The sequence below is a fragment of the Salvia splendens genome, chromosome 5 (assembly GCF_004379255.2).
Source record: "Salvia splendens isolate huo1 chromosome 5, SspV2, whole genome shotgun sequence".
Taxonomy (NCBI): domain Eukaryota; kingdom Viridiplantae; phylum Streptophyta; class Magnoliopsida; order Lamiales; family Lamiaceae; genus Salvia; species Salvia splendens.
This window is the reverse complement of record NC_056036.1, coordinates 43,708,198-43,775,046: the sequence shown is the minus strand read 5'-3', so window position 1 is coordinate 43,775,046 and position 66,849 is coordinate 43,708,198. Positions and strand designations below refer to the sequence as shown.

The window sequence follows — 66,849 nt, the reverse complement described above, 5'->3', positions numbered from 1 at the left end:
AACCCTAAACCCTGAACCCTAAACCCTAAACCCTAAACCCTAAACCCTAAACCCTGAACCCTGAACCCTAAACCCTAAACCCTAAACCCTAAACCCTAAACCCTGAACCCTAAACCCTGAACCCTAAACCCTAAACCCTAAACCCTAAACCCTAAACCCTAAACCCTAAACCCTAAACCCTGAAACCCTAAACCCTAAACCCTAAACCCTAAACCCTAAACCCTAAACCCTAAAAACCCTGAACCCTAAACCCTAAACCCTAAACCCTAATCTTTATTTAATATTTGAATTAATGTCGACTGATGATCAAATCAATAGGGATAATATTTAATTAGATTAGTTTAATTCACATTCCATTGTATTTTATTTTAAATTGTGCCGTCCACAATTTATTTATCACGGAATGGATTTTTATATTATTTAATCAATTTCCTCGGTCAAGCTCACGAATTGAGTCCAATATATATATTCCTCACGGAAAGGAATTATTTTAATCCGCGTAATAATTTATTTCACAATTTCTAGTCCAACGACAAATTCCACTCAACAATTAATTCACGAACCCTCGCAATATTAATTGCATTAAATGCAAGTACTTTGTGGTTCAAAAAATTAGGTTTAGAAAAACGGGGCGTTACATCCTACCAACCTTAACAGAAATTTCGTGTAACACCCCTTACCCGGTAGGTAAACCCACTGAATACTGGATGTCACATTTCAGTATCGACAACCCGTACTGAAATTTTCCTATTTTCTTTAAAAAGCACAATTAAAATCTATTACATTTAAAAACTTAACATTTATCCAGCGGAAGATCAAATAATTGAACTATTAAACAACATGCTACGACTTTTAACCATGTTGACTACCAGTGACCCGCCAAAAATTGCAAAGCTGCGCAACCACACTGACATACTATCAACTCTAACCTGCAGGGGGTAAAAGAAGATAGGAGTGAACTTTCCACAGCTCAGTAGATATATCCAAACTATGAAAATCAATTCTCTAATCTAAACTATATTGAGACTTTTACATTATTTATCTTTTACTTATAACCATTCATTCTTAGCACTTCCCACTTTCATAATTTACTATATTAATCTTTTACTCGTCAACACATATTAATTTCCGTATCGCCTTCCATATGTTGTCATTTCTTAAGACATCATATATCATCATTCTTTTGTTGTATTACCACATATCACTTTATCACAACATCTATACGTTCACCGTGTTTTCCAGATAATATCTCATATCAATACTATCACATTGCACCATAATTCTTCATATACTTACTTACAAAAGACATGTTTCCATATAATTCCTTAATTTATTCAATTAGCTAATTATTATTTATTCACACTTATTCTTATCTTATAAGCATATTACTTCCCATAATCTGTCATACGTCCTATTTCCATATCCAAAGTCATTCAGTCATTTATAACTTTATTTCACATTCTTATCCACACACCAACGCAGACAAATCGCAAACGTTAACCCATTTCAAACACATATAACAATCACCAAGGTACTCATATACCGAAATACATATAATCAGAAATGATATACAACCCATATCATAAACAATTTCATATCCACATACATATGCATCTCTATTCCTTTTTATTATTCTGTGACGGATCAATACTGGTATCTGCCCGGGATTTCCAATATGATTGACCCGAAGGTCCCAATATAATTGACCTGTAGGTCCCAATATGATTTGACCCGAAGGTCCCAATATAATTGACCCGTAGGTCCCAATATGATTTGACCCGAAGGTCCCACTGTGATTTGACCCGAAGGTCCCAATATGATTTGACCCGAAGGTCCCAATATGATTGACCCGTAGGTCCCAATATGTCCACTGTGATTTCAGATCCAGGGCAAGACCGTCACGGATCCTCTTTAGTCGAATGATTCATATAATTCCAATATCATATGCAAAACATATCAATTTCATCAATCACATATCCATATCTTATCCTACCAAAATAATTCGAATATAACATATTAAATATATCTGTTGCACCAATCACATATCCATATCGTATTCCACCATCAATATCAAATAACGCATAACCATATTTAGTTCACACCATATAACCCAAATATTCACCACAATCAACATATAGCAATCAACCACATAATATATGTAAAATTAAAAAGCGTGATTCATACACACTTCAACACATATTGTCACATTTCACAGCATATTATTTCTATCATCATCATATAATTATATTTATACCATTTCTTTGTAGGACTTTCATATCAGGTTTATAAATATCATAATAATTCCAATTGTGTTTTCTAATGACATATATACAATTATCACATAGAAAAACACATTATTATACATTTAGTTCACATAGTTCAAACCAGAGAAGTAAAGTTCATAGTAAGGATATCCTACCTCTTAGGCTTATGAAGATAAGCATATTTCACCTTGATACTTCTCTACCTTCTTGATTCACTCCTTTATCTCCAAAACGCACTATAGGTTCCTTCGCTTATTTATAATAGGTATCCCAATCGAACTCCAGATTCCTCTTCTTATTCTACAATCCTTGCTCCATGTTATTTTCTTTGTGCTTACTCGTTGAGCCTTCTTCTCAATTTTCTTTTTAACACTTTTCTCTCACTCACGAGGCTTTTTCCTTTTTTTCTATCCTCTCTTTTCATATTTTCTTCCTTTTTTTCCCTTTTCCTCTCTTTCTATTTTCAAATAATACAAAGTGATTCTTACTACCTCAAAACTACACACGTCAGTTGCACATGAAATAAAAATTGCCATCTCACTTTCTTTTCTTACACCTGTCCTATTTCATCCACGTAAAAACTAGACACTTATTATTGAAAACAAACTATGCATATGTATAAATACATTAGTTATTAACATATTGGACAAAAATCCAAACACATGCACATAGACGTAATATATATATATATATATATATATATATATATATATATATATATATATATATATATATATATATATTTATTAACTTCATTCATTAACTCTATATTACATATGGTTAGTTTAATTCCATTATACTATCACATTTTATTTAATAACATCACTTATAAAACCAAATAATAATTCATGTGTATAAAATGCCAAAATAATATATTCAATTATAAAATAATATATATTTTTGGTCAAGGATGTTACAATTCTTCTCCCCTTTAAGGAATTTCGTCCTCGAAATTTCACTTGATTTAAATCGCTATAAACATTTATCGTATCATATCATCTAATCTCATATTATCTTTTAATTTCGCACAACCTTCGTATTTTCATATAACATCATTTAATCTCTTATAATCACATGTAACTTTATCCAATCTTACTTTGACTTCCTGGAACTTACCGAAATCACAATCCTATGCCACTTCATAAAATTTATAGAATATAATAGTAAAAGTGCACAACTTTATAATAGCATACCACACAAATTATTGTGAGTTAATTCAAAGAATATATCACAATCTTAACACAGCCACATTTCACAATCACATAATAATATTATTACTATCTTTTATCAGTCATTTAGCACATCATGCTTTCTATCTTATCACAACCATTTATTCACATTATAGTTACATACATATCTCTGAATTGTATCACATACTTTTATTTTAGGTCATCTTGTACTACATATCACTTCCATTATACTTATTTTCGCTTATTACCTTTTTTTTATCAAACCAACAAATCACAACAAAGTTCAAATATCAAGTCAATATTCATCAAAAACCATATTTATTTTCAAATCCCATCATATATCGAGCATAAGCATTTTTACATTCTAATTTCATTTTCAAATATATAATTCATATGAATCTCTTTCTTTCAATCATATCATATTTCACCTCATATGACTTAGTTTCGAATACATTCATCTATCTCATGAAGCGCACAAATTTTCCATCGTATCACATTATATGCCTATAGCTCACTTTCTAGCACCGTATAGTCCATTTAGAGCACGCAGTCACATATATCATCACTTCATCCAAAACATTATATAGCTCCACACATTCACATCTCAATATTCATCATCACAACATTAAATCTCGAACTCTTAGTACTAGTATCAGAACTTAATGAAAACTCATATAACAAGATCTAAATACATGAACCATATATCCAGACATATTAGACCATATATCATCACATTTCAATTCCCAAGTCACACATATATCGAGACACATCAAATCACATGTCACATATCACGGTTATCATATACGTTACATATGTCCACATATTATAACGCATTTTTATCCCATGTGCTAGTTCGCACATAATCATATATAGAAATACATACCGATCACCTCAAATATTTGCACTCATTTGTCTCAAGTGCTTAGTGGTAACACACAGGTATATGGGTTAAGCGAAGTACACCCGCATGGGCTGGTCGAATACTCCCGTCGCACCATATACCACATTTCATTTTCAAATTTCATCATATATTGGCCATCAATACATTTCACATTCTTTCAACACACATATGATTAATTGGATTCCATACTTTCAAGCATAGTACTCTTTTTCCTCATATCGCTCAATTTCAAGCTCATATATTTATTTCATTTACAACTCACATTTTTAGACATATCATTTCATATATATTATAGCTCACTTAGAGCACCCATTTTCATTTTCCATTTCATTTCTAAATCCTCACTTAACTTTCCATATTCGCTTAGCTCGTCTTCGAGCACACACATAGTTCTTACGGAGTTCACATTCTAATCTGTCACATTTTGTATCACATATCTTATATCATGTACAATTACTTAGCTTAAATCTTTATCGCATCACATCATATTTCCTATTGCCCAATTCCGAGCACACATATAATCTATACAGAATTCATACTTCCATTTACATCACATAGCTCGATCTCGAGCGCACATATAACCCATTCAAGGGCACACAAATTCAGATCCCATCATTTATTTCTCATTTTCCCTATAACCAACAAGTGCCCACAATCCAATAATAGGCAATATCAATCACAGAACATGTCAACAGTCATCAGTATTCACACAATCATCAAGTATTCCACGTGATATCCACACATCACATCAATATCACATATCACATCCATATACTCATTACGTGCTCAACTATTTAATTTCAACATTTACAAAACATCCCAACATCATTTAAAATTACAACAGAAACTATTAATTGTATCATACAACAAACCAATCATATCATAAAGCTACCAAATTGCATCGTATAATACCATACAGAACTCAAGCATAACATATATCATCTCAATCACATCATATAGCCCCACTTGAGGTCCGATCGAATCCTCCTATCACACCGTATATCATATATCAGTTCATCCCATCACACCATATATCGCGTATCATATCTCCGATCACATCATATTTCGTATATTAACACTCATTTCCTACAATTCTCAACATAATATACCAACATCTTATTTTGACATATTATCGAATAATATAATTGAAGCAAATCTCATTTCTTTCATTAGGACACACTTTTCATCAATATTTTCAGACACACCCTCCCTGCACTTTTTAAGTCTTTTACACAAAATAACGTTACCGAGAGCCAAGCTATATGAGGTGGCCAGTCTCATATAACATCTTTCTCAGTCACACGGGAAACTATGTCCCGTACTTTGCTAACTTCTTTCCACTTTATACATAGGCAGCAGCATCGAGTCACTGGTACTAACAGACATTTACTCCTATGTGGCATGCTTCTACACACTTTACTGAATCACTTCTCTCCTGAACCGCCTAAAACTTTGCTCTGATACCAACTTGTAACACCCCTTACCCGGTAGGTAAACCCACTGAATACTGGATGTCACATTTCAGTATCGACAACCCGTACTGAAATTTTCCTATTTTCTTTAAAAAGCACAATTAAAATCTATTACATTTAAAAACTTAACATTTATCCAGCGGAAGATCAAAGATTGAACTATTAAACAACATGCCACGACTTTTAACCATGTTGACTACCAGTGACCCGCCAAAAATTGCAAAGCTGCGCAACCACACTGACATACTATCAACTCTAACCTGCAGGGGGTAAAAGAAGATAAGAGTGAGCTTTCCACAGCTCAGTAGATATATCCAAACTATGAAAATCAATTCTCTAATCTAAACTATATTGAGACTTTTACATTATTTATCTTTTACTTATAACCATTCATTCTTAGCACTTCCCACTTTCATAATTTACTATATTAATCTTTTACTCGTCAACACATATTAATTTCCATATCGCCTTCCATATGTTGTCATTTCTTAAGACATCATATATCATCATTCTTTTGTTGTATTACCACATATCACTTTATCACAACATCTATACGTTCACCGTGTTTTCCAGATAATATCTCATATCAATACTATCACATTACACCATAATTCTTCATATACTTACTTACAAAAGACATGTTTCCATATAATTCCTTAATTTATTCAATTAGCTAATTATTATTTATTCACACTTATTCTTATCTTATAAGCATATTACTTCCCATAATCTGTCATACGTCCTATTTCCATATCCAAAGTCATTCAGTCATTTATAACTTTATGTCACATTCTTATCCACACACCAACGTAGACAAATCGCAAACGTTAACCCATTTCAAACACATATAACAATCACCAAGGTACTCATATACCGAAATACATATAATCAGAAATAATATACAACCCATATCATAAACAATTTCATATCCATATGCCTCTCTATTCCTTTTTATTATTCTGTGACGGATCAGTCCTGGTATCTGCCCGGGATTTCCAATATGATTGACCCGAAGGTCCCAATATAATTGACCCGTAGGTCCCAATATGATTTGACCCGAAGGTCCCAATATAATTGACCCGTAGGTCCCAATATGATTTGACCCAAAGGTCCCACTGTGATTTGACCCGAAGGTCCCAATATAATTTGACCCGAAGGTCCCAATGTGATTTGACCCGAAGGTCCCAATATGTCCACTGTGATTTCAGATCCAGGGCAAGACCGTCACAGATCCTCTTTAGTCGAATGATTCATATAATTCCAATATCATATGCAAAACATATCAATTTCATCAATCACAAATCCATATCTTATCCTACCAAATAATTCGAATATAACATATTAAATATATCTGTTGCACCAATCACATATCCATATCGTATTCCACCATCAATATCAAATAACGCATAACCATATTTAGTTCACACCATATAACCCAAATATTCACCACAATCAACATATAGCAATCAACCACATAATATATGTAAAATTAAAAGCGTGATTCATACACACTTCAACACTTATTGTCACATTTCACACCATATTATTTCTATCATCATCAGATAATTATATTTATACCATTTCTTTGTAGAACTTTCATATCAGGTTTATAAATATCATAATAATTCCAATTGTGTTTTCAAATGACATATATACAATTATCACATAGAAAAACACATTATTATACATTTAGTTCACATAGTTCAAACCAGAGAAGTAAAGTTCATAGTAAGGATATCCTACCTCTTAGGCTTATGAACATAAGCATATTTCACCTTGATGCTTCTCTACCTTCTAGATTCACTCCTTTGTCTTCAAAACGCACTATAGGTTCCTTCGCCTATTTATAATAGGTATCCCAATCGAACTCCAGATTTCTCTTCTTATTCTACAATCCTTGATCCATGTTATTTTCTTTGTGCTTTCTCGTTGAGCCTTCTTCTCAATTTTCTTTTTAACACTTTTCTCTCACTCACGAGGCTTTTTTCCTTTTTTTTTTCATATCCTCTCCAAAAAAGGAAAAAGCCTCGTGAGTGAGAGAAAAGTGTTAAAAAGAAAATTGAGAAGAAGGCTCAACGAGAAAGCACAAAGAAAATAACATGGATCAAGGATTGTAGAATAAGAAGAGAAATCTGGAGTTCGATTGGGATACCTATTATAAATAGGCGAAGGAACCTATAGTGCGTTTTGGAGACAAAGGAGTGAATCTAGAAGGTAGAGAAGTATCAAGGTGAAATATGCTTATGTTCATAAGCCTAAGAGGTAGGATATCCTTACTATGAACTTTACTTCTCTGGTTTGAACTATGTGAACTAAATGTATAATAATGTGTTTTTCTATGTGATAATTGTATATATGTCATTTGAAAACACAATTGGAATTATTATGATATTTATAAACCTGATATGAAAGTTCTACAAAGAAATGGTATAAATATAATTATCTGATGATGATAGAAATAATATGGTGTGAAATGTGACAATAAGTGTTGAAGTGTGTATGAATCACGCTTTTAATTTTACATATATTATGTGGTTGATTGCTATATGTTGATTGTGGTGAATATTTGGGTTATATGGTGTGAACTAAATATGGTTATGCGTTATTTGATATTGATGGTGGAATACGATATGGATATGTGATTGGTGCAACAGATATATTTAATATGTTATATTCGAATTATTTGGTAGGATAAGATATGGATTTGTGATTGATGAAATTGATATGTTTTGCATATGATATTGGAATTATATGAATCATTCGACTAAAGAGGATCCGTGACGGTCTTGCCCTGGATCTGAAATCACAGTGGACATATTGGGACCTACGGGTCAATCATATTGGGACCTTCGGGTCAAATTATATTGGGACCTTCGGGTCAAATCACAGTGGGACCTTTGGGTCAAATCATATTGGGACCTACGGGTCAATTATATTGGGACCTTCGGGTCAAATCATATTGGGACCTACGGGTCAATTATATTGGGACCTTCGGGTCAATCATATTGGAAATCCCGGGCAGATACCAGGACTGATCCGTCACAGAATAATAAAAAGGAATAGAGAGGCATATGGATATGAAATTGTTTATGATATGGGTTGTATATTATTTCTGATTATATGTATTTCGGTATATGAGTACCTTGGTGATTGTTATATGTGTTTGAAATGGGTTAACGTTTGCGATTTGTCTACGTTGGTGTGTGGATAAGAATGTGACATAAAGTTATAAATGACTGAATGACGTTGGATATGGAAATAGGACGTATGACAGATTATGGGAAGTAATATGCTTATAAGATAAGAATAAGTGTGAATAAATAATAATTAGCTAATTGAATAAATTAAGGAATTATATGGAAACATGTCTTTTGTAAGTAAGTATATGAAGAATTATGGTGTAATGTGATAGTATTGATATGAGATATTATCTGGAAAACACGGTGAACGTATAGATGTTGTGATAAAGTGATATGTGGTAATACAACAAAAGAATGATGATATATGATGTCTTAAGAAATGACAACATATGGAAGGCGATATGGAAATTAATATGTGTTGACGAGTAAAAGATTAATATAGTAAATTATGAAAGTGGGAAGTGCTAAGAATGAATGGTTATAAGTAAAAGATAAATAATGTAAAAGTCTCAATATAGTTTAGATTAGAGAATTGATTTTCATAGTTTGGATATATCTACTGAGCTGTGGAAAGCTCACTCCTATCTTCTTTTACCCCCTGCATGTTAGAGTTGATAGTATGTCAGTGTGGTTGCGCAGCTTTGCAATTTTTGGCGGGTCACTGGTAGTCAACATGGTTAAAAGTCGTGGCATGTTGTTTAATAGTTCAATCTTTGATCTTCCGCTGGATAAATGTTTAAGTTTTTAAATGTAATAGATTTTAATTGTGCTTTTTAAAGAAAATAGGAAAATTTCAGTACGGGTTGTCGATACTGAAACGTGACATCCAGTATTCAGTGGGTTTACCTACCGGGTAAGGGGTGTTACAAGTTGGTATCAGAGCAAAGTTTTAGGCGGTTCAGGAGAGAAGTGATTCAGTAAAGTGTGTAGAAGCATGCCACATAGGAGTAAATGTCTGTTAGTACCAGTGACTCGATGCTGCTGCCTATGTATAAAGTGGAAAGAAGTTAGCAAAGTACGGGACATAGTTTCCCGTGTGACTGAGAAAGATGTTATATGAGACTGGCCACCTCATATAGCTTGGCTCTCGGTAACGTTATTTTGTGTAAAGACTTAAAAAGTGCAGGGATGGTGTGTCTGAAAATATTGATGAAAAGTGTGTCCTAATGAAAGAAATGAGATTTGCTTCAATTATATTATTCGATAATATGTCAAAATAAGATGTTGGTATGTTATGTTGAGAATTGTAGGAAATGAGTGTTAATATACGAAATATGATGTGATCGGAGATATGATACGCGATATATGGTGTGATGGGAGGAACTGATATATGATATACGGTGTGATAGGTGGATTCGATCGGACCTCAAGTGGGGCTATATGATGTGATTGAGATGATATATGTTATGCTTGAGTTATGTATGGTATTATACGATGCAATTTGGTAGCTTTATGATATGATTGGTTTGTTGTATGATACAATTAATAGTTTCTGTTGTAATTTTAAATGATGTTGGGATGTTTTGTAAATGTTGAAATTAAATAGTTGAGCACGTAATGAGTATATGGACGTGATATGTGATATTGATGTGATGTGTGGATATCACGTGGAATACTTGATGATTGTGTGAATACTGATGACTGTTGACATGTTCTGTGATTGATATTGCCTATTATTGGATTGTGGGCACTTGTTGGTTATAGGGAAAATGAGAAATAAATGATGGGATCTGAATTTGTGTGCCCTTGAATGGGTTATATGTGCGCTCGAGATCGAGCTATGTGATGTAAATGGAAGTATGAATTCTGTATAGATTATATGTGTGCTCGGAATTGGGCAATAGGAAATATGATGTGATGCGATAAAGATTTAAGCTAAGTAATTGTACATGATATAAGATATGTGATACAAAATGTGACAGATTAGAATGTGAACTCCGTAAGAACTATGTGTGCGCTCGAAGATGAGCTAAACGAATATGGAAAGTTAAGTGAGGATTTAGAAATGAAATGGAAAATGAAAATGGGTGCTCTAAGTGAGCTATAATATATATGAAATGATATGTCTAAAAATGTGAGTTGTAAATGAAATAAATATATGAGCTTGAAATTGAGCGATATGAGGAAAAAGAGTACTATGCTTGAAAGTATGGAATCCAATTAATCATATGTGTGTTGAAAGAATGTGAAATGTATTGATGGCTAATATATGATGAAATTTGAAAATGAAATGTGGTATATGGTGCGACGGGAGTATTCGACCAGCCCATGCCGGTGTACTTCGCTTAACCCATATACCTGTGTGTTATCACTAAGCACTTGAGACAAATGAGTGCAAATATTTGAGGTGATCGGTATGTATTTCTATATATGATTATGTGCGAACTAGCACATGTGATAAAATGCGTTATAATATGTGGACATATGTAACGTATATGATAACCGTGATATGTGACATGTGATTTGATGTGTCTCGATATATGTGTGACTTGGGAATTGAAATGTGATGATATATGGTCTAATATGCCTGGATATATGGTCCATGTATTTAGATCTTGTTATATGAGTTTTCATTGAGTTCTGATACTAGTACTAAGAGTTCGAGATTTAATGTTGTGATGATGAATATTGAGATGTGAATGTGTGGAGCTATATAATGTTTTGGATGAAGTGATGATATATGTGACTGCGTGCTCTAAATGGACTATACGGTGCTAGAAAGTGAGCTATATGCATATAATGTGATACGATGGAAAATTTGTGCGCTGCATGAGATAGATGAATGTATTCGAAACTAAGTCATATGAGGTGAAATATGATATGATTGAAAGAAAGAGATTCATATGAATTATATATTTGAAAATAAATTTAGAATGTAAAAATGCTTATGCTCGATATATGATGGGATTTGAAAATAAATATGGTTTTTGATGAATATTGACTTGATATTTGAACTTTGTTGTGATTTGTTGGTTTGATAAAAAAAAGGTAATAAGCGAAAATAAGTATAATGGAAGTGATATGTAGTGCAAGGCGACCTAAAATAAAAGTATGTGATACAATTCAGAGAAATGTATGTAACTATAATGTGAATAAATGGTTGTGATAAGATAGAAAGCATGATGTGCTAAATGACTGATAAAAGATAGTAATAATATTATTATGTGATTGTGAAATGTGGTTGTGTTAAGATTGTGATATATTCTTTGAATTAACTCACAATAATTTGTGTGGTATGCTATTATCAAGTTGTGCACTTTTACTATTATATTCTATAAATTTTATGAAGTGGCATAGGATTGTGATTTCGGTAAGTTCCAGGAAGTCAAAGTAAGATTGGATAAAGTTACATGTGATTATAAGAGATTAAATGATGTTATATGAAAATACGAAGGTTGTGCGAAATTAAAAGATAATATGAGATTAGATGATATGATACGATAAATGTTTATAGCGATTTAAATCAAGTGAAATTTCGAGGACGAAATTCCTTAAAGGGGAGAAGAATTGTAACATCCTTGACCAAAAATATATATTATTTTATAATTGAAAATATTATTTTGGCATTTCATACACATGAATTATTATTTGGTTTTATAAGTGATGTTATTAAATAAAAATGTGATAGTATAATGGAATTAAACTAACCATATGTAATATAGAGTTAATGAATGAAGTTAATAAATATATATATATATATATATATATATATATATATATATATATATATATATATATATATATTACGTCTATGTGCATGTGTTTGGATTTTTGTCCAATATTTTAATAACTAATGTATTTATACATATGCATAGTTTGTTTTCAATAATAAGTGTCTAGTTTTTACGTGGATGAAATAGGACAGGTGTAAGAAAAGAAAGTGAGATGGCAATTTCTATTTCATGTGCAACTGACGTGTGTAGTTTTGAGGTAGTAAGAATCACTTTGTATTATTTGAAAATAGAAAGAGAGGAAAAGGGAAAAAGAGGAAGAAAATATGAAAAGAGAGGATAGAAAAGAAAGGAAAAAGCCTCGTGAGTGAGAGAAAAGTGTTAAAAAGAAAATTGAGAAGAAGGCTCAACGAGAAAGCACAAAGAAAATAACATGGATCAAGGATTGTAGAATAAGAAGAGGAATCTGGAGTTCGATTGGGATACCTATTATAAATAGGCGAAGGAACCTATAGTGCGTTTTGAAGACAAAGGAGTGAATCTAGAAGGTAGAGAAGCATCAAGGTGAAATATGCTTATGTTCATAAGCCTAAGAGGTAGGATATCCTTACTATGAACTTTACTTCTCTGGTTTGAACTATATGAACTAAATGTATAATAATGTGTTTTTCTATGTGATAATTGTATATATGTCATTAGAAAACACAATTGGAATTATTATGATATTTATAAACCTGATATGAAAGTTCTACAAAGAAATGGTATAAATATAATTATCTGATGATGATAGAAATAATATGGTGTGAAATGTGACAATATGTGTTGAAGTGTGTATGAATCACGCTTTTAATTTTACATATATTATGTGGTTGATTGCTATATGTTGATTGTGGTGAATATTTGGGTTATATGGTGTGAACTAAATATGGTTATGCGTTATTTGATATTGATGGTGGAATACGATATGGATATGTGATTGGTGCAACAGATATATTTAATATGTTATATTCGAATTATTTGGTAGGATAAGATATGGATATGTGATTGATGAAATTGATATGTTTTGCATATGATATTGGAATTATATGAATCATTCGACTAAAGAGGATCTGTGACGGTCTTGCCCTGGATCTGAAATCACAGTGGACATATTGGGACCTACGGGTCAATCATATTGGGACCTTCGGGTCAAATCATATTGGGACCTTCGGGTCAAATCACAGTGGGACCTTCGGGTCAAATCATATTGGGACCTACGGGTCAATTATATTGGGACCTTCGGGTCAAATCATATTGGGACCTACAGGTCAATTATATTGGGACCTTCGGGTCAATCATATTGGAAATCCCGGGCAGATACCAGTATTGATCCGTCACAGAATAATAAAAAGGAATAGAGAGGCATATGTATATGGATATGAAATTGTTTATGATATGGGTTGTATATTATTTCTGATTATATGTATTTCGGTATATGAGTACCTTGGTGATTGTTATATGTGTTTGAAATAGGTTAACGCTTGCGATTTGCCTGCGTTGGTGTGTGGATAAGAATGTGACATAAAGTTATAAATGACTGAATGACTTTGGATATGGAAATATGACGTATGACAGATTATGGGAAGTAATATGCTTATAAGATAAGAATAAGTGTGAATAAATAATAATTAGCTAATTGAATAAATTAAGGAATTATATGGAAACATGTCTTTTGTAAGTAAGTATATGAAGAATTATGGTGTAATGTGATAGTATTGATATGAGATATTATCTGGAAAACACGGTGAACGTATAGATGTTGTGATAAAGTGATATGTGGTAATACAAGAAAAGAATGATGATATATGATGTCTTAAGAAATGACAACATATGGAAGGCGATACGGAAATTAATATGTGTTGACGAGTAAAAGATTAATATAGTAAATTATGAAAGTGGGAAGTGCTAAGAATGAATGGTTATAAGTAAAAGATAAATAATGTAAAAGTCTCAATATAGTTTAGATTAGAGAATTGATTTTCATAGTTTGGATATATCTACTGAGCTGTGGAAAGCTCACTCCTATCTTCTTTTACCCCCTGCAAGTTAGAGTTGATAGTATGTCAGTGTGGTTGCGCAGCTTTGCAATTTTTGGCGGGTCACTGGTAGTCAACATGGTTAAAAGTCTTTGATCTTCCGCTGAATAAATGTTAAGTTTTTAAATGTAATAGATTTTAATTGTGCTTTTTAAAGAAAATAGAAAAATTTCAGTACGGGTTGTCGATACTGAAACGTGACATCCAGTATTCGGTGGGTTTACCTACCTGGTAAGGGGTGTTACACGAAATTTCTGTTAAGGTTGGTAGGATGTAACGCCCCGTTTTTCTAAACCTAATTTTTTGAACCACAAAGTACTTGCATTTAATGCAATTAATATTGCAAGGGTCCGTGAATTAATTGTTGAGTGGAATTTGTCGCTGGACTAGAAATTGTGAAATAAATTATTACGCGGATTAAAATAATTCCTTTCCGTGAGGAATATATATATTGGACTCAATTCGTGAGCTTGACCGAGGAAATTGATTAAATAATATAAAAATCCATTCCGTGATAAATAAATTGTGGACGGCACAATTTAAAATAAAATACAATGGAATGTGAATTAAACTAATCTAATTAAATATTATCCCTATTGATTTGATCATCAGTCGACATTAATTCAAATATTAAATAAAGATTATGTAAAGATTATACTCCTCCGTGATCTGCAAATAAATAACCAAACAAATCAAAATTTATCAGAATCACGTTCAAAAAATAAATAAAAGAGAAAATCGCCTCCCACTCTTTTCTCCACGTTGAAAACTGTCTCCCCTCACTCCATAAATCCCGTGAAAAGAGAGAGAGTTTTGGGAGGGGAAGAAGAATAAGTCTTCGATGGAACTGTTGCCCACGAAATCTTTCCGGACAGAAGTAGCAGCCGAATGAGGATGCGAGGCGTTTTTCTTTAAGGCGGGTGACAGGACGAGCGGTGATGAGAATTGCCACGACAAGGGAGTGAGACAGCGGTGGACCACTCATGACGGGCAGCAGCCCGTTTGAAGGAGCTGCTCGATGCGAGCTCACAGTCGCTGCACTGCGGTGACAGAGGAGTTCGTGAGTTGGTGACATCAGCGACAATGATCGACGGAGGAGAAATTTCTTGGATCGAATGGCGACGGGCAGCGTTGAAGCCATCATGGTTCGCGCAGAGACTGTGGCGAATTGCAGCGGCGATGAGAGAAGAAGATAGGCGGAGAGTTGAGCCTTCGAGATCGCCGACGGAGACGACAGAGTTTACATTGATGGAACAAAACGAATTGATAGAGAGATATGAGTGATGGTGATCGAAAGAGGAAACAACTGATTGCTTCTTGGAACTCCATGAACTCAACAGTGAACTGATCCATGTTACCTCACAAGCTGCATGAGCTAGACTACGGTATTCTGCCTCTGTACTCGACCTAGAAACAACTGATTGCTTCTTGGAACTCCATGAAATCAAATTAACACCAAGATAACAACAATACCCACTTATGGATTTTCTATCATCGAGATCAGCAGCCCAGTCCGAATCTGAGAACGCAGTGACCACTGTGTTCGAGGCTCGAATATGTATACCATAGTCAATTGATCCTGCCAAATAGCGAAGAATTCGTTTCACTGCTTTCCAATGTGAGTCCAAAGGGCATGACATGAATTGGCTCACTTTGTTCACGCTGAAACTAATTTCAGGACGTGTGATTGTTACATATTGTAGTGCTCCTACTGTGCTTCGAAACATCTTCCCATCTACAGTTGGATTCCCCTCCGATTTAGAAAGATGAGAATTAGAGATCATAGGTGTAGAATATCCCTTGGCTTCTTGCATACTCAATTTTTGGAGAAGATCTCTGATGTAGGCAGCTTGGTTGAGGTGAAGTCCCTCTTTAGTTTTAGACACCTCAACACCAAGAAAATGCTTCACTTCCCCGAGATCTTTGAGTGAAAAATGAGTGCCAAGTTGATCAATTACTTGCTGGATCGAAGAAGGATTAGAACCTGTGATTAGAATATCATCAACATATATCAATAAGTAGATAACTTCCGAATTGTTGATCTTGTAGAAAAGTGAGGCATCGGCTCTTGATTGAGAGAACCCCAAGGATAAGAGGACAGAGTGGACAGTAAAGAACCAAGCCCGAGAGGCTTGTTTGAGTCCATAGATAGCTTTATTCAGCTTGCAAACAAGATTGGGGTTTCCTTGCTCAAAACCTGGGGGTTGCCTCATATAAATATCTTCCTTCAAATCACCATGTAAGAATGCATTATTCACATCAAGGTGAGTAACTTTCCATTGTGATGAAGTAGCAAGACTGAGAATAATCCTGATGGTGCTTGGCTTCACTACTGGACTAAAGGTCTCAGTAAAGTCGAAGCCAGGAAGTTGAGAGAAGCCTTGAGCCACGAGTCTAGCCTTGTGTCTTGCAATCGAACCTTCTGCATGCATCTTTAGTTTGAAAATCCAGGTGCAACCAATAGCAATTTTACCAGGTGGCAGCATAGTTAATGTCCATGTCTTGTTTCTGAGAAGAGCTAGAAATTCTGCCAACATTGCATCCTTCCAAACAGGAATAAGAAGGGCAGCAATAACAGATTTGGGAAGAGTGTGGGAGGGTATAGAAGTATTATAGAGTTTGGGTTTAAAAATGCCTCTTTTAGCACGAGTGACCATTGGATGCACATTGGTAGAAGGTGCCGCAGCGGGAGGTGCTTCAGGAGGTGTGGCAGGGGGTGGATCAGTAGATTCTGTATGAATTGGGGAAAAGTTCACATGATTAGGAGATGAAATAGAGGTAGGAGTCATAATAGAGTTAGGTTGCGGTAAAGTAGGAGGAGTAGAAGGTGTTGAGACCGAGGTGCTGACTGTAGGTCGAGGACTCTGCTGAGTGTGTGGAGCGATATCAGGCTGATGTAGAGGGAGAGAGAAGGAGGGCAAAGGAACAACAGGATTTATAGAAGCATGTGTAGACGGTGACAGAAAGGGAAATTTGGATTCATCAAAAAGGATATCACGAGTGACAATGATTTTTCCAGATGGGAGAAGTGCCTTATAACCCTTGTGAGAGGAACTATAACCTATGAATGTTGCTGCTTCAGATCTGTTTTGCAATTTGTTTTTGGTGTAGGGTCTCATAAATGGATAACACAAGCACCCAAATACCTTCAGAAGAGTATAGTCAGGCTTGGCTTTAAAAAGAAGTTCAAAGGGAGTTTTGAATAGAATAGGTTTTGCTGGAATTCTATTGATGAGAAAAGATGCTGTAGTAAAGGCATCATCCCAAAATTTTGACGGAAGACCAGCTTGAGACATTAAAGCTAACCCCATTTCAACCACATGCCTATGTTTTCTCTCTGCTAAACCATTTTGCTGTGGTGTGTAAGGGCATGATATTCTGTGTAAAATACCACATTCTTGTAAAAAAGAAGACATTCCTTGAAACTCTCCTCCCCAATCCGATTGAAGAACTTTAATTTTGCAGGATAACATATTTTCCACCATAGCTTTGAAGGCTTTGAAAACATTCAAAACTTCCCCTTTAGATTTTAAAAGATACAGCCATGTGAATCTACTATGGTGATCAATAAACGTCACATAGTAGGAAAATCCATTTCTTGAAACAATGGGAGATGGTCCCCACAAATCACTGTGAATTAATTCAAGCGGAGATGAATGTTGAGCAGTAGAAGGAGTGTAAGGTAAGCGATGAGATTTGGCAATACAACAAGGATGACAAAGTAAGCTAGATTTTATTGAGTTGAAGGAAATATTGCAACTTTGAAGAGCTTTCTCAACAACATCAAAAGCACAATGTCCTAACCTTTTATGCCATAGATCTATGCTAGGGACAGAAACGGAATTAACAAAACAAGGAAGTGAAATGGGAACAGCAGCAGGTCCTAGTTGAGCTGAGCAGACAGTAGGTTGCTTGATGTTGTTCTTGATTGAATTTGAAAGATTTGAACTGATAGGTGGCTTGGATTGCTTGGGAAGCAAGAATTGGTACAACCCTTGATCAAGGGTGCCCTTGAGAATGACTGCTTTGGATTCCTGGTCCTTGACAAGACAAAAGGTAGGATGAAATTCAAAGAAAACATTGTTATCCTTTGCAAATTTAGACACACTAAGGAGATTTCTAGTGACATCTGGGACATGAAGAATATTTTTGAGATGAAGATATTTAGAATGAATAGCAGATGAAGTAATCACATGAGATTGACCAATATTAGCAATTTTAACTCCACTACCATTGCCAAGAAGAAGTTCAGTACCTCCTTGATACTCTGTGCTAGAGTTCAGGTTTGAGATGTCATTTGAAATATGGTGAGTAGCTCCTGAGTCGGGATACCATGAGGAAATGGAGTTGTTGTCAAACCCATATTCAGATATTGATTGATGAGCAGGCCGTGGTTGGAAGTGTGATCCCCGGGCCTGAGCTATATTAGCAGTAGGATTTGAAGGGTGAAAGGGAGTTTGCTGGTAGGAGAGATTTTGCTGCGGTCTAGGATGTGAGTTGAAGCCACTGGATTGTTCATATCTGCTCCAACATCTATCAGCGGAGTGTCCCGGTTTCTGACAGAGCTGACAAACCAAACGGTTGTTGAAGCCTCTTCCTCCCCTTCCACCTCTTCCACCCCTAAAGGAGTGTCCCCCCCTATTTCCTTGAAACCTGTTAAAAAATTGTGGATTTCCTCTTCCATAACCACTTTCCTTTCTTGACTCGGACATGTTAACAACATTAGCAGAGGGTTGTGAACCATCCAGATTAACGGATGAATTTCTTCCAGATTCTAATCGTGTTTCAAAACTATGCAACAAAGCACTTACTTCTGCTACAGTTGTAGGCTCAACCCTTGAAGTGATAGTCACCATAACGGGATCATATTCCATTCCAAGGCCACTCAGAATGTGCAGGATCTGATCTTCATCTGTCACTTTGCATCCAGCAGCTCCAAGTAAATCACAACAATTCTTTATTTTGCTCAAGTAGTCCCTCATAGATAAGGATTCCTTCTTCATAGTCTGGAGTTGTAATTTATACTGCATCATCTTGGCCTTTGACTGATTTGAGAAGCTTGTTTCAAGAGCATTCCATATATCATTTGTAGATCTCAGTCCAACAACCAACACCATTGCTGATAGGACCAGCGGCTGGAAGGTTTACAGCCGCCGAGGAAGTGGGAAGGCAGTTAGTGGAAGTGAGAAGATCAAGGAAGCAGATCATAAGGGACAGTCAGCTGGAAGTGAGAAAATCATGGCTGCGAAGGAGTAAAGGAAGCAAATCATGGGATTCCTAAATCAAGGCTGCAAAGGAGTAAATGGAGCAAATCATGGGATTCCTAATTTTATGCATTCTAGTATTTATTTTACAGTATAAATAAATGTAAGCTAGGGAGTCCAAGATATCTTGGAGAGATCATTTGTATTGGACGACTTGGTCGTAGGCCTCTGCGGAGGATTGATATTTCTTTACATTCCATTCAATCAAGTGATCGTTCCTCTCTATTCTGCATTTACAAATTATTAAGTGTGATTGGAGAGCATATCCCGTGCTCTCTGCCTCTCTTCCGCCCTTCACTCCTAACAATTGGTGCGGTGAGCGATGGTTAGCTCTCGATCGGACATGCGGCTGGAAGAATTGGAGAAGGCTGCGGAAAATCTGGAACAGGGCAGGCTCTTGTTGGACGCGGCGGTGACTGAACTGAATGCCCAATTCCGCCGCACCGACGACCAAGTAATGGAGGTACGTTCTAATCTGAACGCCATGCGCGAGGAGATGCGTGCGGGGTTCGCTTCACTCAAGCTGAAGGATAAGTCCGGACCGGAGGACGAGGCCACCTCAGCGAATCGGGGGTCAAAGTCGACAGCTGCGGGTGGTGTATCGACGTCACCCATGCCTACCTTTGACGGCTCAGAGGCCCTCGCGTGGCTGGCAAGAGCAGAGCAGTTTTTTCTGATCTCGGAAACCCTTCCCGAGCACCGGGTTGGCGTCGCCATGGTAGCTCTGGCAGGCGCTGCCCTCCCGTGGTACCAGTTGTTACGACAACGAGTCCCGGATCTGACGTGGGCTCGATTTGCAAGGGAATTGATGAAACGTTTTGGAGGCAATGGAGCTTTGAATGAATATGAAGCATTCGCCGCAGTCCGTCACACCGGCTCCCTAACGGACTTCGTGGCTGCTTTCGAGGCGCGACTCGCACAGGTTCCAGATATCTCGTGTCATCAATACCTGGGATTTTTTATGGCGGCACTTCGCCCTGAGGTCCGCCTACAAATGAAGGCCGCCAAAATCACTACGTATGAGGATGCGGTCGAATTGGCGTTGGACATTGACATGATGGCATCCGCCCAGCCCCCGCGATCAGCGCCCACCCAATCATCCACCCAGCCACAAACATATGCAAACCAGCCAGCTCGCTCTTTCTCAAAGGGGTACTCCCAATCCCCCTCTCACTCCTCTGGCTCGTCAAGACCCCTATCCAAACGCTTCCGGAACGTGTCTCCAGAGGAGTATAGGCGGCACATAGCAGCAGGGACCTGTGTCAAGTGCGGCCTGAAGTTCGGGCCGACTCATAGATGCCCCCCCAAGACGCTCAACGTCCTGATCTGCGAGGAGGAAGAAGGATCAGCCGCTGATTCAGATCCCGAGGAGTCAGAACTTGTGGACAACAACGTGGAGCCGCAGCTCTCCGTCCTATCCCTGAATGGGCTGGACACGACCAATACAATGAAATTATTTGGGGAAATCGACTCACAACAGGTCAAGGTGATGGTGGATAGCGGCGCTAACTACTGTTTCATTTCAGAACAGTGTGCCCAGCGGCTCCAGCTGCCGATTACTCCCACATCGCCCTACTCGGTGGTGTTGGGCGACGGGACCACACGACGAGCAGCAGGGCTCTGCAGGGGCGTGCTTCTTACATTAGAGAAGGAGAAGTTTGTGGTCTCATGCTATGTCTTTCCCCTCCGGAACATCGACGTAATTTTGGGGGTATCGTGGCTCGCTTCTCTCGGATACGTCTGGGCAAATTGGCAGCACTCTTCCATGGATTTTTCAGTCGACGGCCGGCACGTTTCGCTCAAAGGCGATCCAACTCTAATGCGGCGGGCCTGCTCCTCCCAGGACCTCCGCTGCCTCGAGGAAGGTGACTGCTGCTGGGTCCTCCACTCGGTACAGAAAGAGGTCGTGGCGGAACCTTTCGGGATCAGCTCGTCCCTGTCCCAGGCAGCCCATTCGCAACTGCTGAAACTGATAGAGGAGTTCCCTTCGATCACACGGGAGGCCACGGGTTTACCCCCCCGCCGCCGCACTGACCATCGCATACCTCTGCGACCAGGTACTGACCCCGTCTCTGTCCGCCCATATCGGTATAATCATTTACAGAAAGATGAAATGGAGAAGCTCGTCGCCGAGATGTTGACTTCCGGGGTGATTCAGCCAAGTACTAGCCCTTTTTCTAGCCCGGTACTCCTTGTGCGTAAGAAGGATGGCTCTTGGAGATTTTGCGTCGATTACAGGGAACTGAACAAGCGGACCATTCCCGACAAATATCCTATTCCAGTGATACAGGAATTACTTGACGAACTACATGGGGCCAAGTGGTTCAGCAAGATCGACCTGAAAGCCGGCTATCACCAAATCCGGGTAGCCCCTAACGACGTGCCCAAGACGGCGTTTCGCACACATTCCGGTCATTATGAGTTCCTGGTTATGCCGTTCGGCCTCACCAACGCCCCGGCAACATTCCAGAGCTTGATGAACGACATCTTCAGGCCGGCGCTACGCAAGTTCGTTTTGGTTTTCTTTGACGACATCCTCGTCTATAGCACGACCTGGGCAGATCATATGCGCCACCTTCGACGTGTTTTTGAAGCCTTGCACGCTCACGCCCTCGTCGTCAACTCCAAAAAGTGTCTTCTTGGGCGGGACAGCGTCGAGTATCTTGGGCATATCGTGTCCCTTGAGGGTGTTAAAATGGACCCCGCCAAGATCTCGGCGGTCCTCCGCTGGCCGACTCCGACTTCTTTAAAGAGTGTTCGCGGATTTCTCGGCTTAACAGGGTATTATCGCCGTTTTATCCGCGACTACGGCAAGATCGCAGCCCCCCTTACGGAGCTCTTAAAGAAACCACCGACACCCCACGCCAAAGCCGCTTGGATCTGGCCAACGGCGGCAGCCTCCGCTTTCGACGCTCTTAAAAAAGCACTGACTTCCGCACCTTTACTCCGGATGCCAGATTTCACGAAGGAATTTGTGATTGAATGTGACGCCTCGGGCAGAGGCCTAGGGGCGGTATTAATGCAGGAACGTCAACCGGTGGCCTACTTCAGCAAAACCTTGTCCCCTAGGAGTTTAGCAAAATCAGCCTATGAGAAGGAGCTCATGGCCCTCGTCCTCGCGATCCACCATTGGCGCCCCTATTTGTTGGGCCGCCGCTTCATCATTCACACGGATCAGCGCAGTCTGCGTCAACTGTTAGCTCATCCACTAGCAACTCCAGCGCAACAAAATTGGGCGGCCAAGTTATTGGGTTACGATTTCACTATCGTATACAAGGAAGGAAAGCTGAATAGGGCGGCCGACGCCCTCTCCCGTCGAGATGAGGACGTGCTGGAACTCTCCGCCATCTCAACTCCGTCATGGCCGGAATGGTCAACGATTCAGGCAACTTTGTCCTCGGACCCGGCCCTATCAAAAATCAAATCTGCACTGGAGGCCGGACAGCCAACCTCCCCTCATTACGAGCTGGTGCACGGCACTCTGTTTTACAAAGGGAGGATTGTGGTCCCCCCCCATTCCCCATGGATACCGAGGCTGCTGGCAGAGTTCCATATCACGCCTACCGGTGGACATTCTGGCGCCTACCGAACATACCGCAGGGTTGCTTCAAACGTTTTTTGGCCTGGAATGATGAAGCAAGTCACAAATTTCGTCGCGGCTTGTGCAACGTGTCAGAGGCATAAAACCGAAACAAAGTCTCCCGCCGGTCTCTTGCAGCCCCTACCAATTCCGGACCGTATTTGGGAGGATATTAGCATGGACTTCGTTTCCGGTCTACCGAAGGCAGGGGGGTTTGACTGCATTTTTGTCGTCATTGACCGCCTTTCCAAGTATGGTCATTTCATAGGCCTTCGACACCCATTCACAGCCCGGCAGGTGGCGGAGCTGTTCACGCACGAGGTGGTTCGTCTTCATGGCGTTCCAAGGTCAATCGTGTCTGATCGTGACCCTATTTTCCTCAGCTCATTTTGGAAGGAATTGTTTCGGGCCACGGGAACAACATTGAAGATGAGTTCCGCCTATCACCCCGAAACAGATGGGCAGACGGAGGTTTTGAACCGGTGTTTGCAGACGTACCTGCGTTGTTTTTCATCTGACCGACCGAAGCAGTGGAATAAGTGGCTAGCATGGGCAGAGTACTGTTATAACACCAGCACCCATTCGGCTTCGGGCATGACTCCTTTCGAGGTGGTCTATGGTCGAGCTCCGCCCACCTTGCATACCTTCCTCCCGGGGGAGATTCGAGCCCAAGCCGTCATAGACACTCTTCGCTCTCGCGACGAGGTGTTGGAACTGCTACGCCATCATCTCCGGCGAGCTCAAGACCGTATGACAGCTTCAGCAAACAAGCGGCGACGGGATGTCGAGTTCAGCGTGGGTGACATGGTCTATTTGAGGTTCCGCCCCCATCGCCAGTCCACCCTCTTCACGGCCCGAAACAGGAAGTTAGCTCCGCGTTTTTTCGGGCCCTTTCGGGTCGAGGCTCGCATTGGCGCGACAGCTTATCGTTTGCAGCTTCCCGCTTCGTCCCGCATCCACCCGGTATTCCACGTTTCCCTTCTCAAACGGGCCATCGGGGATGCACCGGTGGAGGCCACGCTGCCGGACGGGCTCGTCAGCGCTGACCCTCCAATTCTACCCGAGAAGGTGTTGTCAAGGCGTACTGATCTGCGGGAGGGCGAAACAGTTGACCAAGTCCTCATCAAATGGGACGGGTTGGAGGAAGATGAAGCTACTTGGATGGATGTGGCAGATGTCAAGGGTCAATTTCCATTCTTCAGCCTTGCGGACAAGGCTGTTTCGACGACCGGGGGCAGTTGATAGGACCAGCGGCTGGAAGGTTTACAGCCGCCGAGGAAGTGGGAAGGCAGTTAGTGGAAGTGAGAAGATCAAGGAAGCAGATCATAAGGGACAGTCAGCTGGAAGTGAGAAAATCATGGCTGCGAAGGAGTAAAGGAAGCAAATCATGGGATTCCTAAATCAAGGCTGCAAAGGAGTAAATGGAGCAAATCATGGGATTCCTAATTTTATGCATTCTAGTATTTATTTTACAGTATAAATAAATGTAAGCTAGGGAGTCCAAGATATCTTGGAGAGATCATTTGTATTGGACGACTTGGTCGTAGGCCTCTGCGGAGGATTGATATTTCTTTACATTCCATTCAATCAAGTGATCGTTCCTCTCTATTCTGCATTTACAAATTATTAAGTGTGATTGGAGAGCATATCCCGTGCTCTCTGCCTCTCTTCCGCCCTTCACTCCTAACAATTGCACTTTCGGTGAGAGAAGACTGGATCCAGGCCGACAATCGTTGATCTTGACGATGCCAACTTAAATATTCTGGATTCATTCGCTCAGTTCCTTGGTCTTGAATCATTCTGGGTGGATGATCTCCTGTGAGAAAAGACTCCAGCCCATAGCCTTCAATTGTGGCTAAAACTTGTTGCCTCCATATCAAATAATTTGTGTCATTCAATTTGACAGAGATCGGTTGGTTATTTGGTAAGGTGGGAATATCAGAGGTGAGGGAGGAAGAGGTAGAATCACTATGCAATGTACTGCTTGAGCTTGAAGACTCAGCCATGGTTTCAATAATAAAAAAAATGGAAGGGAGATGGAAGGGTAAGAGAGACAGGTTAAAAACCTGCTCTGATACCATGAAGAAAATGCAGTAGACCCATATTTAGAAAGAAAGGATCAAAACGCTGGATATGAGATTCAATGTTTAGTCACTTCATAAGGTAATGGATGATGAAGAACATACAATTTTATCCCAATATATACTGCCCTATAGAAGGATCTAGACTAACACACCTTAGCATAGATAGTTAAGAAACGAGAAAATGAGAAGACAATTTCTCATAATTGAAAGACAACTTTACATGTTCCTCTTTAATGTGTTGTTATAACCGCTGACTCTTCGTTCTTCATTATGAGGCTTCTCGACTGATTCATGAGGAATGCTAACAGTGACGCGTTGAGAGTTCTTTCTATGAAATCGGAGACGTGAGAGTGAAGAGGGGATGACGAGAGATAGATGGAGGAAAAACAGCGGCGGTGCTGATGGCATACAAGAAAGAGTAGAACGAGGGAGAGGCCGGGAGAGTGAAGTGCGACGCCGAGCTGCCGCACGCACTGCAGCAACAGCGGCAGCGGCTTTGACTATGTGAAACTAGGAGGCGACGGGCATACTACTACTCGTGGCGGTGCTGGAGCTGAATGACGGTACGGCTGGAAGAACGACGGCATAGAGCTGAGAAACCGAGAGCTGGGAGACAAGAGGTAACGGGAATGAGAAGTTTGAATTTATGCACATTTGGGATAACAAAAGCTAGTATGTAGGTTAAATGTGTGGCTGGAAAAGATAAGTGATTAATGGGCTAATTCCATGTTTAAGTTGGCCGAGAGGAGTTATTTGATGGACTGAGTTTGAGCATGACTTTTTGAAGGAGTTGGGATGATTAGAGTTTATTTCTTGGGCTAAAGGAAAATAAATGTGCTTGGGCAGATGAGTGGATGCGAATGGCCGCTAAGCTCGGAAATAAATGAAAGAGAGTAGAAGCATGAACTAAATGAAGGGGATTTTCTCTGCAGATAAAACTGGAGTCAAAGTAAGGAGCTCAAATTCAGAAAAATTAAACGAACGAGGTGGGCTTTCTTTTAAATAAGGACAACGTCCTAAATATTTTATCGATGGAAATGAAACTGTATTTATCATGTCGTGATTTGATTTTAACGTGCCTATCTGATGTGGCTATGCGCCATTGTTATATAAATCGAATTCGGGTCCTCGTAGGGCCGCAAACCCTACTTGGACTAGTGTACACCTATGGTAGATCGTGTGCTAGCGTACGGGCTGGCCGGTCTAGTGGCTTGGTTTGTGGCCACATTCTAAGTCATGTATTGGCAGATATGGCTAACGTCTATGGGAAAATGACTGATCAGTCGACTTTTACTATGGGAAATGATTTTAGTGCCTCGGGCCTTCCTAAAGCTAAACCCCGATGGTTACTTAAGTATGGCATGATAAATGACAATTTTTATTGACAATGTTTTCGGCATGAGCCCATTGAGTATTTTTATAGTACTCAGCCCTGCATGTGTTTTCCTTATGTGCAGGTTGAGCGGCGACGAGGGTATGGTGGTGTTGAGCAATTTAACTGGTGATCGAACTATTGTCTTTGAATTATGGGTGTCGTTGTGTCTTCACACATGACGTCACTCTTTCTCTTAGTCGTTTCCGCTGTGACATTTCTTTCACTTATCTTTTATTGGGCTTGCAACTTAAATTATTTGGATATTGAATACTTCGGATTTTACCGGTTTATGACAAATACTTGGTCGTTTCCTTTGAATATTAATCATTGGTCAAATTCGTCTTTGAAGCCCTAATTCTTCTCGTCTTGTTATTAAATTCTCTTAATCACAATCGCCCATATTTATTAACCCTAAAGGGCGGTCGTGACATCAATAGTCCAAGCAACCATCAATAGTTAGATCTAAAACATTCACCTTCACTAGTTCTTCAAGAGATAAAAGGCATCAAAAGCAGGAGCAAAACAAAATACTGACTCTCTTTTCTCCTGATTCACTCATAGTTTCAAAAACTTAATCTTCTATATACTAGAAATAGTTAGTAAATACATTCACTTCTTCTACTTCTTCGCCGACTTCTTCTGCTGCTGCTCCTCCGCAAACATCTGTTGATCCTCCTCCGCAAACATCTTCTGCTGATCCTTCGTCGTCCTCACTCGAAGCCTATCCAGCTCCCTATAGTTGGTAAAGTTCTTTTTAAAGAGCAAGAACACAAGAAAGTGCGGCACGGATGATGGTCATCAACACCGTTGCCACACTCCCAACACACTGTCTCGTTTTTGCCATGAACACGCCGAAAGTGACTACAAACCACACTACTATGAAGTTGCACAAGTAGAACATCTTGGGCGGTTCCTCCTTCGCCTTGGGCTGCTTCGCATTCTGCACACCCTTGTCCTTCTTTGGCACACCCTTGTCCTTTTCAGCAAACCCTTGGCCGCAAACATCCTCACAAGAGTTAGGTTACCCAAACCCCGCGACACCACCCTAGGCACATGACACTGCACGGCTAACCTAGGCACAAGACCCTGCACGGCCAATCTAGGATACCCAAACCCTACAAAGGGAGAATGGGCGAATAAACGGATTATACCAATCTCAAATAAACAAATTCATTCCAAACACAAATAAAATAAACAAATTCATACCAATCTCAAATAAAATAAACAGATTCATAAAATACTAATCTCAAAATGGGCGAGAAATAAACCAATTCATACATTACTGATCTCAAACTAGGTGAGAAATAAACAGATTAATACATTACAGATCACATAATGGGCGGGAATGAACAGATTACCAATCTCAAATAAACATATTCATATTGTTGATCTCAAAAAAACAAAATCATCAAATAAACAGAATCATACTGATCTCAAATGCTAGTTGTAATGCTTGAAGCCCTAAATCCAAAACCAAATTTCATCACAACAGTTCGAAATTAACCCAAATTTTGATATGCATGAACAGAACATCAAACTAAACAGAAAAAAAGAAGAGAATACCCTCGGGCTGCTTCGCATTCTGCAATCCCTTGTCCTTCTTCAGCACACCATTGGCCGCAAACATATTCACAAACATACTCACAAGAGTGAGGTTACCCAAACCCTGCACGGCCACCCTAGGCACAAGACCCTGCACGGCCACCCTAGGCACAACACCCTGCACGGCCACCCCACTGCCACCCTAGGATACCCAAACCCTGCAAAACGAGAATGGGTGAAAACACGGATTCATTCCAATCTCAAATAAACATAACGAGAATAAACAGATTCATACCAATCTCAAATAAACAGATTCATACCAATCTCAAATAAACGCTAAACCCAATCTCAAATAAAATAAACAGATTCATAAATTACTAATCTCAAAATGGGCTAGAAATAAACCGATTCATACATTACTGATCTCAAAATGGGCGAGGATAACTGATAATATACAGATTCATACATTACTGATCTCAAAAAGGGCAAGGCGAGAAATAAACAGATTCATACATTACAGATCTCAAAATGAGCAAGACTGAACAGATTCATACATTACCGATCACATAATGGGCGAGAATGAACAGATTACCAATCCAAAAACAAACATATTAATATTGCTGATCTTAAAAACACAAAATCATCAAATAAACAGAATCATACTGATCTCGAATGCTATTTGCAATTTGCAATAAACAGTTCGAAATTAACCCAAATTATGTTATGAATGAACAGAACATCAAACTAAAGAGAAATAGAAGAGAATACCCTTCACTTTCAGACTGAAAAAAAAGGTTATATTTATAGCAAAATTTAGGTTAATTTCGAATATGATACGGGTTTTGGGTTTAGGGAAAATGGGCCTAAATATGTAATGAACTGGGTTTTGAATCTTACGGGCTTAAGCTAATTTTTTTGTAAGAGAAATATCAACAAACCCAAAAATTAGGTTAATTTCGAATATGAATGGGATTTTGGATTATTAGGGCTAGAAATGGGCCTAAAACTGTAATGAACCTTTTCTAGGCCTAAAACTGTAATGAACCTAAACTTTTGTAATGGGTTACTACAAAAAAATGGGCTTTAGCTAATTCTTTTGTAATGGGTTTTAAATATTAAATACTAAAAATTATTCATCCAAAAGAACACAGAAAAATATCAAAAAAATTTAGCAAGCATACCTGGAGTGTAGACAAACCCTTCGCACCCTTGGCTTGTGCACAACAGCACCAGCACCTCCTCGGCCTCCTCCCCACATTAGGCAAACCGACAACTTAAATATCAAATCTTTTACAAAAAATTTTAAAAAATAGAAAAACACAATTTGTTCAAATCAATTAGATCAATTATATCATAAACTTGTTCACCAAAAATTTGTTCTTGATATAAATTGAAATCGGATTTCCAGATCTCATCATCAAAAGTTTAAAAGAATAATTTGATCTTTAGATCTAAATAGATACAAACAACACCGAAAAAATGAAAAAATCGGTGAATTTAATCGATGAAAAAATCGATACAGAATCATGATCAATTATATCAAAAATATGTTCACCAAAAATTTGTTCTTGATAAAAATTGAAACAGATCTGCTAATCATCATCAAAAGTTTCGATCTTTAGATCTAATTAGATCTGAACATCACTGTGAAAACCAATTTTGAACCAATTTTCCAATCGGTGAAAAAAAAATATACAAAAAAGAACTAATTTTCCAATTTTGAACCAATTTTCTAATCGGTGAAAAATCAAAGATAATCATCATCAAAAGTTTCGATCTTTAGATCTAAATAGATCTAAACATCACCGTGAAAACCAATTTTCCAATCGGTGAAAAAAAATATACAAAAAAGAACCAATTTTCCAGATTGCATTTTTAAATCGGTGTGCAGAATGCGAAGCAGCCCAAGGCGAAAGAGGAACCGCCCAAGCTGTTCTACTTGTGCAACTTCCCAGATTGCATTTTTAAATCAACTGATAGTAGTGTGGTTTGTAGTCACTTTCGGCGTGTTCATGGCAAAAACGAAAGTGTGTGTTGGGAGTGTGGCAACGGTGTTGATGACCATCATCCGTGCCTCACTTTCTTGTGTTCTTGCCCCTTTAAAAAGAACCTTACCAACTATAGGGAGCTGGATAGGCTTCGAGTGAGGACGGCGAAGGATCAGCAGAAGATGTTTGCGGAGGAGCAGTAGCAGAAGAAGTCGGCGAAGAAGTAGAAGAAGTGAATGTATTTACTAACTATTTCTAGTATATAGAAGATTAAGTTTTTGAAACTATGGGTGAGAATCTATATTTTGTTTTGCTCCTGCTTGATGCCTTTTATCTCTTGAAGAACTAGTGAAGGTGAATGTTTTAGATCTAACTATTGATGGTTTCTTGGACTATTGATGTTTTGTGAATAAATTTAGTCGTGCGTTGGGAATGTTCATTGAGATATGAAAGAGAATTTTATCAAGTAATCTTATTGCCAAAGCTGACGAGTATGTAACTAATTGCACAATTGAGTGGGAAGTGCATTCTTGAAGTTGAAAACAATTGTATATGGGATAGTGCTTTTCATTTGGGAGTTATCCAAAATAAATTTATTGACAATATTATATTAAAAATAATCTCATATTTATCGATTTTGAAATGATATGAACCGATGAAATAGTTAATGTAAGATTAAAACTAAAATCATGTATTCGATTTTTTTTTCTTTCAATAATGATTGTGGTTGCCATTATGGGCCTGACTAATATTGGCACGTCTCCAAAGTTTTGCCTCATCCCAATTTCACTCTTATAATTGGTTTTTTAATCATTAAATTCCACATAATTTAATCTTTAAGAGATGGTTAATGATATAACCATTACAATTAGATTTAATAAATGAATATTTGCATCAGAATCTTTTAATTTTACATTATCACATGGTTACATCGTTGAGTAGAACTGAAAATTTTTCATTTACAAATACAAGAAAGAAACTAATTTAATGAGAAATAGTATTGTCAGGTTCTAACCTCAGCATATTACATAAAGATTAAAGACCACTATTCAACACAACATGAAGTTTGTGGCAACACTGAGGTCATTCAAGTTAGACATGATCTGCATCCGTGTCGTACCGATCTGAATAGCACTTCCAAGTTGATCTTCGAGTGCCAGCATCTCGAAACTGCCAAAAAAAGGGCAACTTTTTATTTTGCACATAGAAAAATAGGCTAACGATGTGTGCAAAAGAGTAAGATACGTACTGCACGAGCAGCTCACAATCGACAATGCTGTCAGGACCTGGGCGATGAGCTTTTCCATTCGAAAGGAAGTGTCTGAAAGATCGTGGATTTAGTCCAGCGACATGGCTGACAGAATCTACGAGCTTTTTCTGCAATGACTGCAGACGACGAAAGGTAAGTTCCTCCAGAGGTGCAATGCTGCCTTCCAGGGTACCAAAAAGTAAGGCAAATCGGTTTGTCTTATCAGAGCCAGGCATAGTTCGATCAGCAGATGCGGGAAGAAGCTGCAACCGTAGAAATTATGGGCGCCAACATGAAACTCAGCTCTCGACAGAAGCTTCTGTCCTTTCCAGCTCTCTGATACTTTTGGAGCATAATAGAATATCTATTGTTGCAAAAAAAGGTACCAGTTATCACATATAACCATTTATATATATGAGCATATTACAAAATATTCAGAAAGAGAAAGAAGAAACACTATATTTATACATATAATTTTTAAACTAAGAAGAATATACTTCACTTGCAATTACCAAAATAAAATACACATATAAAATACAGTATTAAATAGAAATCAAAAGGCAACCTAAAAAGGAAAAAACACACTCGAAATGTTTCATTATTTGTTCACAAATGTGCTAACCTGAACATTCTTCTGGTCATCTGAAACAGTGAGGCTGAGTGTGCTTCCATCGATCAAAAACTCAGTTGCTAAACAATCAAGTGACCCAAAATCTTTTGCCAACAGATTGAGTTGAGAGCCCTGCTCTTTCCAACTAAGAAAATATATGCTTTTGTGAATATCGCCGAGAAGAATAAAATTTTTAACCTGCACAAGTTTCATGATTAACAGCAAGTCCAGTAAAAAAGCTTGAAAGTTCATAATAAAGCTACAGTGCTGCATCTCTTTTAGAGTTTTATAAAACCAAACAGGGTATAACAGATTGCAATTAACAAGATAGAAAAGCATTTTAAGTTGAAAGTTAAATATAGATTTCCTAGAAAAACTCGCCCAACCCATAAGCTTTTTCAATTCACGTCTTAACAAAGATGAAAATCTAAGCAATTGACAGAGCATGTCTGCTATCTCAACTGGACAAAGATGCATCAACTGAAAATTTTACACTGGCAACATTCAGCTTCCTTGCAATTGAAATTTGAGGATGTTGGCAACACCATATTCAGTGATAAAATAATCTTGAAAGTATTTAAGATTTTGATGTCCATACTGAACAAGTATGACTAGGATGTTCAGTTGGAAATAAAGCAATTATAAATAGGACAAGTCATGCCTTCTGTAACCATTAACCTACCTCTCTCTACATAGCAAAATGCACATGATAGAATTGCTTGGACCAAAGCATAGATTGAAGAGCAAGTGAGATTTGTTTCCAGATAATTATGAGTTCACTGTTTATGCATCTATATCCGTCCTCGGGTCAAGGAGCAAAGATATATACACATGTTTCATGTAGAATAAAGAGGGGCTTACGATGTTTAAGCTCATGACATAGAGAGGTGAAACATCATGAAAGGCAACACCGTTCAACTCAGAGCCTGTCCATTTGTGCAGAATAATTTTAGGACCTGAAGCAAGTAGTAAATGGCCTCGAAGTGATGCAAGAGCTGATATAGCACCCTTCAACTCCTTGGAATAGACTTCTGTAACATGAAAAGACTAGGATAAAGTTAAGCATTGAATTATTAAAAATATAAAGGGAAAGATCAGACACAATATGACTGGTTGAAACTCTGGAATAAGTCTCATACAACTCTCATATTAGTTAAAAGAGTCCAAAGTAAAACATCAAGCTACCTTCACCTGTATATTGTCTGAGATTCTTTCAACAGAATATAAAAGAATGCGTCCTCTTGCTGCAACATCCTCTCCTTGTACATAAGCAGTTCCAATTGCCAAAAGTGTCTCATTTCTTTGTGCAGTGGTGTTATGAGAGTACATAAACACAACAGGGACTATGGAAATTCCACAGATATCTGACCATCTTCATAAAGAAAATGGCAAAACCAGATAGCATGGGGGAAAAATGGAGAAAACAACAATGTCAAATGTCCAATGAAGCAGCAAAATATGTGAAGTTGAGCTTACAAATAACGTCACCACTCGCACAGTAAGAGCGTGTTCAGAAGTTTGCATAGGAATAGTAGCCCTAGTCTGCCAGGGGCCATTTATTTTCTCTGGTTCCATAATCCGAACCTCAAATTCTTCCATGGGATATGTCCCCTCCATATTAATATTATCATGCTCAAACTGATTTCCGACTTCTTGATCAACAAGAGATGAGATCACTTGATTAAGTGGCTTGAGCACCTACATGAAAATTCAAAAGAATGGTTAGTTAACCCAGCTTTAACTTTATATCTTATTATCATTTGGTAATCGCAACATGGAGAGGCAGAATTGGGTCACGTAAGTACTCATGGAAACAGACTTCAATATTCGATAAGTTGCTGATGGAAACTATATACGAAACTGATTGCTGATACACTAGAGAAAAAGACTGCATGATAGAGATTGCCCTTACTGGAACAGAAACTATAACAGGGTAAAGTTCTTCTCTGCAAAATAGGTAACTTGATGTGGAGTCCCCTTCAGCCCAATCTGCCAGCACTCCCAATAGCTAATGGTGAGAGAGCAAAGGCACCCATACAAAACACAAAGAAAAGCAACTCACATGAGCAAATTAGACACATATGACCAATAGCATACAAATTGACTTGTGGAGAAGAGAAAATCGAGAACTGATGGACATGCACCTTTTGTACAGGCCAATAATTGTCATATGATAAAGCTGGAAGCTGGCATATTTTCAGAGCACCCTGAAAAAAGGAAGATTATATATTGCTCGTTGACATAGCAAACAAGGTTCCAGCAGAATTACATAATTAGAAAGCTAACCTCTGAAGTTATACATATAAACCCATGGTTGCAGTTAACATTGTGAAGAACGGTGAAGGCTACTATAGGTCCATCACACCCCTTAAACAGAAAATGGTAAGAGTGATTAATGAGCTCATTAATTACTGGAAAACTGGAATATGAATATTCTAGTATTACAACAAAATGCTATAAGAATAGTAGCATAGTAATTGAATTAAACTAACCTGTGGGTGCATCCGAAGCCGCTCTCGAAACATCATAAACCACATTGGCCTTGAGCCAGAAAGAAAAAAACCTTGTAGACCACCAACATTCTTGAAAACAGTGATGGGTTGTGAGCAGACTCCAGATGGTGTCTCTTCTTTTGCATATGTGTCCAAGGGGACACGAACGAATCGTAAATTTTTAAGCCTAGATGCATTCGTATTGCTAAGATTAACGGAGTTCTGAGAAGAAACGACACCCTCAGTCTTGGAAGTATTATCTGAAACTTCATAAATGTAAGCATGATAACAAAGAATGGTCCCATCAGACAATATTCCTAAAAGGAATGGCCGGTTATGCTCTGAATCCCATCTCTGCATAGACAGCTCAACCACCTTTATATTATGAGTGGCCTCTTTTCTGATTTGTCCAATATCTTCAGAACATTTGTCTGTGAGGTTTATATGATTATTCGCTGCGCCATGGAAAAAATGTATCTAAGATGTGGCTCCTTCCAGATACAAATTTATCGACCAAGAAAACACTGTTAAAGTTAGGTACATCAAATATCTCCAGATCTCCATTGCCATAGCATAGAACGCAGTGCACGTCACCATGATCATGTGTTGAACCATCAGCCCCATCGATAGCCTCACCAATCCCAGTAGAAAGCCAGGCATCAGTACTTGTCTTACGAATCCATGGTTCAGGACCTTTATCAAGATAGAGAGTGCAAGCTAATACCAACTTATCAGAGTTTTCAGATGCTGGTGGATTGATGACTGAAACAGAGCAGGTATATGGATCTGGGAAAAAGAATCATCAACCAACATGTCAGGAAAGGTTAAGTATACCATATGACGCTTGGAAATAAGAAAAAAATATGTGTTGTATCCATAAATGTCTCTCTGAAAAACAAAACATACATGTATATAGATTGTAGACTAGAATGTTAGGTCTGCAAGATTGATCTCCAAGGGATATAAATTTAATTCCATTTTGTATATTTAAATAGAAATAAAGATTCTTGAAAGCAAAGTACATACAGCGAACACAGCCAAGTAATTGCAACTCTATAAACTTTGTCCAGACATACCTCCAACAAGAAGCTGAATGCTTCCATCATTCATTCTCAACAACACATAAGGATCAGCTATGGAAACTGAGGACACAGTTGCCCCATCAGAAGCTGCATTCATCTCTGTATTGGAAGATTTTAAGCTCAAATCTTGAGTCATAAAAGCACCATCAAGTATCCGAGCACCACGAGCAAATACTTGAATAACTCGACGTCTGTTTGAATATTAGCATGAAACATAGTCACTTATTAGAATTTCCATCAAGGTATTGTGCTAAGATAACTTTTTCTACATAAGCAGGAATCCATGCATTCAACAGCTAGGAAAGATTTTCAAACTAATGTCACAGAAATGTTTGATGCACCAAGGTGCCAAAACACTCTCCCTATCATAATCTTATAAAGAAGAGAACTTCTCACCATCAAATCTCCTAATAAAGCATATTTGTGTGCTGTTAAAAAACAGCTGACAATAAGTAATTTGAACCCCATGCATAATTTAGTCTTTAGCAGAACCATTTTTCACCTCCTTCCAGAAAAGGACTAATTTCTTCCAGAACCTCCAACCCCCTCCCAATAACACATGCGCGCACACACATACCAGAAAGATGTTATATGATGGTTTATCGGTAGACTAAGAAACACACCTTCCAAATAAATTTCCTGCAGCAACTGTAGTTCCTTGGACGTAATAGTCCACATTTTCAGTTACCTCCTCAAGATTATTAGCAGTTTGCAATACCTGTAGAGTAAAACAAGAACAGAATACAACTGTAAGAAAATAACAGGTCAAGGCATTAAGAGTTTTATACAACAGATAGTGATTAATTTCCAAATGTTATCTTCTTCGGAAGGAAAAGGTGAACAACAGCATACCATTGTACGATTTTCCAAACTAATAATTAAGTATGCATGATATTCATCCTCGTCAGCTACTCCTTTAGAGGAGTCACTGCGCAAATTCTTGTGGTAGACAGTCCAAATTCATTTGCAACCAGGTAATGATTCCTTCAGAAACAAGGTATAAACAAATCATGAAACAATCAAGGAAAAACTAAAATTCTCTTAAAGCTTTACATTCTGCGAAGAAGAAAGTTAGAAGCTCTCAATATTACTCAGCCTTAATTTAATTATACAACTTATACACAAGACATTATGTATAGTACCCTAATAGAAAATGCTATACATCAAAATATAGTTCGCAACGATGTATGGAGACCAAATACACATGGGGGCATTTGTAATATTTAAGACCCTACAAAAAGGACAATTTCAAAGTGTAGATCAAACATTTTATTTATTTATTTTGCATTTTCTTTATATACTCCCTCCGTTTTTTAAAATAGCAACCATTTCCATTTTGGGCCGTTCCTTAAAAATAGAAACTTTAGAATCTTTCTATTTTAGGACATGGACCCCACAATCCACTAACTCTACTTTCGCTACTTTTTCTCTTCCTCTCTCTTACTTTACTCATTTTTCTTTTCCTCTCTCTTACTTTACCAATTTTTCTCACTTACTGTACCAATTGTGCATTAAAACCCGTGCCGTTTCAAATGTTTCTATTTTTTGAATGAGGGAGTATATGTTTTCTGGGAAGATAAGGAATAGTATTAATCTAGCTAAAAAAACAAACGGGCTTGGTCTGATTGACATCCCAACTACTAAGTTCCAATGTCAAAATAGAAATTTGACATTCACGGATTCTAAGAAGAGATATTCTTATGTTTTTTATCTTAATTTGACAGTTTTCCACAAGTGTGTAGTCTAATAGTTTTACCAATAGAAAACTAAGTTTATATAACTGAAGGCATCGCATGACAAGCTAACAATGTAAGAATAACCACAACTTACATGATTTTTTACTTTTCATTTTCTGTTCTAAAAACATACTGACTTATTCACAGATAATTCATTCATATTTACTACTAGACATTAGAAAAATCATGTGTAGGACAGTAGGGTTAAACATCTTCCAGAATTATACAAGAAGCACAGCAATAACCAGATATTTAAAAAGCCCATGTAGTGAGTAAAAGGAGGCGTACACACTTGAGTTATTGTATCTGGGCGGATTGATTTTTGAAGTACTGTGAGAGCACCATTTTTTCCATGGCCAGAGCAGCATACCTAGATAGGGGATGCATACATAATTTGTATATCAGATAACAAAGGACTATAAATGTCTGAACAATGAAGGACAATTTAATAAATAAGGACAACACTTTTAGCAATGCATTGGTTACCAACTGATAAGCCAACTTAAACTGAAGAATGAAGCTACAACTAACCAGTTCATAATTACTTTGCTTCGCAACTCCTGTAGCATTTGGATCACCATTAATTCTCAAACCATAAGAGAAATCCTTTAGTGGACCAATATTAAGCAATGAATCCCGTACAGCAAAGGTAAAGTTTTTCTGCAAAAACCAAATAACCAACTCATCTCTTAAAAAATAGAAAATTCTAAAATACTTATATTTCAGTATTAATGCATTAAAATCAAATGTCAATTCAGCAGCTTAGAATGAAATTTATCAGCATACTATGCGAGATCTGACATGACATCCAATCAAGTTCATCAAGGTCAAATTGCAACAGAAACAGAACCCAAGATACGATAGGAAACCATAGGATATCATCTAGTTAATTCATATGACTTCACATTCGAGATGAGTACAACCTCAAGTCCATAAACATAATATCGCTGTTCTAAAATTAAAATTGCGCTTCAGTAAGAAACTAAGATGCAAAGTTCAAAGCAGCTAGAATTTTAAAAGGCTTGTCAATGTTTCGAATTTATCAGTACTAGGGGAGAATGTGAAGAAAACCTTATGGTCCCAAACTTACAATGAGAGATCCAACAATAAACGCAAGTCAAGGTGGTCTGGTGAAGTTTAGTTGTTACATTCATCCTCAAAGCAATTGTTGAGCCTTCTGATTGAAATCTTTGATAGATAAATTATAAATATTGGCCGTATTCAAAGCAATGTATATTTATAGGCTCTCTGTTGAGAAGATTCTCAGAATCTGCTTAAAGCATTTTCCCAAACAAAATTCAAGCTCATGAAGAGAGGCTGATGTTATATAGAGCACCATCAACTATAAAAACAAACATCACAGATAGGCTGAAGAAGCATCTTCTACGATCCTAATGAAGCACTATTGTCAGGTTGTCACAAACTTTAATCATTTCTCCAGCAGAGAATAAATGACAACCTTGATATCAAAGCAATATATGATACGTATAGAATTTTCTTGATGCTAAAACAATTAAAAATTTAAGGTTAGTTTTAAGAAAAAACAGGCCAGTTCTCTTTGAGCGTAGTTCTACTTCACATTAAAAAAATCATAATAAAATTAACACAATGGAGCTCAGCAAAGAATGCAGATCATGGTTTAACCTGAGCTATTTGCGCATTGTTTGGGCCTGTGCCATAGAATGTAAGTTCCTCGCTAGTAATCAAATCCTGCAATGCATCAGAAGGAGATCTCCGCAGTCTCTTCATTGAAGAGGCATCACTTTCAATATCCCCAACCTAGAGAAAAGGAGAACATGCACAGCCCATGTTGAGTTAACCGTGCCTTAAGATACATAAAAAGAACTAGAGACTTCCAAACCCCATGGCTAATATTATGCCAGCACTTACAGATCCCGCATTTCAAGATCAAGTCTTATTTTAAGAAAGCACACTTGAAATATACTCATCCTGAGTTCTAACAGTCAAAATGACAAACCTCTTCCTTTACACCAGGACTTAGTGTTGGAGCTCCAATTCCAGAATAGTACTGTACAAGCAGACTATCACCCAACCGACTGCCCAAAAAGAAAAACGAGCTTCCAATGGTAGTAATGTCCTACAAAAAATCAAGTTCAATTGATGAAAAATCTATCATTGCAGATGTTCATCAGGTAATGTGCAATAACATGAACTTAATGTGGCTGACCGATGTAAGGACTGAAGCTCTTGACTTCATCAGTTCAAGCCTCTGAACAACTCTGCAGAATTGAATAGGACAGCATATCAAATATACAGTATATGACTACATAAGTAATGTCACCGGCCTAGTTTTTACACAATCAAAGGCAAGCCAACAATGCATAGCCCAGGCATATTTATACATCATATTCTACACTTGAAGCTTAAGTATCTCATTTTTGCATACTCTCAACCAAAATGATAACACATCACTAGGAAGTCTTTCAAACCAGATCTGCAGAGGTTTAATCTGGCAATATTTGAAAAGCTATAAACATAACATAAAGAAATTTCCAGATATTCCCAGTAACACGCTCTACCAACAGATCATAAGATAAAATTGTTGAGCCAGATAAGTCAGCAAAAGAATATTCTAAACACCCATGTCAGAAACAGAATATGTAAAATTAGATGCAAGGGTTGACTTAGTTAAACAAAATGAATACAGCACTTCCGTATGTCTCCAATAGGAGAACCAAGTGAGAGTAATAAATCGCCAACCTCCCATCATAAACAAGAGTAAGCAAAAGCAGCTCCCCAGATTTAGAGAAGAACACAGCAACATCATTAGTTAACCATGTCGCAGTGGCGGCAACAAGCTCCGTAGTAAATCCAGACCTAGGCATCTCTTGACTGAAAGAGGAGTGCATATACATTAGAAATAATGCAACTTCTTAGTAATAAAGGCTAGGTGGAGATATCAAACATTCTAATCAAAGTTATTAACAGTAAGTACTATGTTTACAAATATCACCTTTAAAACCAGCAAACCTATATGTACAATAAGTAGTTTTTTCAGGAACGGGACGGAAGAACAATGTATAACCTATCCTAAAAGGTGGCACCGTGCTTTGTGATGCACTTATTCCTAATGTAAATCATTATAAGAGGCAAAGTCAGCAATGAACCAATAGTTAGTCTAATAATACATGCACGGTCTAACTTAAAAAACTAGTAGATTATATTGAATGGTAATACATCCTTCTCCACATATTATAGAGAAAAGAAGGGGCAGAAAGAAATAGTGAAACAGAAATTTCACCTTCCATCTGCGGGAACAGCAAAATTGTTCAACCCCAAGTGACATGAAGCAGACTGACCAATTAAGCATCATCAGATATAGAGCAGGACAAAAAGGATGGAAAAGCAGGTGATACCGAAGATGCAATGCCAAAAAGAGCAAACCTGGCTATGATAATGAATTGTATTCGCACCAATTACAAGAACTCCACCAATAGGTGAAGGAACTGCAAGAAGCTTGTATGCATCATGAGGGAGATTCTGAAAATCATATAGAAAAATATAGTAATTAGTTCAGATTAACATTGGTTGGATATTAGAGGGTGGTTAGCTTTAAGCTAGTGTACAAACTCCAACGTTCTTCCTTTGTAATCTATCAATGCCTAAGACAGGTACAAATAGAAGATAACTGAGGCATCATAATGAAGGCTTTCTCAACGATGGATGTAGGTCATAAAGTAAACCTCTAGCACCACAAAAATATGCTATATTAACATTAGCACGTAGAGAAAAAATATTCCTAAGACATGACATGATAAGCTCTTAATATAGTTGGAACAATTACATGAGACCCTATAAGTAAAATAAGAGGATCAAATTTTAAAACACTGACCATGGCTGACCATATGAGCGGATGCTGCTTTAATGTTGTATTGACGCTGAGTGCTGAAACCATACAAGTGTGATGTTTCCAAGCAACCCGACCCGCCCATGTAAGCTCATGTTCATGAAGAATTACCACAACAGGCTCAATATAACCTGAAAAATAGCTTTTAATCATTCAAAAAAGGAGTTGCTGTGAATTGGCTGAGGTTCATAATGAAATGAAGTTGCTGAGAAAAGATATACGAACAGATCACAAATTAGTTGCCTGAATCTTAGAGAAATATAATCAGGATAGTAAGGACCTAAAAGCAAAAACAAAAGATTAAATAAAACCACTGATTAGACCAAGCAATGGCTACAAGTAAGACTTCTTTCACAGCAAATCAGAAGAGTCCTCTTATTAGAGACCTTTGGTGTACCCAAAAAAATTATGAAGTTGAATTGAGAATTTAATCATTTATTATAAATTGATTACCACTTAGTTGCTGGCGGTCAAGAGTGTCTCACTGAGTTGGAGTTGTCTATAACTGCACTCTCACTTAGTTTAATCCACAACCACATTAAATTATAACTTATAAATTTTAACTGAAGAAGGTCAAAATCTGGTAACTACAACCTTAAAGCATAAAACAGATTTTTCCTTTATCACTAGCATCAAATTATCCAAATTAGAGAAGATTTTGACAATTCCACCTACTCAGAGGAAAATATACAGAAAAGATCTATGTCGTAGACTTCCCAAACTAGTTTTTTTGCCATGTAACCAATAAGCTCAACTTAAACTTGAGATAAAAGGAGCGGCAATGATGAGAAAGTCAATAGAACCAAACAAGTAATAGTCAGTCTCTGCCTTTTAGAAAACGACACTTGATAGAATTGAATAATGCAGTCATTTTAGAAATCAAAGCTATCAAACCAAGCATATATTGGGAAACCTATAACTTGGAAAGATAAAGATCAGATTAGCACCCAATTAAAAATACAGAACAGAAAAAAAAAATCATCATAAGCCCTTTTCAAAATCAGCAATTAAACATCGGCAGTTACAAGAAAGGAAATTTGTGTGCTGTAGCCCATAAGAAAGTGCTGATTCTCAATCTGGTTCTGGTGCATGCTTTTTATTGACTATTCTGAAGTATACAATCAAAACTTTCCACTGAAGTATGGGTAAGGAAATTACAATGATTAGGAAATCTATAGCGACAAAAAGCACACACAAATATTTGAGAATATATACTTAGCCATATTGGATTTTCTGAACCACCCTTTATTAAAAAGGGATGCCAAAAAAAAACAAATCAGAATCCTTACCATGGATGAGAATACTTACCATGGATGAAGATGAAATCTTTAACATGCTTCATATCAAGATCTTGTAAGCCACAAATATACGATGATTCAATTCGAGATGCAGCAGCTGCCCTGAAAGTACTGTCCTCTGCAGGTGCAGTTAAACCAGTGCTAGCCTAACATCACGTTTCACAATTGAATTTACAATTAAAAAAAATGATATAAGCAGTTACTACTTGAAAGCAGCATGATCCACATGGCTCAAACATTCATCATCCTCAACATTCGAAATAGTTCATGATACAATATGGAGTAAATATCTAGTAGTAGCAATAGAAATATATATCGTGTTCCTAGTAATCAAAATATTCATATCAAAAGAACTGTAACAGAGTAAAGATAGATCAGTTACAAAACCTCAGCTGCTTTGAGGACTATCATTTGTAATCCATATGCAAGCACCGCAGCACACCTCCCCAATGGATCAACTTTCACTAGTGGGCCTCTTGGGAAAAATTCTCTGCCTCTTCTCAAGTGAACCCAATCAGAACCCTCAAAACAATGCATGGAACTGAAAGAGAAGAAGTAAAAGTATCTATAAGTAAATTACCACCAAACAGCATTCTCATGATAGTTCGTGTCGAGGCATACTAGTAACAACAGACATTCATTCTATTTGCAACTTACAATCAGAAATTACTCTCCACAGCTTCAGGTTTGTTATGTAGGCAGTTTGAGTTCACAAGTTCATGTTGAAGAAATATAGCAACATATATAAATAAAAATAAATCAAAGACCTATTTTTCCTGTCACAAATAATGTAAAGAGCTACTTATATATGCATATGACTATATGAGTGCCACCAATAGCACCATAGAACGCGTTGTGTTCCTTCAACGTGTGGGAAAGGAATTTGCAATAATAAGGTTACATCACACCTGGTTCGTAGCCCATATATTGATTCATCAAACTCCAAAACTAATATTTTTGCATCTCGAAAAGTCAATATAATAGAGTCTCTCCTCTTTCCACCATCAGTAGCTCCATTTGGTAACACCCCCAATGACTCCACATTACCATGCAACCTACACGGCATTAAACAAAATCGAATTAGCATCTGAAATAACAAATAATACTGTTTTTCCATTGTAACAAATTACTTGAGGAAACTGACACTCATTCTTAAAAATTGTGGGTGCAACAAAAAAATCATTGCTAATATTAACAAAATTTACTCCAGTAGATAGCTACATATTAATCCGAATTCCAAAACTAGGTTAAAATACTGAGTATGATAATGATGATGATGTTATGTAAGCTCAACCACAACCCCACTACTTTCTTAATACAATCTTAAACAATGTGAAAGACAATAAGTAATAGAACACAAAATAAGTAATCATGATGGTGCATTTGTTGCATTTGATGAATTTAGCTTCATATTAAGACTCTATCATGCAGAGTGGGAGAGCTAGTAACATTGTTGGAAACAAAAATTTCGTAATTTTACCTACGAACATTCAAACATTTCCAACAAATTTCAACTAATTACTCCAATCATCAATTTGAACACATATAATATTAACTAATTAAAAACAAAGTATAGCTATGCAAGCCATCAAACCAAGCTGAAAACTAAAATCAAGAGGACAATTTCTCAATACAACATGCCCTGCAATACAGTATTTTCCTGGAGCATCCTCCTAGCCAAAAAGTGCGACAAAGCTTTTCAACATTGCACAGCTGAATTATTTACGACAAAGAAAAGGCATAATTCAAGTAAATACTAGATATAGGAAAAGAAGAAACCTATAATGGCAAACGAGCTCAAGTGAGGCACCGGAAATGCCAGCTAAGACGGCTCCACCACCCTTGGGCTCGGCAGCAGCTTTGTGAGCTAAGGACGGAGAAGCCTCTTCCTGAATTCTTACAATGTAAACTTCAAGAACGTTGGCGGCAGCAGTAATGAGGTTGGGAACCCTAAAAAAAATTAATTAATTAAATGTAAATTTAAAAGAGAGAAAGAATAAAATATTGATTAGAATAGAACAATTTAAAATATCTAATACAAACAAAACAACCACACTTTAATGACATACTAAAACACCATCAATACAAATTAATTAGTGACAATTTATATTCAACAAAATAAAAGTTCACAAGAAAAAAAATATCAAAAAGAATGAATATACATAAATGAGAATAAATTCACGTGATAACAACAAAAAAATAGTTCATAAATTTTAAAAATTGTCCTTGTAAATGACATTAACACTAAAATCACAAGTGTTATCAACATTATTATTACAAGCTAAAATCTTCCAATATTTAGGGCTCATAATTCTTGATACATAAATATTTAGTTGTGTGTGGATAAAGATGAATACTTAAAAAAAATAATTAAACATGATAACCAATTGATCTTCACTTTTGCTAATGGTATTACATCATTGTTGAGTTTGAATGACAATTTTGGAATACAGAGTATTAAAAATATTCTTGGTGGAATCAAGACTTATACTACATATTAGCCTAAATATTTCAAAACATGTATATTAATTATTAATTGGATACCATTACCCAGTCATCCCCTTAAAAACCTAATAAAAACGCAACCAAAAATCACAGAAGGGTTTGCCAAAGTCACAGAAGGGCAACACCGCAATTTGGGTGATCATCGATCGACTAACTAAGAGCGCGCACTTTTTACCAATTCGAGTTACTTATGGCGCGGATAAGTTAGCTAATCTCTACGTGAATGAGATTGTGCGATTGCATGGAGTGCCAAAGACCATTGTGTCAGACCGCGATACGAAGTTCACATCAAAGTCTTGGATGAGTTTGCAACGAGAATTGGGCACGCAACTGAACTTCAGCACTGCTTATCACCCGCAATCGGACGAGCAATCAGAGAGGACGATTCAGACACTTGAGGATATGTTGCGAGCCGTTGTCTTAGATCGAGAGAAAAGTTGGGAAACTGTTCTACCGTTGGTTGAATTCGCCTACAACAATAGCTATCAAGCGACGATCGATATGGCTTCATATGAAGCCTTGTATGGCAGGAAGTGTCAATCTCCATTTTAATGGGATGAAGTTGGCGAGAGGAAGATGTTAGGACCCGACGCTATAAGGGAGATGACCGAAATTGTGCATCAAATCCGCACAAGGATCAAGGAAGCTCAAGATAGGCAGAAGTCGTATGCCGACGTGCGTCGAACGGAAATTAAATTCGACATTAGTGACAAAGTGTTCTTGAAAGTATCCCCGACGAAAGAAGTTGTGAGGTTTGGAATGAAGGGCAAGCTGAAACCGCGTTTTGTATGGCCGTACGAGATTATCGATGAAGTAGGTCCTGTAGCGTACCGTTTATCGTTACCTCCCAGTTTTGGGAATGCGCACAACGTGTTCCATGTGTCGCACTTGCGCAAGTATGTGTTCGACCCCAAGCATGCGATTCATCAAGAGGAGGTGATCCTAACCCCCGACATGAACTACGAGGAAAGGCCCGAGGCAATCATAGATCGGAAGGTGCAAGAGTTGCGAAACAAGTCGATAGCATCAGTGAAAGTGTTGTGGAAACACCATGGTCCCAAGGAAGCCACGTGGGAGTTAGAAGAAAGTATGAAAGAAAAATACCCCGAGTCGTTTATGTGAGGCAGTCAAAATTTCGGGACGAAATTTCTGTTAAGAGGGGAAGGATGTAACATCCCAAAAATTTGTATGACCTTTATTTAATAAATGTCGGTTGGAAATTTCATTTATGAAATTTAAATTGTTGCTACGTGTTTGAGTTTGGTTATGTGGAATAAATCATCATGGGGGAATTGGAATGAAGTGCTAATTAGATTTTAATGTGGGGAGTCAATTTAAATAAAATCATGCATCTTGTTCTAGCCAAAAAATGGCTATTGTCGGCCCCTCCAATTATTGAGAATTTATTCTTTCTTGGATTTAATTAATTATTTTGGGATATTCATCCAAATTAAATCCAATTAAATCTTGCCACATTTTATTCCCTCGCCCCAATTGAATTAAGAGTTGAATTATTTCCTTGTGGCTAATTAAGCCAATTTTCGGTGTCCCTATTTTTTAGAGGAGAATATATTTGTTTCTTATTTTGTGGAATCCCTTTTATTCAATGAAATACCAAATTAATACCTAAGTCAATTAATTGGGGATGTGAATATTTCCTTGTGTCGCACGCCCCATTTTGGTTAATTTCCTTGTGCAAATTTATTTAGTTGTTGCCTATTTTATGGGAGTCTTTTCCTATAAAGAAATTACCAAATTTAAATCCTATTCTATTTAATTGAGGATTTAAATAATTTCCTTGTGCAATTCCTTATGGAATTTTCGTCCCTTCCTCATTATTTTCCTACTTGGAGATTTAATTTATTTTGTTCCTTTGTTTATGGAATATTCACTTTTATTTCCTAAGTTGTGAATATATTCTCTCCAAGTAAATACCAAATAAATTCCTTGTTATGCTCTACATGGAATTTTCGAATTCCTCCCCATCCTACATGCCTATTTTATTCTTTTAATTATGGGACTTTTATTTCATTTGGCCATTATGTTATCCCTCCATAATTAATTAAATAATTCTTTAAACTTTAACCTAATCCTATACAAACACCTAAACTAAACCCTAGCCCCCATCTCCCTCAAAATTTCGTGCCTCCCCCCTTCACTCTCCATCCTCTCCAAAAACTTCTTCCCTCATTGTTTCTTGCATCAATTGGAGTGGATTTTTCAAGAGTTTCGACGAATCGCCTCCATCCTTGTTCCTACCGTTCGTTTTCGTGATTCGAAAAGGTATAACTAAGTTTTTCTTCTCATCTCTTCATTGAAACATTATTCTTGAATCCTACATGCATATAGAGGGTGTAGGATTAATAGATCGAAAAATTTATCGGTGGGAAAGTGTGATTGCATAAGAACTTTGATAATATTGTGTTTTTGATTGAAATCATGTGATGTTGGATTGGAATAGTTGGTGAATGATTGAGTTCATGTGCAAATATGTGTGTGAGAAACTTTTAAGCATGATTATGTGTGTTCGAGCATGAAAAATCGATGTTTGTTTGATGGAAGATGAAAACCCTATTTTCGATCTATGAACCTGAAAATCTGTGGTGCACGACCAGTGACTTATGATCTGTGATTGACCCATCCAACGAACGAATTTTACTATGAAATATTTACTGAGTAAACTTCAAGATGTTTTCTGTGTCTCGTGTGAATTTCAGCCCGTTTTATCGAAAAATGAATTTTTAATAAATTTTTGAAGTTGACTGCGCAAATCTGCCAGAAACGTGAGTTCTCGCCATAAATGTTTCGTTTTCTTTTTGTCTGACCAAATGACCTCCGATTGATGTGATTCTTGAGCTATATGAAAATTTGAAGTGTCTTCTGTTTTGTGTTAAATTTTCAGCTTTTTTTGGCATCGTATGAATTTATGGTGAATTTTTCAAATGAACTGCGCAATACTGCCAGAAATTGTATGTTCCGACCAGAGAGTTCAATATGTGATATGACTGACTAAATGTAATACCCCGACTTTTCTACCCTTTTTATTTTGTCCGTGGAAGAACGTTGAATATTTAACTCGATTTTATACCTTTATTTCTTTCGATAGTTAATGGAATGAATTGAAGCTCTTAACGGAAATTGGGCCAGGATCTATTCGTTCTTCCATCAAGAAGTTATTTCCTTGAGGGAGCCAATTATTAAAAGCCCATTTCAGTTCACAAAACCCATACCTCACCACGTACTGCATTCACAAAATCAGTTACCACTCTTCCATTAATATAGCAACAAGAATAATGGATATAGAGAAGATCTCTATCGAAATCCCAACAAATGCAGTGCACAGATCACTATCACAATCCTTTTCACCACTTCCATAATTCCAGAGAAAAAGAAAAAAATTGAGAGTGCAAAGAAGATTTTACCAAATGCAGTTTTACATATTAGAGATTAGAAAGACTACAAACTTCCAAGTCGAGATGGCAAATTCTCACTGTCCGAGCAGCAGTGACGAATCGGCGGTGAACCGGCGAACCGGCGGAGAAGCCGACAGCGATGGCGACGGCTCTGTGCAGCGACGGAGAAACAGCAGAGGCCGCCGGCGTGAGATGGTCTGACGGTGGCTGACCGCAGCTGCTGTGACCGAACCCGACGGCGACGGCAGCAGTGGCGTCGGGTACAGCGGCTCCGAGCGACGGCGTGGACGGGGCCAGCAGCAGCACTCCCCAGCAGAGACGGCAGAACCAGCGACGGAGGGAGTCGGACGATGCCATGTCGCCGGAGTGCAGCGAGCGTCGGAGGAGGAATGGCCGACGGCTCTGGTATGGAGTGTTGGTGGAGCGACGGAGAGAGAGACGACGGGGTGAGGGATTTCTCAATTTGGGGATTTGTGTGAATTGGAGAAGAAATAGAGAGATGGGTGTTGTTTCTAGAGAAGAAGATGAATGTAAGATTGAGGGAGAGTGAAATATGTGATGTGATTTTAGGAAGGAGTAAAGAGAGGAGTTTGGGGAAGAGAGATGGGAGATAGAGATGCTGCCGTACAGATCATGTGTAGAAGAAGAATGATGTTAGGGAGTATAGTTTTGGGCTGCTTGTTGGGCCAAGGAATTATTTTAAATACTGGGCCTTAGATTATTTTGAGATGTGGTTGTTATTATGGAATTTGATTACACATTGCCCAGCCTTTTCTATTTTAAATTTGGGACGGAAGAGTGGGGTATGTGTAGTGATGGGTTAGTAAATCCAATGGGAAATTGCTTATCTTGGCAGAGGGTTTTGATAAAGGATTTGGATTGGAGTTAATTTGAGTTCGGGCTAAACTAATTAAGTGGAAGATTTGGGCCAGTAGCTAGGAGCTTCACGGATTGAATTAAAGAATCATATTGTTGTGATAGAGTCGGCTGACCTTATGATTAATGTACGAGGATTTCAGAATTTTCTATGTAATGTCGAAGGGTAAGATCTAATATCACAAGGATACATGCATTATTTTAATTAAATGTTTTGTTCTCTAAAGTCTAATTTTTGCATATTATGTTCTTCCATAAAAAGGGTGAATTTTTGGCAAGCTATTTGAAAACAAAACGGCGGAAAGACGAGTTGAGGAGTTAAGAGAACGAGGTGGGATTTCTTTTTAAATAAGGACTATGTCCTAAGTATATTTATTTTTGCGAAATATGTTTGTCATGCCATATTTTTGAGTTGCTATGGGACCTATCTGAAGTGGCTTTTGCCATGTATGGTTAATCGAATTCGGGTCTGACTAGGGAGTGAGTCCCTACTCAGGCTAGTGTACACCCCGTAGATCGTGCGCTATCTCTTTGAGTTGGCCGGTCTAGTGGCTTGGAATGTGGCCACATTCCTTGTCATGTATGTTCAGATATGGTATGGTGATGTTGATAATGTTGAGGTTGATGATGATGATGATGATGTTTGTGAGATGTTTTAGTGACTCGGGCCCTTTCAAAGTTAAAACCCCGAGGTCACTCGTTAATGGCATGATAAATAATTTTTATAAAATGTTTTCGGCATGAGTCCACTGAGTGCATCAAGTACTCAGCCCTGCATTTCTTTTTTTAAAATGTGCAGGTTGAGCTGTGACGAGCGCGGTGGGTGTTGAGCAGAGCTTGTAAAGATTTGTGTTTGTTTTAAATGTTCCGAATATATTGTGTCTTCATACATAATATAATTCTTCTCTCGAATGCTTCCGCTAAATATTGTTTCTTTTGAGTTCGTGTATTGTTGAGACATTTTCATTTGGAGTTGTTGATTGTTGAAATAATACTCTGATTTTATTTGAGCTATTCCCGTTTGTTTCGAGCTATTGTCGATTTGTGTTGTTTTCCCCTTTCTTCCCCGCTTCTTTAACCCTCCCCTAGTCGCGATCAACCGTGTTTTCTATCCTTAGAGTGACGAAAATGAACGAGAATCTGGAAGTTTGGGGTGAACCCCTAAATTGTCAAGTCACGACGAGGCAAGGAGATCGAGAGTGCGAATGGAGGCCGGTGAACCATGAAACTTTTTCTTGGAATGGCGTGAAACGTTGGAGCAAGCTTGATGTGTGAACTATTTTACTATTTCATATCGTTTTCCCTAAATGATAAGAACAACAAGAATATGATTAAGATCTCAAGAAGAGAAGGATATTGAGGACTAAATGAAGTTTCAAATGTGCAAGGGGTCGAGACAAGAAGATTTGTTAGACGATTTATCCATGCAACGACGAGAGATCGTAATCACAATTTAAATTAGTATAATCTATCTTGCGTGATTTCCTAAAAGTAGCAACACGATGGAGACGACCTTTATTGGAGGCAAAGAAGCACACGGATGATGAAAATGTTTTAAGAGAATGGTTGTTATAATATGCAAGAATATTATGAAGATATGGCTTTTGACTGACTACAATTATTTTGTTGTAATGACGTGATGAATATCAACTTGGAATCCGCAGTTTCGTAGAACGATGTTACCATGTTCGGCCTCAGAAAGACGAGCGAGGGAGTGTGACTTTCGTAGCCAGAATGAATGATTTTAATCATCAGTACTTACTTGGATTCTAAGAATTTTTTTTTGGAACCTCTCAATTAACGGTGAGCCCTTGTCTATTTAAGACCTTGTTCGACTCACAATTCGCAAGTAATGCCCATTATTTCTTTTCCTATATCGAGTCGTGACTCACTTTCATTTCTTGGAAATTGATACTTGCCTCTATAACTTTGGACATCTTGATTAGTAGTCTTCTTTGATTCATCTTTCGTAAGGACAATATTTTGACCTTATGAGCCTCCGTCATTGAACTTCATTCCTAAAGTTGTTTGCAGTTATGACTTTCAATATAATCACATCTCCCAAACATGTTTCTTCAAATGATGGAATATTCTTCTTGGAACTTTTGTATACCTTTTTATTTCGTAACTATGCATGCGGCAAGTTCTTCCTTGCAGAAGTGAAATTCTTTTTAGCTCAATTTCACTTCATATATTGTTTCATGCTCAATGATTTTTTTTTCTTTCTGCAACACCAAGTTAAGGTTATCGTGTTATCTTTTTCCTTAACGTGTTTGATCTAGCTGATTTTCCTAAAAAGTTCACTTCATGTCGGTTGCAAACCTGTGAATCCATTGATGTGATTTCATTATTCAATAGCATGATGTCGTCGAACCATGATCAGTGCTACTTCATGACATTTGTCTATGCTTCTAAACCCTCCCACGATTGATCATCTCATGTCATGACATGTTTGAGCCATAATTCATTGATGCCGAAATTTTGCAAATCTGATTTGACAATTGAAATATCTTATTTGGCAGCCTACTATGGAATTTGAGACTTAATTCAACTTCATCTTATTTTCATGACCTATCTCATATTCTTTCGAGCTCTCATCGGAATTAAATTCTCAAGCTTTATGGATTTTATTTGATGTCGTTTAAACCTCAATTCCCAGAATGAACATGATAAGTTCAATGGAACTTAAACCCTGCTTTATTTTTTTTCTTCAAACCAATTTTTGCAAGTTGGTGATGAGATCTAAAGAGTCGAGCTAGAAATGTTGTTCTTGTTTTCTTGATTAATTCTGCAGCCTTTCTGATTAAGACACTTTCAGCAGGTTTACTACAATGTTGAAATCAGTTCATATCCAAGTAAGACTGCTTGATTAATTTTTGAGTTTTTGATACTAGACTTGGAGGAAAGGGTGAGGTTGAGCTTTTCGAATGCACACGGGGAATAAGTTACTATAATCAGACATGCGTAAAGTGATACATCAACTAGAGGCATCGATATAACCAAGAACACGAGGTGTTAAATTTTTTTTTTCAGCTTTTACGTACCGCTAATAGCGAGTTGCTAAGGGATCGAACATTTTGCTATACATCTAGGTATTGAGCAACAAAATGTGGTGAAAATGCTTTTACGACCAATAACCTTTTAATGTTATACGGGATATCTATATAAGTGGTTGTTTGATACGAGATAAACGAATGAGAGACGGAGTATTTACGAACAGAGGTCTACAATAACATTATAGAGAAAATTTTGATAACTACCGTAAGAGAAAGGAAAATTGGAGCCGTATGGATCGGGAAACTGAACCCGACGTAAGAGAAATGAAATGGAGCCCTACGATCAAGTGCAATAGAGCCCGTACTCATATTTTGACTTATAAAAAAAAAGTCAAGGCTATCATAGATTGGATTGCGCAAGAGCTTAGAAATAAATTCGTTGAAACTGTGAAAGTGATGTATGTGGAAACATCGTGAATACTTGGAAGTCGTCTGAGAATTGGATGACAAAAGGAATTTAGAGGATGATACTCTTTCAGCTATAGTTATTAATTTTTAAGCGATACGAAGAAGCTGCTTGCAAATTGGATTACAGGTTAATGGAGAAATATTTTATTCGAAGGATGTAAGCAAATTTCGGGACGAAATTTTTGTTAAGATGGGTAGATTGTAATACCCCGACTTTTCTACCATTTTTATTTTGTCCGTGGAAGAACGTTGAATATTTAACTCGATTTTATACCTTTATTTCTTTCGATAGTTAATGGAATGAATTGAAGCTCTTAACGGAAATTGGGCCAGGATCTATTCGTTCTTCCATCAAGAAGTTCTTTCCTTGAGGGAGCCAATTATTAAAAGCCCATTTCAGTTCACAAAACCCATACCTCACCACGTACTGCATTCACAAAATCAGTTACCACTCTTCCATTAATATAGCAACAAGAATAATGGATATAGAGAAGATCTCTATCGAAATCCCAACAAATGCAGTGCACAGATCACTATCACAATCCTTTTCACCACTTCCATAATTCCAGAGAAAAAGAAAAAAATTGAGAGTGCAAAGAAGATTTTACCAAATGCAGTTTTACATATTAGAGATTAGAAAGACTACAAACTTCCAAGTCGAGATGGCAAATTCTCACTGTCCGAGCAGCAGTGACGAATCGGCGGTGAACCGGCGAACCGGCGGAGAAGCCGACAGCGATGGCGACGGCTCTGTGCAGCGACGGAGAAACAGCAGAGGCCGCCGGCGTGAGATGGTCTGACGGTGGCTGACCGCAGCTGCTGTGACCGAACCCGACGGCGACGGCAGCAGTGGCGTCGGGTACAGCGGCTCCGAGCGACGGCGTGGACGGGGCCAGCAGCAGCACTCCCCAGCAGAGACGGCAGAACCAGCGACGGAGGGAGTCGGACGATGCCATGTCGCCGGAGTGCAGCGAGCGTCGGAGGAGGAATGGCCGACGGCTCTGGTATGGAGTGTTGGTGGAGCGACGGAGAGAGAGACGACGGGGTGAGGGATTTCTCAATTTGGGGATTTGTGTGAATTGGAGAAGAAATAGAGAGATGGGTGTTGTTTCTAGAGAAGAAGATGAATGTAAGATTGAGGGAGAGTGAAATATGTGATGTGATTTTAGGAAGGAGTAAAGAGAGGAGTTTGGGGAAGAGAGATGGGAGATAGAGATGCTGCCGTACAGATCATGTGTAGAAGAAGAATGATGTTAGGGAGTATAGTTTTGGGCTGCTTGTTGGGCCAAGGATTTATTTTAAATACTGGGCCTTAGATTATTTTGAGATGTGGTTGTTATTATGGAATTTGATTACACATTGCCCAGCCTTTTCTATTTTAAATTTGGGACGGAAGAGTGGGGTATGTGTAGTGATGGGTTAGTAAATCCAATGGGAAATTGCTTATCTTGGCAGAGGGTTTTGATAAAGGATTTGGATTGGAGTTAATTTGAGTTCGGGCTAAACTAATTAAGTGGAAGATTTGGGCCAGTAGCTAGGAGCTTCACGGATTGAATTAAAGAATCATATTGTTGTGATAGAGTCGGCTGACCTTATGATTAATGTACGAGGATTTCAGAATTTTCTATGTAATGTCGAAGGGTAAGATCTAATATCACAAGGATACATGCATTATTTTAATTAAATGTTTTGTTCTCTAAAGTCTAATTTTTGCATATTATGTTCTTCCATAAAAAGGGTGAATTTTTGGCAAGCTATTTGAAAACAAAACGGCGGAAAGACGAGTTGAGGAGTTAAGAGAACGAGGTGGGATTTCTTTTTAAATAAGGACTATGTCCTAAGTATATTTATTTTTGCGAAATATGTTTGTCATGCCATATTTTTGAGTTGCTATGGGACCTATCTGAAGTGGCTTTTGCCATGTATGGTTAATCGAATTTGGGTCTGACTAGGGAGTGAGTCCCTACTCAGGCTAGTGTACACCCCGTAGATCGTGCGCTATCTCTTTGAGTTGGCCGGTCTAGTGGCTTGGAATGTGGCCACATTCCTTGTCATGTATGTTCAGATATGGTATGGTGATGTTGATAATGTTGAGGTTGATGATGATGATGATGATGTTTGTGAGATGTTTTAGTGACTCGGGCCCTTTCAAAGTTAAAACCCCGAGGTCACTCGTTAATGGCATGATAAATAATTTTTATAAAATGTTTTCGGCATGAGTCCACTGAGTGCATCAAGTACTCAGCCCTGCATTTCTTTTTTTAAAATGTGCAGGTTGAGCTGTGACGAGCGCGGTGGGTGTTGAGCAGAGCTTGTAAAGATTTGTGTTTGTTTTAAATGTTCCGAATATATTGTGTCTTCATACATAATATAATTCTTCTCTCGAATGCTTCCGCTAAATATTGTTTCTTTTGAGTTCGTGTATTGTTGAGACATTTTCATTTGGAGTTGTTGATTGTTGAAATAATACTCTGATTTTATTTGAGCTATTCCCGTTTGTTTCGAGCTATTGTCGATTTGTGTTGTTTTCCCCTTTCTTCCCCGCTTCTTTAACCCTCCCCTAGTCGCGATCAACCGTGTTTTCTATCCTTAGAAAATGCGGGCGTGACACTAAATGACGTGATTTCGATATGAAAATTTTCATGGATGAACTTGAATGTGTCCTCTGTATCGTGACCAAAATTTAGCATATTTTGAGGTCGGGTGAATTTAAAGTGATTTTTACAAAACGGTCGCGCAGTTCTGCCAGTTTTCTGCCTTGATTAAATGACACTTATTTTTCAAGTTTAAAAGTATTGTATGATGCATGTATGTCCAAGGAATGTGCTTAAATGTTGAAATCACTTGTGATAAGTTGAAATGTGTTACGTGTGTTTACACCTTTGAGATGTATGTCGGGTTTGGGAAATTGAGGAAAACGATGAGAGAGAAACGATAGGACATGCATAGTGATATGTTGTTGTGTGAGGCTGACTTGTGTTGTCGTTGACAAGGGTGTTGTGTATTCGTGAACTCGAGGATCGAGAGTTGCTAAGTTGGGTTGTGATTTTGCTAAGAGAACGAGGTGGGCTTTCTTTTCAAACCTCTTTACTTTTCCGAAAAATATTATGTGGAGATATAAGGGTGGTTTAACTGTTATGTCATGCCATGATGTTTTTGTTATGAGATTGTGTGCCTGATGCCTAGTTCGTATGAGTTTACTCCGTTAGGCTATATGGCTGTGTTGTGAAACGAATTCGGGTCCGAGTAGGGCCGTAAACCCTATCGGGCTATGTACACTGGTGGGATCGTGAGCCGTCCTTGCAAGTCGGCCGGTCTCGTGGGCGAATAGTGTGGCCACACTATTGTCGCACTGTGATTGTGATTGATGGATTGATGTGAAAAGTGGGGAGATAAATTGTCTGGCCAGACTTGAATATTTTTGTGTTTCTCGTGATTTTCTTAATACATAAAACTCGAGATCACTGGTATGGATGACATAACTTATTAAAATGTTTTCGGCATGAGCCCATTGAGTACAACAAGTACTCAGCCCTGCATATTATTTTTCTTATGTGCAGGTTGAGCGGGATGTTGCGGTGGATGTTGAGCTGGCTTGAGAACGTAGGATACGTTGTGTCGTCATACATAGGCGTAGTCCTTGACTCTCCTTAAACTGTATTTTCCGCTGCTATAACTTGAACCATGTCTCAAGACTTTAATCTTTTCTTTATGCTTTGTGTTTGAACATGTATGGTGGTGATTAGTTTTTAAACAAGTGTTTACGTTGTCTTTTGAAAATGATATTCTTCGAGATTTAAGTTAAATGTTTGTTTTACTTTAGTTATTAATGGTTGTATTTCTTAAGTCTAATTTTTTTTCCGTTGTCCTTTTTTAATGTATTTTTCTTATGTCTTTTCAAAAAAAAAATATAACCTTAAAATTTTTAAACTAAGTTGTTTTCCTTTCTTTAAGTTAATTAAGTTGATCTTCTAAATTGTAATCCATGCATGTCGGTCACGATCGCCGCGTTTGTGGTACCCCTTGTATGGGCGGTCGTGACAGAGTGGTATCAGAGCTTTGTTCTTTCGCTCTGGTCCGAGAGTCTTCTTTCACTTTAAGTCTAAGTTAGTGAACCCTTATTGACTAGAAGTGTCACGAAGGCTCAACATCCAAAGCATCACACTCAACCAAGGAAAGTGAGGTATGTTTTAAAGTTGTTGATGAAATATGAGAACGAGGTATAAACTTTATGATATGATGAGGATGGTTTGGGCAAAAGAATGCATGAGCATGTAATTACGTGATGATGTGATGTGATTCTCATGTTCAAATTCGTGAATAAATGATGTGATGACGTAAAGAAGTTGAATGTGAGCATGATTTGTGAGATGATCTAAACACGTGTCGTATGTAAGAATGTGATATTGTTCTGGTATACTTATGTGGAACATGAGCATGAGTGACATAATGTCGTAAATATGTGTTATGTGTGAAAGTTCTACGATGTAAGCATGCAAACATAGGAAGATGGAGTGTTTTACATAAAAAATGACAATTGATGAGTTGTTTTGAGAATGTTGAAATTTATGAGAAAAGATGAGTAACTAAAAATGTTGTTTCAACCATATATGCGAAGTGCATGAGTGTTTTGTCTGGAATACAAATGCGTTATGAGTTTTGAAAGATTTGCATGGTGTTAGACATGTAGAAAAAAAAATGGGAAAATGATTTTGAGGTTGATTGTTTTGCGATATTAATGACTAGTTGTTCTAGTAGAGTATGGTTGAGGAAAAATATTTATGTTGTGGAAAGTTGTTAGAATTTTTTTTAAATAAAAATATGTTTCTTTTGAGGAAATTAATTGATCAATGGAAATTGTGGTGTTTATGATTTGTTAAAAAAAAAAAAAGTTTCGACAAAAAAATTTACTTCGTTTGGAAAATTGAGCTGTGGAAGTGTGATGTTATGTATGTTATGAGGTGCGAGGTATGATGTGTTATTCTATGGAATGTTTTATACGAATGATGAAAGTTGATGCGAAATTACGATTTAGTTTGAGTCAAAACTTTTACTTTAAAAGTGAGATGTGGAAAATTTTTAGGAAAGTGAGAAAGTGTAAAGAAATTTTGTTTCAAAAGTTTTGAACATAATGTGAAGTTCGAAAGTGTTTTGCTGTGGGAAGTGAAAATGTGGTGTGTTTATCTTGGGGTATGAATGACGTAAATTGAAGTAGATGATGATCTATGAGATGATGAATTGTGTGGTGAACTTAGAGTAACTAAAATATAAGCCTAGTTGACCGTGTGAATCGTAGTTCTAAGTTGAAAACTTAACTATTGCTTCTCTGAGCAATGAAACGTACGAGAATATGAAAGTTAAGGCAAATGCTTAAGTCAAGGTGCGAGACAAGAAGAACTGATGCTAAGAGATATTTTCATGCAACGACGAGCGATCATACTCGCAATTTAAATTAGTATAGTTTAATCTTGCGTAAGTGGAAGCACGATGGAGATGATCTCCATACCCTGCTAAGGAGCACGAGGATGATAACCATGTCATACGAGGATAGTCATTATGACAGGCAAAGAATTTTATGAAGATATGGATTTCAACTATCGTTATTATGGTAATGACACGAAGAATCTCAGTGTGGAATCCACAGTTCTTAGAGCGATATTACCAGTTTCGGCTTGCGAAAGATGAACAAGGAGGTGCGACTTTAATAGGTGGAACAAACTATTCTAGTCAACAGTTCTTACTTGGATTATAAGAAGTTATCTTTCAGGACCTTTCAAATAGCCGTGAGCCATTGTCTATTTAACAGCTTGTTTCATTCACCCCTTGCAAGTGATGCATATTGTTTCTTTTCCTCCATTGAGTCTTAACTCACTTTCACTTCTTGGAAAGTGGTGTTGCCTTCATAACTTTGGACACTTGGATTGATTGTAGTCTTCTTTGATCTATTATCTATACGGACCATACTTTGACTCTGTGAGCCTTTGCTATTGAGCTTCATTCCTAAGGCTGCTTGCAGTTACGTCCTTCAATATAATCACGTTTCACAGACATGTTTTCTATTGGGATATTCTTCTTCGAACTTTTGTTTAGCCTTTTATTTTGTCACCATGTCTGTGTCAAGTTCTTCCTTACAGAGTGAAATTCTTTTGGGTTCAGTTCATGTATCCTTTCCATAATAGAACCTTTCTTTCTACAAAATGAAGTTAAGGCCTACATTTTGTTCCATGCCTTAACAAACTTAATCCACTTGATTTTTTTGTTTTCAATAACCCCTTTGACTTTGATTGCCTTTCACAAACTTATGAACCTATTGATGTGATTCTGTCAGTCCATATTATGATTTTCCTTGAACCATGATCAGTACCGCTTTGTGACAACTGCCTATATTTCTCAATCCTCATGCAACTGATCATTTCTTTTCTTCAACCCTTTAAGTCATTATCCATTGATGTGTGGACCTTCCAAATTTGGTCGAACAACTGAGTTATCTTTTGGTAGCCTACTATGAGAATTGACATTTGTTTGATTTCATCCCATATTCATGACCTATCTTATGTTCTTTCAAGCTCCGTGGGGATGATCATAACCAATTGTTATATTTCAAAATCGGTTCATATCCAAGTTAAGACTGTTTGACTAAAGTTTGTGTTAGGAGAGTTAAGAGTAGTAGCTCGACTTTTACACGTCATGCCTTGGAGAGCGTTGACATAATTTTGGGAATGGATTGGCTTACCGAGAACCACGCAACGATTCACTGTAAAAGAGAGACAGATTTCTCTTCAAGCCCCGGGCGAAGAGCCAACTATCTTGTTTGGGATCTCCCTGAACCGACAAACTTCCATAATCTCCGCATTACAAGCGACCACGATGATAAGATAAGGGCGTCCGGCGTATCTTGTGTACTTGAACGGAGATGAAAAGAAGGATTTGAAAGTGGAAGACGTGGCAGTAGTACGAGATTTTCCCAAAGCTTTGCCAGGACCGCCACCCGACGGACAGGTAGAGTTTACCTTTGACTTAGAACCTGGATCTGCGCCAGTATCGAAAGCACCATACCGAATGGCCCCTAAAGATTTGGCTGAATTGAAGATTCAGTTGCAAGAACTGCTAGATTTGGGATTTATCCGACCTAGTGTATCACCATGGGGAGCGCCTGTGTTGTTCGTAAAGAAAAAGGATGGAACGATGAGGATGTGCATCGACTATCGTGAGCTCAACAAGTTGACCTTGAGGAATAAGTACCGACTGCCAAGAATTGATGACTTGTTTGACCAACTTCGAGGAGCGGGCGTATTCTCGAAAATGGATTTGAGATCAGGGTATCATCAACTAAAGGTCCGACGAGAGGATGTGCCTAAGACTGCTTTTCGCACTCGCTATGGCCATTATGAATTCGTCGTGAGGCCATTTTGGCTGACTAATGCCCCTGCCGTCTTCATGGACTTGATGAACCGAGTATTTCACGAGTACCTTGACAAGTTGGTGTTAGTCTTCATCGACGATGTTTTAGTATACTCGAAGAACGAGGAGGAACATGGATGGCATCTACAAACAGTGTTGGAAACGTTGCGAAAGGAGAAGCTTTATGCCAAGTTTAGTAAGTGTGAGTTTTGGTTGACTCGAGTGAACTTTCTTGGTCATATTGTGACGGCAAATGGAATTCAAGTAGACCCAGCAGAGGTCGAGGCCGTGCAGAATTGGAAAACTCTGAAAACGCCAAAGTGAAATCCGCAGCTTCTTAGGATTGGCGGGATACTATCGACGATTCATTGAAGGATTCTCTAAGATTGCGAGACCGATGATGCAACTGTTAAAGAAAGTAATCAAAGTAGTTTGGACGCCGGAGTGCGAGGCGAGTTTCCAACTATTGAAGGAGAAGTTGACGACAGCACCAGTTCTAGCTATGCCGGCAACCGACAAAGACTTCGCCGTCTATACGGAAGCATCGAAAGTAGGACTTGGATGTGTGTTGATGCAAGATGGAAAAGTGATAGCATACGCTTCCCGACAGTTGAGACAGAATGAATTGGATTTTCCGACTCACGACTTGGAGTTAGCGGCAGTAGTGCATGCACTGAAAATTTGGAGACATCATCTCTATGGAGTGAGATGCGAAATATATACAGATCACAAAAGTCTCAAGTATTTCTTTGAGCAGAAGGAGCTGAACATGCGACAACAACGTTGGTTAGAGATTGTGAAAGATTATGACTGTGGTATTCACTACCACCCGGGCAAGGCAAACGTAGTAGCCGATGCTTTGAGTAGGAAGAACCAACCGCAATTGGCTTATTTCCTAACGCAAGAGGAAGCGTTGATTCGCGAATTTGTCAGAATGAGATTGGAGATAGTGAGAGCGCCCGAGACAGTAGAAGCGAGATTGGCGACGCTAGTGATTGAGCCAAATTTGAGAACCAAGCTCATAGAACCCAGCGACGTGATGAGAAGTTGAAATAATTACGTGCGAAGGTAAGAGCCGAGAAGCTTGATCATTACCGTGAGGAGGCGGATAATGCCTTGACGTATGATGGACGATTGTGTGTGCCGAGCGATGAGGCGCTAAAAGATGAGATTTTGAGTGAAGCACACGACAAGCCTTACACTGCACACCCCAGAAGCACGAAGATGTATCGAGATTTGTAGCAACGTTTTTGGTGGAATGGAATGAAAGGAGACGTAGCGTCGTATGTGGAACGATGTCTAGCATGTCAACAAGTGAAGGCCTTACACCAACGGCCATATGGGAAGTTGCAACCACTCAAAATTCCCGAATGGAAGTGGGAGCATCTAGCTATGGATTTCGTGACGGGTTTGCCAAAGTCACAGAAGGGCAACACCGCAATTTGGGTGATCATCGATCGACTAACTAAGAGCGCGCACTTTTTACCAATTCGAGTTACTTATGGCGCGGATAAGTTAGCTAATCTCTACGTGAATGAGATTGTGCGATTGCATGGAGTGCCAAAGACCATTGTGTCAGACCGCGATACGAAGTTCACATCAAAGTCTTGGATGAGTTTGCAACGAGAATTGGGCACGCAACTGAACTTCAGCACTGCTTATCACCCGCAATCGGACGAGCAATCAGAGATGACGATTCAGACACTTGAGGATATGTTGCGAGCCGTTGTCCTAGATCGAGAGAAAAGTTGGGAAACTGTTCTACCGTTGGTTGAATTCGCCTACAACAATAGCTATCAAGCGACGATCGATATGGCTTCATATGAAGCCTTGTATGGCAGGAAGTGTCAATCTCCATTTTAATGGGATGAAGTTGGCGAGAGGAAGATGTTAGGACCCGACGCTATAAGGGAGATGACCGAAATTGTGCATCAAATCCGCACAAGGATCAAGGAAGCTCAAGATAGGCAGAAGTCGTATGCCGACGTGCGTCGAACGGAAATTAAATTCGACATTAGTGACAAAGTGTTCTTGAAAGTATCCCCGACGAAAGAAGTTGTGAGGTTTGGAATGAAGGGCAAGTTGAAACCGCGTTTTGTATGGCCGTACGAGATTATCGATGAAGTAGGTCCTGTAGCGTACCGTTTATCGTTACCTCCCAGTTTTGGGAATGTGCACAACGTGTTCCATGTGTCGCACTTGCGCAAGTATGTATTCGACCCCAAGCATGCGATTCATCAAGAGGAGGTGATCCTAACCCCCGACATGAACTACGAGGAAAGGCCCGAGGCAATCCTAGATCGGAAGGTGCAAGAGTTGCGAAACAAGTCGATAGCATCAGTGAAAGTGTTGTGGAAACACCATGGTCCCAAGGAAGCCACGTGGGAGTTAGAAGAAAGTATGAAAGAAAAATACCCCGAGTCGTTTATGTGAGGCAATCAAAATTTCGGGACGAAATTTCTGTTAAGAGGGGAAGGATGTAACATCCCAAAAATTTGTATGACCTTTATTTAATAAATGTCGGTTGGAAATTTCATTTATGAAATTTAAATTGTTGCTACGTGTTTGAGTTTGGTTATGTGGAATAAATCATCATGGGGGAATTGGAATGAAGTGCTAATTAGATTTTAATGTGGGGAGTCAATTTAAATAAAATCATGCATCTTGTTCTAGCCAAAAAATGGCTATTGTCGGCCCCTCCAATTATTGAGAATTTATTCTTTCTTGGATTTAATTAATTGTTTTGGGATATTCATCCAAATTAAATCCAATTAAATCTTGCCACATTTTATTCCCTCGCCCCAATTGAATTAAGAGTTGAATTATTTCCTTGTGGCTAATTAAGCCAATTTTCGGTGTCCCTATTTTTTAGAGGAGAATATATTTGTTTCTTATTTTGTGGAATCCCTTTTATTCAATGAAATACCAAATTAATACCTAAGTCAATTAATTGGGGATGTGAATATTTCCTTGTGTCGCACGCCCCATTTTGGTTAATTTCCTTGTGCAAATTTATTTAGTTGTTGCCTATTTTATGGGAGTCTTTTCCTATAAAGAAATTACCAAATTTAAATCCTATTCTATTTAATTGAGGATTTAAATAATTTCCTTGTGCAATTCCTTATGGAATTTTCGTCCCTTCCTCATTATTTTCCTACTTGGAGATTTAATTTATTTTGTTCCCTTGTTTATGGAATATTCACTTTTATTTCCTAAGTTGTGAATATATTCTCTCCAAGTAAATACCAAATAAATTCCTTGTTATGCTCTACATGGAATTTTCGAATTCCTCCCCATCCTACATGCCTATTTTATTCTTTTAATTATGGGACTTTTATTTCATTTGGCCATTATGTTATCCCTCCATAATTAATTAAATAATTCTTTAAACTTTAACCTAATCCTATACAAACACCTAAACTAAACCCTAGCCCCCATCTCCCTCAAAATTTCGTGCCTCCCCCCTTCACTCTCCATCCTCTCCAAAAACTTCTTCCCTCATTGTTTCTTGCATCAATTGGAGTGGATTTTTCAAGAGTTTCGACGAATCGCCTCCATCCTTGTTCCTACCGTTCGTTTTCGTGATTCGAAAAGGTATAACTAAGTTTTTCTTCTCATCTCTTCATTGAAACATTATTCTTGAATCCTACATGCATATAGAGGGTGTAGGATTAATAGATCGAAAAATTTATCGGTGGGAAAGTGTGATTGCATAAGAACTTTGATAATATTGTGTTTTTGATTGAAATCATGTGATGTTGGATTGGAATAGTTGGTGAATGATGTGAGTTCATGTGCAAATATGTGTGTGAGAAACTTTTAAGCATGATTATGTGTGTTCGAGCATGAAAAATCGATGTTTGTTTGATGGAAGATGAAAACCCTATTTTCGATCTATGAACCTGAAAATCTGTGGTGCACGACCAGTGACTTATGATCTGTGATTGACCCATCAAACGAACGAATTTTTCTATGAAATATTTACTGAGTAAACTTCAAGATGTTTTCTGTGTCTCGTGTGAATTTCAGCCCGTTTTATCGAAAAATGAATTTTTAATAAATTTTTGAAGTTGACTGCGCAAATCTGCCAGAAACGTGAGTTCTCGCCATAAATGTTTCGTTTTCTTTTTGTCTGACCAAATGACCTCCGATTGATGTGATTCTTGAGCTATATGAAAATTTGAAGTGTCTTCTGTATTGTTTTAAATTTTCAGCTTTTTTTTGGCATCGTATGAATTTATGGTGAATTTTTCAAATGAACTGCGCAATACTGCCAGAAATTGTATGTTCCGACCAGAGAGTTCAATATATGATATGACTGACTAAATGACGTGATTTCGATATGAAAATTTTCATGGATTAACTTGAATGTGTCCTCTGTATCGTGACCAAAATTTAGCATGTTTTGAGGTCGGGTGAATTTAAAGTGATTTTTACAAAACGGTCGCGCAATTCTGCCAGTTTTCTGCCTTGATTAAATGACACTTATTTTTCAAGTTTAAAAGTATTGTATGATGCATGTATGTCCAAGGAATGTGCTTAAATGTTGAAATCACTTGTGATAAGTTGAAATGTGTTACGTGTGTTTACACCTTTGAGATGTATGTCGGGTTTGGGAAATTGAGGAAAACGATTAGAGAGAAACGATAGGACATGCATAGTGATATGTTGTTGTGTGAGGCTGACTTGTGTTGTCGTTGACAATGGTGTTGTGTATTCGTGAACTCGAGGATCGAGAGTTGCTAAGTTGGGTTGTGATTTTGCTAAGAGAACGAGGTGGGCTTTCTTTTCAAACCTCTTTACTTTTCCGAAAAATATTATGTGGAGATATAAGGGTGGTTTAACTGTTATGTCATGCCATGATGTTTTTGTTATGAGATTGTGTGCCTGATGCCTAGTTCGTATGAGTTTACTCCGTTAGGCTATATGGCTGTGTTGTGAAACGAATTCGGGTCCGAGTAGGGCCGTAAACCCTATCGGGCTGTGTACACTGGTGGGATCGTGAGCCGTCCTTGCAAGTCGGCCGGTCTCGTGGGCGAATAGTGTGGCCACACTATTGTCGCACTGTGATTGTGATTGATGGATTGATGTGAAAAGTGGGGAGATAAATTGTCTGGCCAGACTTGAATATTTTTGTGTTTCTCGTGATTTTCTTAATACATAAAACTCGAGATCACTGGTATGGATGACATAACTTATTAAAATGTTTTCGGCATGAGCCCATTGAGTACAACAAGTACTCAGCCCTGCATATTATTTTTCTTATGTGCAGGTTGAGCGGGATGTTGCGGTGGATGTTGAGCTGGCTTGAGAACGTAGGATACGTTGTGTCGTCATACATAGGCGTAGTCCTTGACTCTCCTTAAACTGTATTTTCCGCTTCTATAACTTGAACCATGTCTCAAGACTTTAATCTTTTCTTTATGCTTTGTGTTTGAACATGTATGGTGGTGATTAGTTTTTAAACAAGTGTTTACGTTGTCTTTTGAAAATGATATTCTTCGAGATTTAAGTTAAATGTTTGTTTTACTTTAGTTATTAATGGTTGTATTTCTTAAGTCTAATTTTTTTTCCGTTGTCCTTTTTGAATGTATTTTTCTTATGTCTTTTCAAAAAAATATAACCTTAAAATTTTTAAACTAAGTTGTTTTCCTTTCTTTAAGTTAATTAAGTTGATCTTCTAAATTGTAATCCATGCATGTCGGTCACGATCGCCGCGTTTGTGGTACCCCTTGTATGGGCGGTCGTGACAACTCTAAATGTCCTCATCTACCAATTCAAATTCCTTATTAAAGACCACCATTATATTCAAACGAAATACTACTACCGGTGGAAGTAGCCGGCGGTTATGACCGGTGGAAGTGTGCAAAGATCTAATTGATATCTAATTGATCTGAAGTGTTCATGTCCGTAAAACAATATTCCTTTATCATAAATAAGTGAGCTGAAGTCCTTGGCGAAAAATTATGTTAGGTTGATTGTTTCTAGATGTATTATGTTAGGTTGATTGTTTCTAGATGCATGTTGATACTATTGTTGTTTCTACATGCATTCTGTAAAAAAAAAATCATTTTACCTTGAATTTGTAGAATTTACTTTGTTTTTTTAGTTCAGTTAGATCAGCATGAATTTCTCTAAATTCTCGTCCATTTTCATATTCTCTTCTATTTCTCTTTAGTTTGATGTTCTGTTCATTCATAACAAAATTTGGGTTAATTTCGAACTGTTTATTGCAAATTGCAAATAGCATTCGAGATCAGTATGATTCTGTTTATTTGATGATTTTGTTTTTTTTAGATCAACAATATG

The 66,849-nt window shown here is 37.9% G+C and overlaps 1 non-coding gene and 1 pseudogene across 1 annotated transcript; both read right to left on the bottom strand.

Annotated features, from left to right (window-relative positions):
- Positions 1 to 19,496: 19,496 nt before the first annotated feature.
- Positions 19,497 to 19,635, bottom strand: LOC121806042. Its single transcript, XR_006051581.1, has one exon. It is a non-coding gene; the product is annotated as a small nucleolar RNA Z247 (small nucleolar RNA).
- An 11,784-nt stretch (positions 19,636 to 31,419) lies between these two features.
- Positions 31,420 to 45,439, bottom strand: LOC121804349 (annotated as a pseudogene).
- Between the last annotated feature and the right edge of the window lie 21,410 nt (positions 45,440 to 66,849).